This window comes from Nymphaea colorata, chromosome 14, assembly GCF_008831285.2.
Source record: "Nymphaea colorata isolate Beijing-Zhang1983 chromosome 14, ASM883128v2, whole genome shotgun sequence".
Lineage (NCBI taxonomy): Eukaryota > Viridiplantae > Streptophyta > Magnoliopsida > Nymphaeales > Nymphaeaceae > Nymphaea > Nymphaea colorata.
This window is the reverse complement of record NC_045151.1, coordinates 3,124,687-3,196,775: the sequence shown is the minus strand read 5'-3', so window position 1 is coordinate 3,196,775 and position 72,089 is coordinate 3,124,687. Positions and strand designations below refer to the sequence as shown.

The 72,089-nt window shown below is 36.4% G+C and overlaps 1 protein-coding gene across 1 annotated transcript; it reads left to right on the top strand.

Moving 5' to 3' along the window:
* Window positions 1–15,770: 15,770 nt before the first annotated feature.
* On the top strand, window positions 15,771–59,416 carry LOC116267565 (uncharacterized). Its single transcript, XM_031649369.2, has 27 exons — window positions 15,771–15,892; window positions 20,451–20,604; window positions 23,890–23,982; window positions 27,805–27,919; window positions 28,044–28,206; window positions 29,636–29,807; window positions 30,918–31,043; window positions 31,143–31,706; window positions 31,829–32,455; window positions 33,730–33,798; window positions 43,680–43,796; window positions 43,890–44,141; window positions 44,693–44,740; window positions 44,931–45,062; window positions 46,776–46,940; window positions 47,063–47,125; window positions 47,231–47,341; window positions 47,432–47,515; window positions 47,866–47,913; window positions 49,469–49,543; window positions 57,247–57,342; window positions 57,428–57,508; window positions 57,581–57,652; window positions 58,061–58,105; window positions 58,359–58,442; window positions 58,516–58,619; window positions 58,781–59,416. Exons 2-27 carry the CDS (start codon window positions 20,476–20,478, stop codon window positions 58,896–58,898), a joined length of 3,753 nt encoding a protein of 1,250 aa, XP_031505229.1. The 5' UTR covers window positions 15,771–15,892; window positions 20,451–20,475; the 3' UTR covers window positions 58,899–59,416.
* Window positions 59,417–72,089: the final 12,673 nt, after the last annotated feature.

Sequence of the window (72,089 nt, the reverse complement as noted above, 5' to 3'; positions counted from 1 at the left end):
GATCAGCCCCTTGTCAATATTATCTTTTTCCTTTATCAGCATGCTCCTTTTACACATGGAGGTACATAGGAACCCAAATAGGCTTTGTTGTGGCCCAAGAATCAGGGAAAATCCCATTATAGGAATAGTCATATGACAAACAGTTCCGGGCTACCAGCTACAAAAGTCAACAGCATAGATATATCTCTCAAAAATTCACACATATTAAACTTTTCACATCCATTTTCATCGCTTCAATCACATACTCAAATGGCTGCATAGGATGGAAATTTCATGTTACCTATAAATAGTGATAGGATTTAGTTTGTACAAAATGAACTTAGCATGGAAAATGAATAATGAAAAAGCCATTGGAACAAGTAGCAGGAAACATGCAAGCACACAATTCCTTCAGAAAAAATGAACAAACATGAGAATGGTTTTGCCTATGCGATACAGGGAACAACTTCAGGCCTAAAATTACATTTCAAACTTTGGGGGCAATCTACAACTTGTACCTCAATTGATAAATTAGTTTTCATAGTAGAGCCACCAGAGTGATTTATTTCCCCTTTTAAGTGCACCTTATTTATGTCTAATTCATCCCACCTTACCGTTACTGCATATAATAGCTCATATGGGAAGATCATGTAGGATGATGCAAGCACCCAAAAGAACATCAATAACTATCAAGGCGACAACATGATGAGCAACTTTACTCATTGTGACAATTCTGTAAATGACAATGGCATTGCATATGAATCTTGCAAAGAAATGTGAATAGTGAGGAGATAAAATGGTAAAGTGTAACAATAATGGTGGTGGTCATTGTAGATAAGCAAAAATAAATTGTGATTTGTCATCATATATCAGATCTTCATCACGCAAGTCCTAACCAAGAATTTAAATGACCATGTAAATGGAACCTTGTCAACCTTGCCGATGAGTAATTTAGGGCAAAAGAAAGAGGACATAGGATACTTTCTGAACCTCTATGAAATTATTCCTTTATTCCCCTATTTAAACTTCATTTTGTTAGGGTATTTGAGCATGCTTTTGAAAGAAGGAGAACTTTGAGAGGTGGTTATGTTGGTCATCAATATCTTCTTTTTTGTTTAGTTAAGGTGGTTTTGCATCTATCTCCTTTCTATTTGTTTGTTGTTGCATCTATATGCATGTGTATATGGGATCATATGCCAACACTTCATCATCAGACAGCAACTCTTCTAGGAAAGAAGAGATAAGTCACAACCTACTCTCTCTTCTTCCTGCACCTACCAGTCTTCAACATTTCTTTTGTGTGAAATTAACTGCTGAAAACTATCTTTTATGGGAAAGTCAGTCTCTGCCCCTTTTCATTTCATTTCATTTCTTGGCCATGCATGTGGATGAAGCAAATCATGTCCTCCAAGAGTTATAATAAAGCAAACAGGAACTCAAAGCTATCAACCCAAAATATTTTAATAGCACACTTAGATTGTAGGATTGAGAATGTCTTTTGATATACTGAATGTTCTCAAAGCTGCCTATGTTGCATACTCGAGCTTCAGAGTGATTCATCTCAAGGAGCTGTTAACAACCCTAATGACAGGGTCTGAATTTATTGAAGTACTATTCAAAAGAGTAAAAGTTATAAACAGTCAACTAGCTATGGTTCCAAACCGGTGACGAAAGGTTATCCAATGTTGCATTCTCTTAGAGCCCTTCCATTAGAATGCGCTGCTTTTAAGAATCTATAGCTATCTACTTGATCAAATCCTATCTCGATGACTAAGTTACATCTTTACTCTTTAAAAAATGCTCCAAGCCAAATGCTCTCTACTGTCTTCAAAAGATAAAAATAATAGGGGACAAGGTGGATGACAATCATCTCATGAAAACAAGCCAAATGTGTGGTTTATCAATATGATAACAAATCAGGTCACACAGTTAAAACATGTTTGAACTTTATAAAACTCAAAGAAACGATTCAATCATTCAAGAAGAAGAAGAAGAATCACCTGGCGCCCACTGCCCTGTCGGCTGCTGGCTGCTGCCGGCGTGCCGCCCTTGGCCCTTGGCCCTTGCGGCCTTGCCCTTCACCGTTTCGTGGCTTCCGCGCTTCGCCCCTTCGGCCTTCCCCTTTTTGAGTTTCGATGAATTTGGGTGTAATGGGCGGGCTGACTGTCTTAAGTTTCTTGGTGGAGCTAGATCGCTCATCGCATAGGCAACTCGGCGTCAACACAGGCGTGACTCGTGAGGCAACATTTCACATGGTGATTTTGGGCGTGATGGGCAGGCCGACTACTACTGCTGGACCCGATCCATTTCTGGCATGGGCAACCCGGCGTCAACAAGATGATTTGCTTGTTATGTTATGTCAACAAGCAAATCATCACATGGAGCTATCTTGGGCTGGTGTGGGCAGGCGCCCATGCCAGCCCCACACTGGCTCCACTACTGATCTCAGTATGTGTATTATGAAGGATCTAGGAACGAAAAACTAAACTGAAAATAAAGAAAAGAAGGAGAATAAAAAAGAAATTACATGAACCACTGAAGACATTGACAAAGCCTGCTCCCATGGCCTCTGCTTGAGTCTAATTTCATCCTTGTGTGAGTGATACTGCAGCTCCAATCCAAGAATCTACTAAGACTCTCCAAAGTTTTTGCTCTTTTTTAAGCTTGACTATTCATTTGGCTCTCTTTTAAAACCTGTATTTTTGCCATATTTTTCTCATTCCAAAGCCAAATCTTCATGAAAATTTATTATATCCGAGAGATGTTGATTTTACAAAGTTATGAACGATTCATGAGCAATGGTTTAGATGGACATCTGGTATAATAAATGAAAACACACATGATATTTTTCTCTTATATCTACATTTATGCACATGGACTTTTGGATTGAGATATGGTTCTCAGATTTAGATCATGAAATGAATCCAAAGAGATTCTAGAAAATAGATCTTAGATTGGCTCTAAAATTCAAATCAAGGTTTGAATCCAGAAAAAGTTGTAGAAAATGGATCCCAAATAAGGTTCTGAGATTCATATTCAGGTTTGAATCCAAAGAAAATTCTAGAAAATGGATCTTGGATGTGACAAGAGAATTGGACCAAAATTCCAAATAAGAAATCTATATGGCAATAGTTCATGGCTCTAAGTATGTTTATGAAAATATATGCTCCAAATATTATGAACATAGGTATATATGCCACATAACCTAAGTATAGAGCAATATTTTTTAAGATGAAATAGATGTCTTACCCTTGCGCTTGGGTAAGAAATTTTTAAAAAATTAACTATTTTGCCCTTGAGTGAAGATCTGGATTATTTGTTATGCACCTAACAACTAGAGCTCTAAAGTTGAACAATGATAGGGTTGATGAACTTAGGTACATGTGATAGATAATCCTAGGTTTATATGAAAAATGTGGATAAAAAATTACTTTTACTGCTGAGTGTCAGCTTGAACTGAAACAGGTTTAAATCATGAATTTGACTTGAAACAAGACTCTAGGAACCAAAGAAATTCATAAACTAAATTATATGTGGCATGTCTTATGTCTTATGTTTATGCAATTTTGGAGTTTTGAATGACTTTTCTCGATCTGACTAGTCCAGTCTATGGGCCTATTTCTAAATTGGCTTTGGTTGAAGTTTTATTTAAATATTCCTCTCAAATTGTTCTAAAAATCCATTTTAGAAAATTTTCAAGTTATAGATGTCATATTTATAAAGAGAAACCAAGGGAGACTTGAAAAATATGGTTATCATTGGAATTTGTACTGTGGAGCTTGGGTTGCTTGGATCAGCCACTTACCAGTAAGGATGTGCTAAAAAATCAGATAATTATAATATGATTTAGTTGAAATGAGCTTGACAGTTGCTTATAGAGTGTAGCAAGTACTAGAAATGTGCTTTGATATAATTAGAACTAAATTGAACTCAAATCGAGATGAATGAACTCAAATTGAACTAAGGGAAGATTGATTTATACATGATAAACATGGTCCTAACTCAATTTAGCACACTCTATTAAGTTGAGCTCAAATTCAATTCAAATCCCTAAAAATAGGAGAGAGAGTAAGCTCTGGGGCCTTCGAAACTGAATTGAACTCAAATCAGGATGAGTGAACTTAAAATCGAATTACAGAAGATTGATTCATACATGTTAAACATAATACTAGCTCAGCTTTTGCTCACTCTATCACATGGAGCTCAAATTCAGCTCAAACCCCTGAAAACAAGAGAGAGAGAGAGAGATTCAGTGGAAACCTGTGAGATACGGTCGAGCTAAAAACTTGCAATTTAAAGTTATGTTGATTTGAGCTAGGGGGAGTTGACTTAAGCTGGTGAGCTAATTTCAATTATTTTTAGAGATTTGTAGAGCGAAGAATCACCTTATTTGAGTTTATTCTAGATAATTATTAGGTTTATGAAACTTTTCAACATTCAGGGGCAAAATGGTCATTTGACATGATGGCAAAATTTGGGGGCTTTATACTTATAAAGGTGATGACTACCCTAATTACTGTGTTAGGCAATTCTCAAAGTTCTTGAGTGAAATTCCTAATTCTAGGCTAATGTGGTATGTCGCAAGGGCAAAATAGTCTTTTTTAGGTTGGCAGCAACTTAAGTGATCAAGATTTAGGTCTTGGAGTTATGTTATGATAAATGCCTCCAACTATTGCAATCATGTTTTAAAAACTAGTTTGAAATCACATTATGAAGGGCAAAATAGTAATTTTAACATATGAAAAACTTGGGGTATCTACCATTGATGATACAACAAAGAAACATATTGAAAGGAAGGATACCAATCAGCTAGATTAACCAATTTATGTGTTCTTAAATGAAGGAACCCAAAAAGGTACTAATACATGATAACATAGATTAAACTGCCTGAGGTTAACCCATGAAAAGAAAAACAAACAACTAAGTAATAATGTGAGCCAAAATTTCCTAACACTCAACATATATAATAAAGAGTAACAAATTACATGCATAACAGTGCCCCATTTATGAAAATTTGATTAACTTTATTATGACAGTGAAGACACATCTGAATTTGATGTACGACAATAAAAATTATAAATTAAACAAGAACAAAGAACTTACATTTTACTTAATGAATCTTGCATAACAAAATCCAATCTTCTAACGAGGATCTAGCACAAAAAGAATTTCACAGTTGAGTTCTATATATATATGATAAATGATAAGGACTTATATGGAAAACATGAATAGGATAAATAACTTAAAAGTCAATAAGACTGACATAAGAAAACACTGGAAAAAACAAACAAAAAGCACATTAGCGGCCACGTAAAAGTAAGAATTATTAAATAGTAATTGATGGTGAATATATATGTACTAACATTAAGCACTATAATGAAGCCATAAATGGATAGCAAACAAATATTGATTAGAAACATATCTAAGTCTCATAATAGCTCATAATTGCACATGGTATTCAGAAATCCAATAACTAAACAGCCACCAAATCAAGCGTTAGATATCAAAAAATCCTAGGAACTTATTAACGTGATGAAAAAATATGCCTTTTTGAGAAAGGACATTTATAGAAAATTAGTGTTCGCATCCCCAAAAATTTTGGTATTAGTTTTTGGAGTGCTCCAGAAAAATGAATTTTGTTTTGAAAATGAGAGAATGGGGACTCACCCATCAGTACGAGGATCGATCGTTCCCTGCACTTTTACCCGGAAGAATTAATCCAAGGGCTATGTTTATTAGTGATGCATTTCGTTTTTGCTTGAACATCTTTCTATATGTGGTGTAAAAGAATATTGAAAAATTGATATTTTAAACTTTTGAAAAGGTTCTTGAAGAATTACTTGATAATGTGAAATATTTTAGGAAAAACTAGAATTGAAAAATCTTTGTACATATCATTTGGAAAACTTGGAAAATCATTTTGAAATCACTTTAATGTTCTCTTAAGACTTTAGGTAGGCTTGAGATTTTGCTCTAATTCGGTTACTACCTAGTTAGAGTTTCATCTCATCTTGCTTAAGATCTTTAGAGAGGTGCTTGTGATCATAAGTGATATTAAGTGATTGTAGATGCATGAATGTATTGATCCTACAGGATTCATTCATACCACAACATTCATCTAAAGGCATTCCTACCATCACATACATCCATGATTTTTGTTTTGATAACTACCATATATGAGAAGGAAAAGTTTTCAAAAATGAATTGGGGTTGTAGACCTTCAAGCATGAATCCAACATTGGGTCATTACTTGATTTTTGGTCTTAGTGAAGTCAGTAAATAAAAAGATCTTGGAGGGAAAATGTTCAAAAGAATGGAAAAGATGAAAGACTCTCATAAAAAAAAAAAGAGAAAAAGATATACATATACGTGTACATATCATCACATATGTACATATATATGATAGTTCGTAAAAATGATATTGATTTGAATAGAGAGAGATTTTTAGAGGAAAAAAAATAGGAAAATTTGTAAGAAAAGATATTTGTCTTGAATAAAAGATTCAAAAGAGAGAAAAAAACACATGTATATACGCATTCATGTGTATATGAAAATTTATAAAATAGAAAATGGAAACGTAGAGAGAGAAGGATAAATGGAATCATCATGTGGACATATATTTATATAACATGTATATACATACGTGTCTTTATGAGATTCAAAATCAAGGGCTTAAAATAACCAACTTCAAGTTTGATGTAGGCCGGAGGGGAGCTCGAACTCATGTAAGAGTCCAAGCTAAGTCTCCAAAACCACATTAGAAAGGTTCTTTTGAAAATTTTTTGGAAAGCATGATTTCAAATATTTTTATATATGAACATAAACATAATCATTTTGTTGGTTACAAGGAAATATACTTCTTCTACCGTTGGGTATGGAAGAAGAACAAACCATACAATAAGATGCTCATTAGGGTTCATAATGGAACGATTAAAAGGAAACTAACGCAAAATAACATGCAAATACATATTAACATATACATATTCGTAAGGGTTTTTTTCCAAGTTGGACAAGTCACAACTTCAAAAATTAGCATAAGAATGAAGAGTTTCAAACCACAATCTTACTCTCACCGTGCATTCACATATAGATAACTATGCATGGATAATATCTTAAAACAAATCAATATTCAAGGAAAGAGAGAGAGAGCATGATTCAATCATAAAATGAAATATCGTCTCATCTTCTCATGCTCCCGGTGCACTCGAGCATAGCCTCTTGATTCTAAAATAGAGATTGAGAGCTATCTCATATGGCCATGAGGAGATGAAGAAGAGAGGAAAAAAAACATTACAACAATACTACATTCATGAAAAGATAGAACATGATGCAATCAAAAAAATCAAATAACATCTCCTCTCATGCTCCCGATGCACACGAGCATAGTCTCTTGACTCTATAAAATAGAGATTGAAAGCTATCTCATATGGCCATGGGGAGATGAAGAGGAGAGGAAAATGGGAGAAGCAAAACAAAATTATGTTAAAAAAAAAAAAAAGATAGCATGATTCAATCATGAAATAAAATATTACTTCACCTTCTCATGCTTCCGGTATACTCAAGAATAGCTTTTTTACTCTAAAATAAAGTTTTTAGAGCTATCTTGTATAGCCATGGTGAGATGAAGGAAAGAAAATAGAAAGAATGGAGTGGGATATGAGTTACATACCTCTTATGAGAATGATTTGAGGAGAAAATGACCACCATTGTTTCGAATGATACTAGACTCACATTGAATAGAGCTCTAAAGTGATGAAGAATCGGCCTCCAAGAGATCTTCGTGCTCCCTTAAAGAGTTGTAGCTTGACGAAGCTTGCTTCAAGTTGGAGAAGAAGAGAGAAATGAAAAGAAAGAAGAAGAGAGAAATGAAAAGAAAGAAGAAGAGAGAAATGGAGGAAGAGAGTTAAAAACTCTAAGTCCTCAAGTGAAAATGCACTAAGGCTTCTCTAAGGACTAGCTCTTTGGCCAAGAAGGGAAAATGAGGGTATTTATAGAGAGTTTTGGAGCCAAAACTCAAAATTCAATTTTTTTTTTTAATTTTATAATATTTTCATACGAATTTCAAATAATTTTGAACTATTTTCAATTTTTTTGAAAAAGAAATACGTTTGAAATGAGTATGATTGGTTGTTAGACCTGAAAATCCATTTTTTGGGTGTAGGTAGAGCTAATGCCCTTTAAAAATGATCAAAAATGCCCTCCAACGATCAATCTTTTGAAAAAAAATGGGGCATGCGCATTAGGCAGGCCCTGGAAGTCTGCTCAACAGCGCCTGTGCACGAGACCGCGCATGCGATCGCCGACCGCGAGGTCGCGCGACTGTGCGTCACAGGACGCAATTTTTTTTTAAATAAAATCAAATAAAATCTGGTAAAATAAAATAAAAATGTGGTTTGTATAGGAAGCATAAATCTTTTTTTTTGTGTAAAAGAAAAGTTTTTGTTAAAAATAGGTGGCCGACTCCATTTTGAGCGACTCCAAACTCACTCCAAATCTGATTTTGGTTCAGTCGGTTGTCGACTAGTTCGAGCATGCGACTTGGGTTTAAAAACATGTTTTGGCGTGAGAATGAGACCTTAAAATAAAGGGAAGGTCTGCACACACTCGATGCTCAAATTTTGTTGTTTCGAACTTAATTTTGACTTTTGGGTTTGAATTGTGGTTTTGGATTTGATATAGGTCCAAAAATTGGATTTTGTGTTTTGGTAAAAGAGCGTAGCATTTTAGAAAATTTTGGGGTGATTACAATTAGTCAAGCAAAAGAAAATAGTTCATCTCTAACAACTTGTATACATTAAGTTTATGACGATTAACATACACTGCATTCAAAGATATAAACAAACATCTAAACATTCTTCTAATAAAGGGGAAAAATAGCTTAATAAGCTCTTACAAAAGACAATGGGACTCTTAGGTCTACCAACTACAATGACCTCTCATCATCATGAAATATATTATTTTATATTCATTCAACAGGGTGAGGTTCTTGTTGCGGAATAGCACAATTTGAGAACAAGTGAGAAACACTATGAAATAAAGCGAGTGAGTGAAGAATGCCCAATTTTTCAAGTTAAAAGGGAAACCCATTAAAAAATAGATGAAATTTTAGGTTTAAAACCTAATTTCAAAGTTTCTACATGTGTCCACAAAAAACAACCTTTCATGCTCCCATTTCTCATCATCTTGCAAGAAAAAATAAAAACAAGCAGCAAGCAATAAGGAGAGCAAGAAGGAGACAAGAAAAGAGTGATCTTCATGGGTGTCATATGCAGACCACACACCTTCAAGACTACATTGATGTTGCTTGTTGTCCCTCCCTTGACAAGCTCATTAATGGGTCCACCAAAAGCTAAAGAGGGAGAAAGAGCTGGCAGTTTCAAGGAAAAAAGCCACCTTAAACATGCTATTAAAATAATAGAGAAGAGAAAGCATACTTGGCTATACCTTTTCCAATGGCTTTCTTATCACCAGTTCATTAAGAGTGACATTATGATCTTTAGATATAGTTACCTATCATTAACAAACCAAAGCCCTCAACATAGTTAAACAACTACAACATATAATGGTAGAACTGCAAAAATGACAAAAAAATCATGCATAACGATGGCATATGAATAGAAAGAAATAGATGATGAAGGAAGAATTGCTGCATAAGCAAGAAGCTAAACAATACCATCAATTGATCTCCAGTGACAAGAATCACCAATATATATTTTATGGCCATACTTTTTATGATGCATATTCACCAATATAGACATAGTTGCATCAATATAGACCCTTAACCATATTGGCAACTTTTTATGACCAGTTTAGATCTTCTTTCTGAGTGTCTCACATAGGCTGACTACTTCAACCTCTATGTTGCCTCGCAGGGATGATGAGTCCAGCATTGGTATTCAAAATGCACACAAAAATAAATTAAAAAAGGTAACCTCATGAGCAAACATGCACAAGAAAATGATGAAGCAGTGAGAGTAAGGTAGGCAACAGATAACTTACAAATAGGACTTCATTAAAACAGTAGGAAAATGTAGCTTTGGGCACATGTGTCTCTATTTGATTCAAGTGTGAACAAGGTCAAAAGGGGCTGCCTTCTCTTCTTGCCCACTATATGTAGAAATGATGTCAGGGGACTATACGTCCATTTAGAAGGCCATGGGCCCTTGTGAGTCAAGTAGGGCTTTTGGGGTTCAATGATGAGCAAAAAGGTCATAGGCCCCTTAGAGGTCGACCCATTTTTCTCTTCTCTCTTCCTTCCTAAAATCTCTCTTTTTCCGCCAATTCGCTCAACTCTCACCTATTTTCTCTCCCTCTCTCTAGTCCCTTTCCTCTATCCTAGGGGATGACCTCCCTAATATTGGGCTTCACTTGAAGGTAACCCTTAGTTTTAACTATTGTTTACCTTAGTTAATTAATTTTGTTTGACGCAATTTAGTTTTACTTTAGTTAATTCTAGAAGCATTCTAAGTAAATTGCTTTTGTTTACTGTTTTACCTTAGAGTAATTATGTTTAATTTTTGTTTATCCTAGGTTACAGTCTAGAAGGGTCTAACATAGTTCATGCTGGAATCCATCTGAGGAGGACATGTGTCCCTTGTAGGCCCCATCTAGAGGATGTATAGGTCATTTAAAATTTGTTTTCACCTTTTTAGTTAACTTCAAATTGTTTTTAAGTTCCTTGTTAGCTTAGTAAAATTACTTTTAATTTCCAGCATTTGTTGATTTCATTATTGGTTGCTTTTTATTTAAAATTCACATTTTTGAATTGCTTCAGTGTTAGATTAATTAATTCAAAATTGTTCCTTGTTAGAAGGATGGATTGATCTTTGTCATCCTAGTTAAATTGTTTTTGTCATTGCCGATTGTTTAACTGTTGTTAGATTGGTGTGCCTTATATTTGGAATAGTCTTGACGTTTCTTGCCTGCTTGTGGAGGAAATTTAAATTAATGACTTTTTCTTCTCTTTTTATTCTAGGTTAGAATAGCCTACGTCGTAGTTGCTTTTGTTCTTATAATTCTTAAAATATTGCAGTTCATATTTTATGTGCTTAGTTCATATTAGCTTGAGAAGTCATATAGTGTTTTTCTTGCTTTAGTTAAGTTTGAAGTAGTTTGTGAATCAAGAATAGGTTAACATCTTGGAGTTGAAAGTCATACCTGATTTGGACAAAGTTTAAGCTGGCATTCTATGTAAGATTTTAAAACTCTTCAAATCCAATTTGTCCAATGTCAGACTAAATTTAAACAAGATTGGAGGTCATTTGGCCTGAGTTTTTCATGTTTTCCCAAAATTGACTTTTCTAGATTTCGGAATTAGAAACCTTTCAAGGTAGAATTTTATCAAAGTTAAAATGGCCATATCTTGTGACTTCAGTGGAATTTTTGAGTTCTATAACAGGGCAATCTTCTTCAAAGTCTTGTTTTCAAACAAGACCAATTTTGTAGAATCTAACTCCATTTGACCTCCGAAAGACTCTATTCTCTAAATGCTATTTAGCAAGCTTGATTTACAATATGTAGGGTAGAATAGTCTTTTTCCTTTAGATAATTTATTCTCTTTTATTTTCTTCTATTTTTGCAAGTTGTTTAAATAGTCTAGAGCATTTTGTAAAGTAGATTAGGTGTGTTAACTTAATTTACTGATTGTTCTTATGTTTTCCAATTTTAGGAAGCATCGAATTAGAGTAGTCATATAGGTATCCTTGTGATTCAATTATCTTCTTCATAGATATAGGTATTAGAGTAGTTTTATTATCTTTTTTTGCTACCGGACTATTTTCTTGAGTTTTATAGGTTTGTAAGCCTTTTTACAAATTAAGGGATGCAATCAAGAGCTTATTGAAGAACATTTGTTGGAGCAAAAGGAAAAAAAAAAAAGGCTCTTGGATATGTAGATGGCTTGGAGCAGTCTAGTTAGATTTTTCTTGTCATCTTTTGTCTGTTTGCTTGGTTGAGTGATTGTAATTAGAGAAGAGTGTAATTACTTTGGCATTGATTTGATTAATAAAGTAAAATTTATTGGGATATTGGTTGGTTCTGTCCCTCATGCGAGTGACCCATACTCACCTTTTATGTGGGAGTTTGGTTTTAAATTTGGTAGCTGAATTTTTATTGTTTAATAGAAACATCCTTCTAAAAGTTTTAACCAACCAATGGAATGCCAAAGTACATTTCATGGTGGTGATTATGCTTGTTACAACTGACCCATTTATTGATTATTGATTCTTCACGTTAGAATTATCCATTTTGATTTGTCATGTTTGATTAATAGATTGGAAACTAATACAAGAACAATAACATTTTTAAATTTCGATGTAAAACACTAGTCAACATGATTCAGGTGTTGATCTATCATTAAAATAGCAATATATTATTTAAATCATATTGTATAGTGGGATGTAGAGAGTAGCGACTTATTAAATATTGCACCATCAAACCATTTATTGTGGATTGCACATGAAATCATCACTAATATCCCAAATGTTAGGTCAGTCAGATTTATTGCAATATTTATTTTATATAAGTCACTACTGATGACCTTGGTATCGTTGTTGTCATCTTGATCATAGTTACTTTTGTTTTTTATAGATTGTAAGATCATAATACTTTGCTTACACATTGTAATTTAAAATGTGTATGATGAAATCGTGCAACATTGTTTGTATACAGCGGCTTACATGGTTTATACATGTGTGGTTGACCATGTTGACACATGGTTTATATGCATGGAACAAGGTTATTTACATGTTTACACAAGAGTGATCTAATAATGATTTTTAACAAGAGAGACAACTAGCATTTCAATAATGTGTTTGACTAAAGCCAATTTAATAACAAGATTTATTTGGCAATAGTGCTACATATAAATGCAACAGATATTAACAATAGATTGTTTATAGGAGATTAGTTCAAATGGACAACTTCACATAGTCATTTCTTCTTATGGTTTTGATGGGGATGGTTATTCTCTATTTTACAAATATGATCTGCTACTTAGATTTGTTAGTTGATGTTGATAGTGATTTCATGGTTAATTGTGGTGATGATTTAGATATCATTATTAGGATGTCAAAAGAAATTTCATGTTTTTATGGCAACGGGCAGATGCATTTAAATCAAGTGAGAGACACACTGGGTGATTATGCATATTAATAGATAATGGCCTAACAAAGATTTTTAATTAAAGATATGATTAGCATTATAAAATACATTTCACTAAGGCATATTTGACGACAAGATCATTTGAAATCAAATGATGCATGTTAGCCTAAATATAATGAATAATGGATTGATTATAGGAATTTATTTCAATGAATTTTCCACCGTCTTAAACTTATTATGGACCTGATTTATTGCAGACACAACCCAAAAATAAGTTTGATGCACTTGTGGACCACTGTCGAAGCCAGTTATCTTATACCTAGGTCAACTTCGAGCCAAACAAGAGACGTATCATTCAAATGGTCATTCATATGGTTGCATCATTCTTTCCCTTTTAAAGTATTTCTATGAAGAAGTTTAAGATGGTAGGAAGTCCATTTAAGTGGTCTCCTATTAGCTACTTAGCTTTGCCTTCTATCCTCTTAGATCCATATTCTTCTTTCCATCCAGATCCCTCTTCTTTCTTCTCAACTTCTCAATTACATCATAAGTGAAAAAGCTTGCTATTATAATAAGGATTTTATAGTGTATTATATACTTGTTCTTTTTTCTATGGCATGGTTTTACCTGTTGTTGGTTTGCACGTTTCATTTGATTTACATTATTTTTTTTTCCTTTTCTTGCTAGCAATCTCTAGTGCTCTCTTTGTTCTACAACTTTGATTATTCCTAGCTTCCTTCTAATCCCCTTCTCTATGTGTATTGATACATTATGATTTACTACATTGACTTATAAATTATTTAAGTTTCTATTTAGAGGCAATGCTTTTGTGGGTTAGGGGCCCAAAGACCTCGACTCTTCATTCTTATTCTTTGAGATTATTTTGTGAGTTGCAACCGGCTAATGGTAAAGTCAAAATATGTTTTTTAGTGCATCATTTGTTATTTATTTCATGCATTCATTGGCTTCTTCATATTTTAATGTTAAAATAGTAATATGCACAAGTTGTATACAAATTAGTAACAAGAGGATATGCAACAATTATCCTCCTCACATAAATGATTTACAGGGCTTATACTCAATATTTTTATCATTGTTTACTTTGTCCATAATCACTTGATTCAAGTAATTTTTTATGTTATTCCAAACAAGTGCCTTTAGTGCATGACAACATAATATACCTCTTAATTCATATTTTTTAAATGTACACTCGATTGTTCCATAGTCGACATTATAATTAAGTAGCATATGCCTATTGTCTTCTGGGAGGTTATTCTCCCTTCCATACCATGTGGTACCTGCGTATATTTGTTTCTTATTTGTCTACTCATATACTACAAATCGCAGCCTGGATAACTTTGTTCTTAAGTCATTCAATGTAGGTACAATTTAGGAGTTTATATTTTGATTAAATATGTGGCATATCTTTTTTATTGTACTTTGGAAAGTATAGAAAATGATGACATACACTTAGTCAGACATAATTGCATCTGATGTTACAATATCACCATTTAATAGTATAACTTGATAGTGTTTATCTTTCATTATTTTTGTAAATACTTCAAACAAGCACTCAAAGGTTTCATGGTTTGATCATAAAAAAATGTACCTCAAAAAATGCAACTTTATAAGTGATTTTCATGCCAAACTGGCAAATTGCTAGAAATGAGTATGAATCTTCACTATTATGTCAAAATCAAGAACATCTTGAATAATTTGTAATTTGCTCTTGACCATGAGTATGCATTAAACAATTTGATGGTGTATCCATTTTTATCTAATTGGATCGCACTATATAAACTAGAGTTTCTTTTTTGTTTTTTGAATGTGTAATTGATCTGATTCTCATGGACGCTAGGGGAATTTTTTCTTTGGAGGGGGGGTGGGGGTGGTGCTGCAAGCCTCATTTCTAGGTGATAGATTGTTAATCTCCTACTCACCTAGAAGTAATCAACCAATGCACATATTTTACTATTTTAAGGTTTCTATCTTCTTTCTCTTCAAGTAATTTCTATAGTCTTGGGTTGCGAATAATGCATTTGTATAACCACCACATATCTCCGCGAAGTAATTATAAGTTTTCTTTGGTAGCATGTTAACATTGTCAACTAATTCACCTATTATAACATGTTGTTAATGTATTAAATGAATCATATTTAAATACCATTTTTCATGCATTCACCTATGTTTTCATTGATAAGAATGGATGTTTTAAATTTCAAACAAATCAATGCTAAAACGGAGGAGATATCACAATTTTTTTGCTATGGAGAGAAAGATAAAAGAAGATCATATCCTCACCAGTGGAAGGCACCCCAAAGAGGCATGATCTTAGATCAAGCAATGACGTACCTTTCTTTGGAACAAAAGAGGATTCAAATGAGCTCCTACTCCTAACATCGGGGCAGGGCCCAATCCCTATTTTGATGGGAAGAAGTAGAGTCCGACTCTATTTGCTCCCACATCTGCGGAATCGTATTTTGTTCATCTAGGTGAGGTTGCATCATGATTGAGAAGATCAGTTGAATTTGAATCTAAACCTTTTTATGGGAACACAGCCCATCGGCATGGAGCCATCGGCGAGGCGGATTTCGGATCGGGTCTACGGTTTTGTTCTATATCCAACCCGGAATTCCAGTGCCTGCGTTACAACTTGAGCATTTCGAAAAAAATTCTAAGTTTCTCTCTTCCCCGCCTCTTCCCCTCGATTTGCCCTAACCCCCTTTCTTCGCCTCTTCTTCCTCGTTCCACTCCCGGCGTCGTACCATCGCGGCATCGTCTTCTCCGGTTCCCGTCCCCGTCGCCGTCCTCGGTAAGCTCTCTCCCTGCGTGCCTGCTTGTGTGGGTTTTCCATGTCGATTGGGGCTTCGGTGGTTGTTGGTCTTATATTTTGGAGACGGGGGCTTCATTTAGGTTTTGAGTGTGTCTGTGTCTTTAGAGGCGAGATTCAGTAATGGTAGGTTTAATAATCGGCCGAATGGAGCGTTCTTTTGAAATGCTATATGATCTTGCAAATGGTATATGACTGTTTTTTCCCCAAATGAATTGGCTTCATTTGTAGTGGGAATCAATCTGATAGGTGCAAATGAACTTGATTTTTCTTTAGACTTATCATGAATTTGGGTCGGGAAGATCCTGCGTAGCAAACCCTCTTTCTCCAACTGGTTCACAGACATCAGACTCTTTTCCAAGATGCGGCTTTTAGAGAATTTCATCGATCGCCATGGCATATTCGTAGAAAAGCTCTCAAGTTGAGTAATAATAATCCTCTAAGCAGTTTGGAGTACGAGAACCGAAAAAAAAGAACGATCCCAGCACATGGCGCATGAGGACCGCTCTTTCTGCTTGAGACAGCGACCTTGAGTACCATGCTTCAAGTCCTTTTATGCACATTCAAAACCAAAAAAGTTGCCCGTACTCGTTTTGAATGTACCTCAGTACCTATGAAGATGGGAACTCCCAGGTATCTTAAAGGCGCATCTTAATTGTACGTGTGCACAGCTCCTTAACCTCTCTAATCCTCCTCTGCCAACTCTGAAAGTTGAAAGACGATTAGAAATTTCTCTTTACTAATCAAAAGGCTTGAATATTTCTTGAAATTTCACAATATGCTGAGGAATTTGTAAACAGGGTCATTCTCATCCCTAAGAAAGCATTCTTTGTTAATGATCACTATGAGTCAGGCTCAATAGAATTTGATTAATCCTTTTTCCTGTTGTTAAGGTGGAGAACTGAACTAAGAATTCTCTTTCTTCGTCATGAATCAAATCACTGTTCATGACCGAGGATTCTATTTGATCATCAATCGCATCACTGTTCATGTTTTTTCTTATCAATGAATAAATCTCTTTACTTGTACGACATAGATGTCTCATATTTCTTGAAAAGTTGATAAAGGAACATCTATAAGGAAGAAACCATGGCTCTAAGTAAAAATATCTAACTGGAGCCAGAATAAGTTCACCACTGGCAATGCCAAGATTCAACCTTTTGAACAGATGTTCCATATCAATTAGAAATAAGTAGCGTGAAAAAGAATCAGCTTGATGAATGCCTCACAAACTGTAAAGTGTGTTCCTTACCTTGCCATTTATGACACCTCGAAAAATCTATGTCATGCACTTCCTAATGTGACTGTTTCACCCGTCATCAAAACCAAAAGAATTGCAAGAATTGCTTCAGAAAATTCTGTCTGCTCTGTCATGTGTCCACTGTCCACCAGATCAGATTTAAGCAAGGACTGATACCACTTGCTTGTACCAAAAAATGCATGATCTCATGAGAAATAAAAATTATTCTTTTATATGTTTGTGTTTGCCTTTAAGGAATCACCTCTGTTTGCAGGGATAATCCTTTGTAGAAACCCTTTCCTGTCATTTCCATCACTTTCATTGTGGATTTATCATTGTCACTAAAAAGGCCTGATAAAACGTTAAAAGCAATGATAACGAAAAGAAGCCACCTTTTTCCTTTTTTTGAAAAAAAAATCCAATATGAATTTTTGCATTTTTTTGCACTTTTAGCGCATTTTTTAAACCTCAAGCTAAATTATTTATCTTCATTTCTATGATTAGTAAAACATCATTTTTATCATTTTATCAAGATATTTTTTATGTTTTCTTGTTAGCTTTTCATTTGTTTACTTTTCCTTATCTTTTGGGTTTTCTTTCTAAAAAATACGCCGAATTTTTCCCTAGATTTTCCTGAGATTTTCAGTTTTGCCAAAAAATACCCCAGAAATACCTTGCTATTTAAAACCCATCAATGATATTTGTGGCAATCGGATTTATAAATCCTGTTGCACAAGTTGATTGACCAAAGTTTCCAAAATCAAGCACTCCTCATACTTAGAGATTATGCTCCTGCATGATTCTCGTTTGGATCAATTTTTGACCGGCTTGTGGAAAAGGTGGGTATAACAGTTCCCCTACTCTAGCTATGTAACTTATGATGTTGACACCAAAGGTTTTCCCCATATTCATATATCTGAGATTTGTCGTTAAGAGAAATGTCGTTAGCAGAAGCCTGTCTCCATTCTTGACTAGCTTTTAACAAAAAGATCTTACTCAATGTATGTCTTTTTCTTCTTGATATAGCAAATAAATTCCATGTTCAGTTTCCACTTCTTTTCAAGAAGTCCAATCTTCACCAATATAGAGATAGAACACTGCTAATTGTAGAGCACCATATCTTGACGACCTGAACAATATACAATTATACATACATACTACATATGTGTGTGTTTACATATGTGCATGTACCTATGCATGCATGTGCGTACTATGTATAAATACATGTATTTATAATTACATAATTATAAGTACATATGTATGCGTAAGCTTGTAGACATCTGAGAGAGACTCTCTCTCTCTTTGTGTGTGTGCATATCACGTGTGTGTATATATATATATATATATATATATATATATATATATATATATATATATATATATATATATATATATATAATATACATCATAGTCACAAAAAGCATATTTTTTTTTTAAAGATGCTTATAAAATGCGACAAATAGGTTGCCCGTTTAAAACTAAAAAAAAGCCTTCTTTTTGAAAAAAATGCCCCAACTGCTTGTTTTCATTTTCCATTTCTTATTTGTTTCTTATTTACTCATTTTTTTGATGTCTATGTTATTAGTTGCTCACTTATTTTATTTTCCCCTAATTTTTAGGATTTTTTTTTTAAATTTATTGTATTTCCTTTTTTTTTTCAAGCTCGCCATATTATACCTGAGAAAAACCTCATTGTTTAAAACACGAGAACATTTTTTATGACTATGATCTACATGCATACATTACTTATTAATGAAGGTAAACGTTAAGAGAAGATCTCAATTCTAGGGTTCCAGTTGTACTAGCTCAATATAAGAACATAGGAGATTTACTTGGAACCGAATTTGAATTTTTGCTCTTTATGATTATGAACTATCAAGTTTTATATACTAGCGCAATATAAGAACATAGGTTATATACTTAGAATCAAATTTCGATCATCCTTCTATATGATTATGAGTCATGAAATTTTATGTGTTTCATACAATTAGTTTGAATGCTTTAAGACCTATTGATATTTTTGGGATCACATGATCCGGGAGTCACTTCGTACTAAATAATGTGGCTGGCTGCATACATGGTTTTTTTAACAAATACCAGTTTTTGGGGCAAATGATGATGATGCACAAGAAGTGAAGAAGTATCTGCTGTGACTTCAAATATCAGGATTTCACTGTCTTGAGAATTTATGGATAAAAATACATTGAGCTTATTTTAGAATGATGTGGGATAATTTGCTTTATTTTTGCCATATGAAGATTCTTCAAGATACATTTAACCAGGTGCACCATGATTTTACATGTCATCTGGTGCTGAGGTACATGCTGAATTGCAGACTGCCAACCAGCTTGAAATTGATTTCTGCTTCACTAAACATGTTCTTTTGCACATATGTAAAATTTTATGCAGTGATGCAGCTTCAGTGATCACAGTGCAAAAATATGCTATTGTATCTTTCATGATTTTTGGTGCTGTAATTCATGAACTACCGAGTTGGATATCTTTACTCATTCTAAAAATTCATGAATGTACTTCTTGTTGTTTCTGTTATGACAAATTTATCTGTTTTGGCTATGAGTATTTTGCAGAATTTATGATAAGACTTCGAACATGATATCAACAGATTATGTCATTATGAATGTTGAGTAGTACATAATAGAAGACAATATTACGTAAACAACAGCCAGGCTGCATGTAACTAAAGCAATATTTTTTGATGTTTAAATATAGGAAGGTAAAGGAAAGCTAGGTGCCCTTCACCTGGTTGTTCCTATGTGGTAGGTAGGCTTACACCTAGGCAGTTAATTTATTGACTGGGCAGTGGGCACATCTTTTAGCTGCATTATTCAAGAAGGGGTGATAATGAGAGGAAACCCTTTGATGTCATCAGGTGGATGGTATGGAACCTATACTTAATGAGGTGGACATGCATCAATATGACGTGGGCTTCTACCTGTGCTCATGCATGTGTCTCCATTGCATGTAACCGTTTTGTTTATTTCCATGCTAATGTTGTTGGTGTCAGTCATTATATTTTAGCAAAAACTGTTATTTGAAAGTGATAATCTTCTTCCCAGAAGATATTCTTGGTGCACATTCTATCTTTTTTCTCTTCTCTGGTGCGTCCTTTTCATTTATCTTGGTGTCTTTCTATTTTCTTCTCATTTCTATGGTTCCTCTAGTTGATATGAACTATTTGTGGCTCTTTTTTTATTGGTTACTCATGTTTCTCCTCTGCCTATGGTTGAATAAATCTGTAACTCCACTTCATATATAAGTATTTAACTTTGTTCTTGACAGGTCTTGAGGAGCTAAGTCTGAAGAAATGGAGCGATTTGCATTTGTGGCAGAGTTGTTAGTTTCTTTGAAAGATGAGGATCCTACTGTTGTAAAACGGTCTATTGTTAGTGGCACACATTTGTTCTGCAGTGCCCTAGAAGAGATTGCACTGCAGGTTGACTTTGTAATCTTTAACATTCTTATATTTGAAATGAGAAACTTGGAGATTACCACCAGTTTTAGTCGTTCCCGGTTTCATGTAACCTTTATCTTCTGTTCCTCCCCCCTCCTTTCTTTATTGGGCTCATCCGAAACATTTTTGTGGGTTGGTTGTTAATACTAAATCCTTCTTAAGCTTAATGAATTAGCTTGACAAATCTCAAAAGCAGTATTTGGAAATTTTCCAAAATTTCTGATCAGTGCTTGCCTAAGAGGTGTGATACTGCTTGCAGTTCAGAATGTGGAACTGACCAGATAGTCGGTTCTTCCTTGCATATTGTATGTTTTAACTAGTAGTTATGATGGGTAAGTCGGTTACAATTGGCAAGCAGCAACAACCAATTTCTTCAACCTCTTTTGAACCCCCAAGCTTTTCACCTTACACTATAACCATAGGCTGTATAATGAGGTAAAAGTAAAATGTTGAATGCACATTTTGAAAGGCTTGTGATAAAAATTGCTAGACTCAGTTCAAAACTTCGAATGTTTGCAACTGCTTTGTCAAATTATGAGGGTGCTGATGTATTGCAGCTTGTAGAATCTGTCTTTCGACTCTTTCCTGTTTTTAATGAACCTGTGCATGCGACCCATCCTGCCTCCTTGTTTTCCTAACATTCTGACTAGTACTTGGCTTGGTTTCACTACATTTTTCATCTTTACCTTACTCCAATCAAATGAAGATCAATGATCGTTGCTTATCAAAAGTCAAATATTCTGAGTCTTTATGATATAATTTTCATTTTTTGCCATGTGAGAACAGTCAAAAGAAAAAACATAAAGAACATTATTCATATGTTTTTTTTGAAAACAAATCAATTGTGCTGGTACCTTTTTCATACTAGTAAACCTATATTGATTGTTCTTATATATAAATAAAGCATTTTAATATTAAAGATCTTCAATCCAATTTCAAGTTCAATTTTTGATGATAGACAACCTAGAAGGTAAGAGGAATTATGCACCAGTCAAGCAAGGTTATCAAATGCCTATAAGAAATTCTGTTGGGAGGATTAAAGCTGCAAAAGGTCAGGTCAGATGGAAAACAAAGAAGGAAATAAGAGTGGGGAAAATCAAAGAAAGCATAAAATAAAAAAACATTAAGATTACCAGAAAAATCAATTAGACATAGATGCACACCTTTGGAACATTAAAGTAACAGAAACAACTAAAAAACAAGATTACTGCTGTGACAGAACATAGATTATGAACTCTAACAAGCCTAAACATGAAGTCTAACATAATGCAATATAGTCCCAAGGCTGTAATGCTAATCCATCATATAAAAGAAAATGAAGAGAAAGTCTTTCTTGATTTGTCTGCTATGATGAAAAAAGGACTTGTCATTTCTTTCCTCCTGTAGCTTGAGCTTTACAATCCTGTTCCTTTCTTTTCTGGTAGCTAATATGCTGATCTGATTGTCTGACTCTTGATTTTTGCGTTCCGCCAAAATATTTAAACATTCTTGAACCAAGCGCCCTCTGTGTGTGTGGGTATCTATGCATCCTGTGCCTATGTACATTTGTAGTTTGAGTAGTTGCTTGCTTTAAAAACTAGGTCACTTAGATGATAACTGTTACAACTTACAAGTTGTCTTTCTAGCTCTCCCCGATGGCCGCAAATATGCCACATTTCCTACAAAGAATGTTCATGTTTCCAAAACAATTTCTAGATGAAGTGGGAGCCTTTGTATCTGTTTGTGTGTGTGTGTGTGTGCGTATGCGTGCAAGCATGCTTGGTTGTTTACTGTGTGTATGTATGTTCATATTTTCTTGTTTGATGTTCCATATATAATGCTCACCAAACTACTAAGTTCAACGACATATAAGGTAAAGCAAATCTCAAGTGGATGGAAGAATCAGTCGAGACTCTTCTAAGCACCTGCTTCAAGATCACTATGTGGGTTTAGACCATTGTCTGAATAACATCTATGAACTAGATGTCAATCTAAACTTCAGTGTTTAAGCATGTCTATTATTTGGAATCATGTCCTACACGGAGGTACACCTTATTGTTTTGGTTGTATCTTTCTTCAGATGTTGAATTCACCTTTCAGCATTATTTGCAATATACACAGCATATAACAGTAAGAGATCCCCTGGTGAGTGAGCTTAAATGCTTAATCATCACTAGCCAGATTTATTTTCAAGATGGTAGGCTTGAACACCATGATAAGTTGTGGAACATAAAAATCCAGGGAGACTAATATTGCTTGGATTGAATGCTTTAGCAGAAACATTAGGTTGCACTATCATCATAAGGGGCTTTGTTCAAATTCCAAGGGGATATAGCCCCACAATCAGTAGAAACATCCACAAAATAAAAGAAGCTAAAAAAATTAAACATCTTGGCCAAATCAAATTTTTTGTCAAACCATCACATTAAAAAGGTAAATTAGTTGCACCAAAGCATGCCCGAGGGCGTGTATTAGCTGTGAGGATTAACTCTGCAAATCAAGTGTGTTTCATGGTAAGATGTGTGATTTAATACGGCACATGCTCTCTCCACTTGTATTTAGCATCTCATTAAATGCAATAATGAATATCAGTGGGAAATAAAAAAGCAACATAATATCACTTCTGTAGGAGAGAAAACATAATGATAGATAATGGCAAGAATAGGAACATGGTGAAAGTTAGATGAATGTGTTGATTATGTTTAACATAGGTTACTTGGTACCCCCCAGTATTGTGGCATGTTATCCTATTGGATCTGCATCAGCAACTATATGCAAATAAGCAAGTAGGAGCATACCAACGGTGATTTAACTCATAGGTAGCATCAAGGGATAATCATATATCTGTGCACAAATATGTGAGAAAAATCACCATGCTTGCTGGTACCTTATGATGTAGCATTCTTATATTATGCAAGCATCTTTTTGTTCTTGGATTTTGGTGCTGTGCAGTTGTCTTATTCAATAAAACATACTAAAAACTGTTTTCTGTATGCTTCTTCCATAGTTTGGTAAGATTATGCATCCTAGGGACCTATAACCTGTTTTTCGTGCTGAAAATGATAATAGTTGAATTATGTACGAATTCTAGATGTAAAATGATTTTGTGAACTTTCAGGTGTTTCTAGTGGCGTTACTTTTTGGTGGATGAGATTGTTTTAGTACCTATCCTTATACTTGTTACGCCCAATAAATCTCAACTTTTTGTTGCTTTATTTATAACTTTTGATTTGTTTATAGAATGATCCTATAGCTTATACTGATTGTATTTATCTTGACAAATGTCAGTTTCGTCAATCTGGTGAGGCAGAGAAATATTTTCAAGAACTCTGGCTGGGGATTTCCAAGTTTAAGGATTCTGTTTTTTGTATTTTCTTGAAGGTATGGTTATTTGTTCTACTGTTCCTTTTTAGATATTTCTGGATCAGATTTTTTGGTTTAATGTTGAGATGCTTGCAAGATTGTCACATGTCTTCTCCGTCCAAGTTATTGTACTGGAGAGGCGCTAGCGGTTGTTATTCTTACACTTCTTGATTTTAAATTTAGTGATGCATTTGTTTGTCTGTTTCTCCTGAGCAAGGTAATAATGTGGTAAACTTCTTTAATGGGAAAGTCAAATGAGCTAGCTGAACTAGTTGAATCATGAACATCCAGTTCATGATAAGAGCCACTCAGTTGAAGAGCTAATTAGTTTCCAGTTCCTGATAAAAGCACCTTCATTCAAAAACTGACTACTTTCCTGTTCATGAGAGAAAATAACTTATAAATAAGGCAACTAGAATTACTTAGCACACCCCTTTTGTCTCTCTAGAGAATTTTGGTAAGCAAGTTTTGAATCTTCGATATCTCCGACAGTAAACTGTTTAGGTGGTTTGATGTTTGCTATGTTTTTCCAGTATTGTGGACTAGCTTTACTGCTGATCTTAAGGCAACAGCTGGTGGTAAACGTCACTGGGACTTGTCATTTGTTCATCCTCTATTAATACAATGATATTGATGTCATTGTCTTTTGACTCTTTTCTCTTCCTTTCTTCTTACCTTTGTCTCGATGTTTGGCTGTATGAAGACTCAGTCAATCAACTTCTTGCGCTGCAATTTATTTCTCTTTTTGTACAAATCTGTGTAAAGTGTAGGTTGGTTAAATAACTAATAGAATATTTTAGTAAAATGTACAAAATGCTTCTCAACATTTGAGTGAACAACAAAGAGCCGCTCAACTTTTAGACTTCATCAAATAAGCCCCCAAGTTTTCCACTTAGTCCACAAAATAACCACCTGGCAATAAAAAATATTAAAATATACAAAGAAATGACAAAATCACCCTTAAGTGAAAAATAAAAAACTAAAAAAGAAAAACGACATCTTCCTCCTTGCATAATTGACCTTTGCTGGTCTGGGAAAGGGTGATGGAATTGACCTTCACCATCATGTGAGGTTGTCCTCATGCCCTCACACCTTTTGGAGGAGAATGCAGCAATGGATCAATCGGTCATCTAGTCTGGAGGAACAGGTGGTGGGAGGAAAGGTAATCTATCATAACCCTCAACCCTCAGCCTTTGAGAAATTGAGAAAGGTTGTCGCTGAACCCAAATGGAGAGGTGAACTGCCATTAACAAGGGACAAAAGGAATGACAACCTACAGTCCCTGACATAATGGAACAAACGTAGAGGATAGATATCGACAATTTTTTCGTTCCATGGACGTAAAATATTCAAGGCAATGACTTGATTGCATTACATCAGTCTGCGGGTACCGAAACATGAGCACCCTCTGTATTCTACTTGAAAATATTCTGTCAAATAGGGGAACGGAAAGCAAATAAGGGTCTTGAAGAGAAGCTATCACTTGTTTAACTTCATCTCAAGCCCTTTTTCTATTCTGCCTGGCCGATCGTTCTACATGGTCCATGCTGACAGCAGGTAGAGGGCAAGGCATCCCTGGCACTGTTCAACGGTGGAGGGCGATGTCGCCCGCTACCAACAGCATCATCTGTTGCTGCTGGAGGCAAGGATTGACAATGTCACCCTTCACCCATGCTGTCTGGCATGAAGGTGACCGTGCTGGACAATGACGGTTGATTCCATTGCCCCTCGCCAGGGGGACATGTTCTTTTTCTCTTTTAGTTTCTTATTTTTCTGTTCTTACGTTAATAGACAGTTGTTTGTGAATTAAATTGAAAACTTAGTGGCAATGAAGTTGGAAACATTGAGAGGGACTTTGTTATTCGCTCAAAGGTTGAGCGGCATTATGTAGAGTTTTCAACATTTTAATTTTAAAACAATAAAATATTGATAAGCAAGAATATTGAGTTTTTTACTCTTTTGGAAATGCTCAAGTTATGCAAGCAACTATATGCATTGCACGTGAGGTTCAATGCTTGAATGACAAAATTTTGAAGCTAAGAAAATATGAAATACAATGCCCCGATCATCTATTAAAGTGCAAAAAGATCGTGTAAGTCATATACTATTTAAAGTTAAAACAAATAATAAGTTTCAAAATTGATATATTTAATACACTTTGTAAACATTCTGTCCTTTTTGTCCTTTGCCATCTCCACAGTAAATGGTCCTTCAGCTACTTTGTAAGCTCAGTAGCTCTAGTATAGTACTTTGGTTTGAAGGAGATGAAACTGTACATTCAATACAGATGAGGAGTCTATTTTTTTTTCTTCAAAATTAGTCTAAAGTTCTCTTACTAGTAATATATTGCATGATTTATATGCAATTCAACTGCATGCATTGATGCAATTGCTTTTTCATTCTCTCAATGATCTCCCATACAGGATCATACTTTGCTTTTTAATTATGTAATTTAAGTTATTTTCACTAAATAAGATGAAAAAAGAAAACGTAAGTAAACACATAACAAAAGAATTGAACTATGTTTGCAGAACTTACGACAATTTACCTTTAACATGTAAGTAAACACATAACAAAAGAATTGAACTATATATGCAATTGCTTTTTAGCTCCACTGAATGTTACTACACCAAAAAAAGGAAAAACAAAATGACTGGAGAAGAGGAGAAGAAGATCAGAGATGGAAAACAAAGGATTTGATACATGCCTATTACTGAATCCACGTAGAGCATTTGGAGTTTCTTCTTGCTTCTTTCTTTCCTTTTTCATCCCCTTGGCTCTGCACATAGGATAGAGCAGCTCCACTTGTTCCTGTTCCCAAACTTATTCGGTAACTGCCAACTGTACTTTTTTAATTTTACATCTGAATGTCTAAATAGCAAGTTTTTCTCAAAAGGCCTCAAAACACCTAGGCTGTGGCCTGCGGGTTGCCTGGTTGTGCCCTGGTGCCAGCATAGACATCCTAAATGATCTGATTGCCTAGATGCCTTGGGCCTAGGCAATCAGCGCTGGTTGGCTTGCCTTAGGTGCCTAGGTACATTCAAGGACATGGCATGCTCAGGTGCCAGCATATACATTCTAAATGATCTGATCGCCTAGATGCCTTGGGCCTAGGCAATCATCTCCGTCTGGCTACCCTAGGTTGCTGGGCACCTTTAACAACAGAGCATGGATTGAATGATGATCATTTTTTTGTAAGTAGGCATTCTTTCAGCTTTTCATATAAAAAACAAAGAAATTGAACAAGGCTGGGACTAAAAGGATTTGTAATTCAAGGCAGACTTGGTTGGTGGTTTTGAATGAGAGAAAGAAGTGAGAACTCTTTTGTGCTGAGAGTTTTTCAGGTGAATCCTTTTTTACTTTGTTCCCTCGCTGCAGTCATTGGGTTCCCACTCCATGTTTTTAGAAACATCTGTCATTCAAAAAAAGAAAGGAACTTTGTCTAAAGAAATGCCTCATCACCAGACATGAAACGCTTGCCTAACTGGCAAGCAAGATAGTCATATAGTCCAAGGCGTGTAGCCCCTTTTTGGAGTTGGGTGTTTGCAGCTGCTGCTTTACTTGAAGATTATGAGCACTGGAAAAGTCCGTTGGGATGGAGATTCATTAATTATAGTTTCTAATAAGTTAACATGTAGGGTGTATAAGTTATCATTTTCTTCTTGAAAATTGAGAGTGCAACATTCCTATGGATTTAGAATAATCTTATTCATTGCAATGATTATGCCAATTCCATATTTTATTTGTTTTGACTACCTGATTATCTCTATTTTTTTTTTCTGGTGGAGGTTGTACCTCATGATTAATTTCTATCATACATCATGAATTGTTTCCTTGCAGGATGGCTCAGTCGGGACAAGATTGGTTGCTGTGAAATTTGTTGAGACATTTATTCTACTTTTCTTGCCTGAGACAAATGGATCTGATTCACAAAGTACAACACAGACGCGAGAAGGTATCAATTTTTGTTATTTTGATGTGGGTGCAGAACAGGTTTCCTCTATTGTGGATGGTTGACAATAGTTTTTGGAGGTCTGTAAAATATTCTTTGCCTTATCTGTGTCAACTTTTGCTTGCAGGAAAATCACAAAGGTTTAATATTTCATGGTTACTTGGACTGTATCCAGTTCGTAATTTAGATATGTTAATTCAAGAAGCAGACAAGCAGTTACATCTTCTTTTGGATCAGCTTGAATCACCTAATTTGCTTCCTAGTTCTGCCATAATTGCTCTTATAAACTGGTACGTGAAACTATCAGAATAGTTTCTATTATATAAGTTCTGTTTCCCTTGCGATGATATTTTGTTTATGATATTGATGATATTTTGTTTATGATATTGACAAGCAATTTTCAAAATTTTTGGATACGTGGACACGGTTACATTAAATATTCTAAAAAATGATAAGATTAAAAAAACCATTAAATTAATAGTTCACTCTTACAATCTTGTGAGAAAATGTGTTTTATCACAAAAGTACTGAATATTTGAAAGGATTGTTCATGGATTGGATGCATCACAAAAAATTGATAAAATGAAAAAAAAAAACATTAAATTTTTATTTTTTATTTTTTGCCGTGTCCTAGCTGAGTCCCGTGTCGGAATCGCCGTGTCGGCGAGTTGACACGGGTACGCGGCCTCTTTAGGCACGTCCGTGTGACATAGCTTAGAGCATACTATCAAGCTTATGACCTGAGCCACACAGATTTTTAATTTTTTTTTTCCATTGAATCATTGATAGAATCATAGTTTGCTAATTTTTTTTTGGGGGTTTGTGAACAATTTTTGTATCTTATATTGGAAAATGCTTCAGCCATGCCTTTGTGACATAGTTTGTGAGGAAATGCACATCCTTATGGGTGGAGTTTGTAAATCTATTTTATGCTGTTTGCACATTCTCCAAATAGTTCCATGTTTTCTTTTCTCTGTTAATTCAAAAAATTAGTCTTTCTGGAGCACAAGTGAGAAAACATAAACTGGAAAAGCTAATGAGTATTATCATTTGAAGCTACACATTTTAAAGTTTCTTAATTTGTCTCCCAGCTGGAGGGTTTTTAACCAGAATATAATTGTAACATGTTGACTAAATGTTTTGTTAGATTCAGGTAGTTGTTTATTGCAGTGAAGCCTTTGTTTTCTATTCAAGCAACAAGTCGCAGCCTACAGCTAATCTAGAAGCTGCAGCTGTTTCTCTTCTTGTGTTCATTGAGATGTTCTATAAGTACTTTTGACAAGTATGAGAAACATGCATTCATTGCATGCTCCGTCTTTCCTTTGTGGTCTTAAAGTTTTTGTCATGTTCGTGGGATTCAGACTGAATATCATATTTTCTCATTGGGGTATTCTGTTGAAGCAAATGAATCCTTTGAATGCGAACAAACTCAACAATCCGTTCACCTGGCTAAGGGCGTTAAATTCAGGGGTCTAACGAAACAATGCTAAGTTTGATTGCTCTTGCTTCAAGCAATTAATCTGACAACTTATATGTGCGAAAAGGGAAGACCAATAATTTGCATTTTCCTTAAAGCAACTACCATGTGGCATCTTCTGTCTCATGTTTTTATTTGCTGTTTGTTATAATTGTTTCAGTTCCTTCAATATAATTTCTTTTGAAGAGTTATATTCTGTAGGTTTAATGTAATATTGCTGATATCTTCTGTGTTTTTTTCAGCCTTGCAGCGATCGCAAGAAAAAGACCCTTGTACTATAACCGTATTCTCTCTGCATTGATCAGTTTCAGTCCTAATTTCGAGTCTGATGGAAGTCATGTTTCCAGTATCCAGTATTCACTGAGAACAGCCTTTTTGAGTTTCTTGAAGTGCACAAATGTGACCATGATTGCAGTTCAGTTCTTCATCATTCGGATAAGCTTTTCTTGTTACCATTTTTTGATCTGATGGAAAATGTTCTCATTCTGAATGTTGTCAATCATTTTTTGTGATATGTTTTTGCTTCTGGAACTTAGCCTTGTACCTTCAATCCAAAATAATCCAATCACATGGTTAGTGGAGGCCATCATTGGGACACCTGGTAGTTAGGAAATAATGGAGGAGATTGCAATGTTCTTATCATAAAAATCCCTTCTGGTCTGTGAGTCCTTCCGAAACAATTTTGGTACATTAGGAGACAAATTTCTTGGAAACCAAACACTGTGGGTATTTTTTCAAATATGTAAAGCATTGAGCATAAAAATGTCCTGTCTGACACCATATTCTGTTGGGTTCTCTAACTTGAAGATAGACACATGATATGACAACATGGAATAAGTTGTGCAAGTGTAGTTCTTGCAAACATTAAATGTAGAAGATCAGGCTATACTCCAGCGGGAATGTGTATCTCATGCTTTGTCACAGGAGCAATAAAGATCATAGTTTTCAGTTATTCAGGTTAAAGAATATGGTTTATAATTGAATAGTTTTGTTCATAATCAATACCTTGAGAATAAACAATTGGTTCTTCATTTAGGTTTCTTGAATGAGTAGCTGTTGCCTGACTTAGTTTGAAGTAAAAGTTGATTATATGATGCCCAAGTCAAATTGGAAATGGACATCACATTTACAGCAGACTTTTCACAATGGAAGCGACCACTTTCTGATATTCAAATGATACATGCTTAAGCATGATGCTCTTCTTGAAGCAGAGATTTAACTCATACTCTTGACTGGTTATGTGAAATTCTGTCTAAAACAGAGAAGTGAAAGAAACCACTTTTTGGGATCCAAATTATATATGCTGAGTCATGATGTTCTTCCTGAAAGAGAGAGTTACCTCTTACTATTGAGTGGTGGTGCAAAAGTTCTAGCTAAAACAGATTTTATTGGTTGATGTCACACATATATATATATTTCTAAACCTCAAAGCCATAATGATCTTTTCCTTCCATCTTGATTTTAAGCCTGCTAGGAGTGGCTTAACTCAGAGTGTGTTCTGGTGCCTTCTTTCATATTTTTTAGTCACGTGATCGGCTTCTTGGAATCTTGCGAGGAATGAATGCTGGGGAAGCAGCCGATCAAGTTATTCGGCACATTGAGAAAATGACGAAAAATGCTGAACGGGTTGGTGATTCTCGATACACAAAGGTAATTCATTTGTTTCTGCATTCCTTTTGACCTCCATGGTTGCAGTGTCGGGTAATATTTCAGAGATCACTCTTTGAGACTTTATGCTGGCTAATTTAGGAGGAGCAGTTGTCTAGTTCTGGAGATTTCAGTCGGAAGCGACCCATAATTCATGATAATGGAAGGACACTTGTTCCTGAGGAGATTTCCACCAAACAAGCACGCATTGATCCTGTCCAGTCTTCTAGTGGTTTAGCGCCAGATGTTGGTTCAACAGAGGGACGTGCAAAATCCTCTTCGCTGGGTGGTGATATGACACCAGTTGAACAGATGATTGCTTTAATAGGTGCTCTGCTGGCTGAGGGAGACAGGGGGGCAAAATCACTGGAAATTTTGATCTCAAATTTTCATCCTGATCTCTTAGCTGATATTGTTATGGCCAATATGAAATACCTGCCAAAAAGCCCTCCTTTATCTGGCAAGCCTGTTGTGTCTTCAACAACTTCACAGACATCTAGTGTGCTGCATCAGGTTCCACCTTCATCCAGTGCAATGTTCGCTCAGAGTTCAGGTTTCCCATCTCAAACTACTGCCTTGTCCACTCCAAATGGTACTACTTTACCAATATTAGATGTCTTGCCTGCTGCTAGCAATCTTACAGATATGAAGCGTGATCCAAGAAGGGTAGGTTATATTTGAAACTACCACTCCACAATAGCTTTGAGATATAACTTTGTATATTCTCTTGTCAGATTTCAAATTTCTCTGATAGGAAACTGATCATAGGACTTAATTGATATGTTTAGGACCCTCGCAGACTAGACCCAAGACGTGCTGCAATGCCTGCTGGGTCACAATCAACTGTAGTCATGGTGGAGGATTCTGGTGGTGTACAAAATGGGCCTAAAAGTTTTGATTTGTCTGCTACTTCTAGACCTTACTTACTTCCTGTTACTACCAAGAGTGAAGATACAATAGTTTCTTTAGCATGCAAGGCGGGAGCAGTGGCTTCAGAAGAGAGTGGGCCTCCTGCTGCTGTTCCAGGTACCAATGAAATATCTGAATCGTTGCAAGAATCTTGTGATGCAGAGAATGCAACTGCAATCCACATACCAGAAGACAAGGATACCACTTCTGAGCCACTTGATCTGGAGGAGCAATCATCAATTTCAGTGGAGGCTGCAACATCGGAGACCATTGATGCCGGTTCGGCACATGAATCTGACCAGTATTCTTCTGCTGTCTCTAGCTCCACTACATCGGAAGATACCAATAGCAACTTGGTAATACCACCATTTCTGGAGTTATCTAATGAAGATCAGGAATCAATAGTTAAATCAGCAGTTACACGAATTATTGAGGCTTATGACCACATCCGTGCTGCAGGGGGCAGTCATGTTCGTCTTGCATTACTTGCTCGCTTGGTTGCTGAAGTAAGGAGACTTTGTCAATCAAGTTCCTGTCCTAAAAAATTTTTTTTTATACTGGAGCTTCCAATGTTTTTTTGCTTTTTATGCATGTAGTTGTGTAAAAATAATCTACATCTGCATGCAGACTCTATTTGTTGACTTGTAAACTGCACCTAGTATGCTGTATCTGGATTTATTTACATCCTATGCTTGACATCAAGTTATGGCTTTACTCTATGTCGGTGCCCTGAATTCAGAAGAACCTTTTCTCCCATTGCACATCATGCTTATAATTAGAAATGCTATGTTACAATAATGTACTCTTGTATTTCTTTTTACAAAATGTAGTGAAATATATACTGCAGCAATTAACATTGTGGCTGAACTGATATGAACAGTTATAACATTTAAACATAATACCTAAAAATTTCCACATCAACAACCTTTCCTTGACCTTTAATGTAAAAGTCAACTGAAGTTTTTCTCAGTTTTACTTATTGTATGATATGTGAAGCCATTTCTTCCCTTACCAATTTTTGGTGCTCCGTCAATCTGTTCCATTAACTCAGCTGCTGCTTATCCAATCTTAATATGAACCAACGGTTTCAAACTTACAAGGCATTTTCTAAGTGTAGGTTATCCGTTATTGTCTAATGGGGCTTCATAACTAATTATCATCATTCACTGTATCCCAGAAAACTATAACTAAGCATTGTGTATGCCAGAGATGTGCATGGTTCATCATAATAATTTTACAACTCCTAGTAATGACATTTTTAAGCAGAAACTATTTCTAACCTTGTTGTCAATAGGTGGGCCTTGATTTCAAGATCTTGTATTTTCTATAGTCAGGCACATTTCTATTGCAGAAGTCCACTTTGCTACCTTGCATGCAAGAGATTGGAAACCTGATTAATTATGTGGTAGTATGATGTTCACTTATCTTCTTCAATGAAAAAGTTTGTAGGCTATATCACCACCCATGAAGGGTTCAGAAAGTTAGGTTTTACATTGTAGATGAGTGTTATTTCGAGCAGACCAGACTTTCAGCTTTGAACCTCAAAACGATAGAGAATTATGTGAATACTTTGACTTCTGTTTGGAAGTTTCATAAACTACTTAAAACTCAGAGTCTTCCTTGTCTTCTCGATGCTACTCCCATGGGACTTTCATTGTACATTTTCAGCTTAACGGATTGATGTCAATAATAAAAATGTTTTGATGTTGACATGTAATTACAGATTATCAAGTTTGCAAGATTTATTTTATTGATAACTGTTTTTATATGAATTTAACAGATTGATGCCAACAATAGCATAGTTATGATGTTACAAAGGCATGTAGTTGCAGATTATCAACATCAAAAGGTACACCATACACCTATTGGAATTTCAATCTCTCTCTCTCTCTCTCACACACACACACACACACACGCACATGCACACACACACACATTACGGGCACACACACACACAGAACTTCCATGCTAAATCTGTGACATGACTTAAAAATCTGTTCTCTGCAGCAGGTTAAAATTTATTTTAATTTTATCAATCTGTCTACTCATTATTTAGGAGTTAGGACTGAATTCTAGCTTGTAAGCTGGTAAAGGCATCATGACCCGTGACATCCATTAGTGCTGATTTGGTTATTTTCTTTCATTTGATTTATAATATCGTTGCCATGGATGAGAAACTGGTCCATAACTCGATCATAAGAAAAATAGGATCTCAAAGTGAGTAGGATCGGAAGAATAAATTCACAAATAATTACAAAGGTTGGGTTAGAAACATAAGAGTATGAGTATGAAGCACCAAGGAACACACTAAAAATATCAAAATTTGTAAGAATATTTACATGAAGAAGGTAGACAGTAAAGGGCATGTACTCTTTAGGTGCCTTAAGATGGCAAATAACTACCTGTTGGACCAGTCAATCAATGGATTGGTTTGGATATCTTGTCCAAAATAAAAGACCAAAAAAGTACAAAAGAGTTAAAGCAAATAAAAAAAGGGCATAATGATGATGGAATATGTATATTCTAGAAATACGTTATTTTGTAAAAATAAGTATAAACAAATATCTAAACAATGGCACACACCATGCAAACCTACAGCCTTACGACTGTAAGTTTGGTCAAGAGGAAAGACAATCAGGGGGAAGCTATGACTTTATGTTCAATATTATTTAGTATAAGTGGTTGAATGGTTGTTTATGAATGCTACTCTATTTTTGGACAGAAATAGACTTGGTCAATGTTGACCGAGTCCAAAAAAAGATGGATACATTCCAGGGTATGTTGTCTGTACTCGTTAACCCACAGGCATACCAGTACCCCTGTCGGTATCGTACCCATATGATATGGGTACTGCTCTATAAAACAGTACCCGGGTGACATAGATTTAAAATCTAAGGCATTTCATATGCTTGGAGTCTTCCTTTGTATAATACTCTCTGTTACAGATTGAGAGAGACAAGAGAGATGTTGAGGAAAGGAGAGAACGAGAGAGAGAAAGAGAGAGCCAAAAGGATTGATCATTAATGTAACCCTAATCTCTTTTAAAAGAGATTAGGGCTGGCGACAAACACTTTACAAAAACAGTCCAACAACTGTAAGAAAATGTTTAAAGACATCCTCTCTAACTTTCTAATATTTCAGAAATACTCTTTAACACTCCCCCTCAAGTTGGAGCATATATATCAATCATGCTTAGCTTGTTACAACATCTCAAGAAATCGCTTATGGGAAGAGCCTTGGTGAGGATATCAGCTGCCTGATCTTCTGAGGGGACATGAATAGTTCTAACAATTCCTTCTTGAACTAAGTCTCAAATATAGTGGCAATCCACTTCAATGTATTTAGTCCTTTCATGAAAGACAAGATTGTTAGCAATATATGTAGCTGCCTTGTTGTCACAATACATCTTCTTTGGGAGATTCATTGAGATACCCAACTCCAAAAGTAGTGATCTAACCCACGACATTTCAGCCGCAGTTTGAGCTATAGTCCTATGTTCCGACTCAGCACTAGAATGAGCCACCACATTCTGCTTCTTGCTCCTCTAGGAAATAAGATTACCTCCCACAAAGACACAAAAACCTGTAGTAGACTTCCTGTCATCTACAGACCCTGCATAATCAGCATCACTATATGCTTCAATGTCAACACATTCTCCCTTTTTGAACCATAACCCCATTCTCGAGGCTGATTTCAAGTATCTGACAATCATTAGAGTAGCATCCCAATGAACCTTTCGGGGTTTTTCCATGAACTGGCTTAGCTTATTCACAACAAAGTTAATGTTGGGGCGAGTGACTATCAAATATAACAGTTTCCCTATCATCTGTAAGATCTAGAGTCTAACAACTCTGAGTCATCATCATGTCTATGAATGCGGGGATTCATGGGAAGTGTGGCAGGCTTAGCCCCCAATAGTCCTGTTTCCTGCAGAAGATCAAAGACATTTTTTTTGAGACACTACAACTCCTTTATTACTACGAGCCACCTCAATACCAAGAAAATAACGGAGTTGTCCAAGGTCTTTAGTAACAAAGTGTTGTTGTAAAAACTCCTTTGTCTGAGCTATCTCTTGATCATTTTCCCCAGTAAGAACAATATCATCTACATAGACAACCAATATCACCATCCCTGATGAGCCTCGCTTGATAAACAATGAATGATCAAGCTGGGATTGGTGAAATCCACACTTAGATAACACCTCAGTGAGCTTCTGGAACCATGCACGAGGACTCTGTTTAAGTTCATAAATAGCCTTATTTAATTTGCGTACCTTGGAACACTCCCCCTGTCGCTCAAAACCAGGTGGTTGCTGCATATAGACGGTTTCAAAAAAGTCTCCAAACAAGAAGACATTTTTCACATCCAGCTGGAAGAGAGGCCACTCTCGTTGGACAGCAAGAGATATAATTAATCGAATAGTGCCCAACCGAGCCACAGGCGAAAATGTCTCAAAGAAGTCAATACCATAAGTCTGAGTATACCGTTTTGCAACAAGACGTGCCTTGAACCTTTCAACCGAACCATCAGAATGATACTTGATGGTGAATACCCATTTTGATCCATCCACATCACAGTGTGCTGGGGGATTTACCAAATCCTACGTCTCCCGAGAAAGAAGAGCATCCATTTCCTCTTGCATTGCTTGGCGCCAACGTGGATCTAACAGAGCGTGATGGTGAGAAGACAGGACAATATGACTAGATAGAGCTTGATCAAATTGCACCAAACTTGTACTCGGACAGTCAGTAGATACAGAATTAGAAATAGGATGCAGTGTGCACTGTTGCTTGCCCTTGCGAATGGCAATAGGGAGATCTGCTGCAGAATGGTCATCATTTAAACCTGAGTCAGTCTTATCAGTGAGGCTTACTTCTTGAGATGATGTTGGTGGACGACTAAGAGAGGGACCTAGACGATGAGTAAACCAATGGAGGATCAAGGAAACGTTCATGTGACCTAGGTTGAGATAGTGGAAAAGACTCCAGTGACACTGGTGGAATAGGAAGAGGGACAGATACATGCATCTCAGACGGAGATGGACTTGACGGGGAATAATAAGGACGAGACTCAAAGAAGGTAACATCCGCACTGATAATGTCTTTTTTTGTTAGGGGATCAAAGCATTTATATCCCTTTGGATTGGCTGAGTAGCCAATAAAGACACATTTGATGGCTTGGGCAGCAAGTTTATTTTTGTTTGGGCCTAGGATATGTGCAGAGCAAGTGCATCCAAATACTTTGGGAGGTAAATGAAATAATGGACGCCCTGGATATAGAATTTGAATGGGAATATGTTCTTGGATGGAGGAAGAGGGTAATCTATTAATGAGGTAACATGCTGTAAGAAAAGCATCACCCCAAAAATAGGCAGGCATGTGAGAATGTAGCATAAGGGTGCGAGCCACATTTAGGAGTTGCCGATGTTTGCGTTCGGCTACACCATTTTGTTGGGACGTATGTGGACAAGTATATTGAGGGCGAATTCCATGATCGGCATAAAACTGAAGTAGAGTGGAAGACTTGAATTCAAGAGCATTATCAGTGCGAATATTTTTGACAACGAGACCAAACTGAATTTTTATTTCCTTGACAAATTTCTGAAGAATACTATTGACCTCAGATCTTTCCCTTAATAGGAAAACCCAACTAACTCTAGTAAAATCATCAACTAAAACAAGATAGTATCGAAAACATGACCGAAAAGGAACTCGACTAGGACCCCATACATCCACATGAATGAGATCAAACAGACTCTGACTAGACGGACTCTAACTAGAAGGAAAGCTGCTTCGTGTATGCTTGCCCAACTGACAAACATCACATAAGAATGACTTTGATGCAGGAATATCTGGAAACATGCGACGAAGTTTTGGTACTGACGGATGACCCAGTCTGAGATGCCATTGGAAAGGAGAAGGCTTCGAAGGGACTAAAGATGCAGCAACATCAACTGTAATCGACAAAAAATACAGTCCCTCATGTTCATGGCCGCCACCAATCATCTTCCCAGTTAGTAAGTCCTGAAAAGAACAAAAACCAGAGTAAAAAATGACTTTACACTTTAAATCATAGCTAGCTGCTTGACATATACCAAGTTAACAGGAAACTGAGGAGCATATAGCACATGTATAATAGTGCCTAAATGTGGAAGGTGGATATCACCGCTGCCTAAAACAGGGGACAGCTTGCCATCAGCAAGCCTGACATGCTGTGGTGTAGAGAATCTGACAAATGATGAAAAATTCTATGGTTGATTACAACAATGTCTAGAAGCACTAGAATCTATCATCCATGTCATACTTGGATCATCAGTAGGAGTACCAACAGAGAATGCTGAATCTATAACAGTGGCATTGGTAGATGTAGAGGTAGAGGTAGAGGTAGACCTTTGAGCAAGAACACGATCATATTCATCCTTACTTAAGTTAAGAGAATATGACATAGATATGGAAGGGTCAGTAGAAGACTCAACCATATATATTGTTGCCTTTGAATGAGCTGTTTGGGATGAAGAAGGACCTTTGCCTGCGGCAATTATACCTCCACCACATCCAGAGGAGACGCTCGAACAGAGGTGAGGATGCTTGTCCCAACAACGATCCTCTAGATGACCAACTTTGCCACAATAAGAGCACTGAAATCTACTGCGTCCTGCACCACGACCTGTACCACGTCCCCTAGTGCCACCAAACGAACTAGGGCCCCGTCCTCCTGATATCACAAGTGCAGAGACTGGTGTGTCATGCATATTCTGAGAAAGAGTGACTGCAAGACGACTCAACCTATTATACGTGTCTGCTAAATCTGGAAGATACTGCCTGTGAGAATTTGAGACTTTGCCACAGAGTATTTTGGAGATAGGCCAGATAGGAACTTTGCTACCATTCCAGTTTCACAGTGTGATGCATAACAATGCTGGCAAGGTGGACGAAGAGCCTTTAATCGTTCATATGCAGCAGTCAATGTAGCAAAATACTGAGATAGGTCCTGATCCCCTTGCCGTATGTTGCATAACTCCTCTTCCAATTGTAAGATCTTAATTAAATTAGTGGCATGCGAGTATGTCTTCCTCAAAAAAGACCACATCTCCTTGGCTTTGGTATAATATGCAATAGTTGGGGCTATATGAGACTCCACACTATTCATAATCCAAGACATAACAATGTAATTATCTTCATCCCACGCAGCATATATCCCTTTTTTCTCAATAGGTTCATCCTCCTCAAGAATATATTTCTTTCTATGGCCAGCGACAGACATTATGAATACCTTGGACCATATTTCATAATTTGAACCATTAAGCTTGATCGTGGTTCCATAGGAGAAGGAATTTCCAGCCATCTTATATTCAGTAGAGCCCTCAGATTTATTGTTATCAGCCATAGTAAATGAAGGAAATTTGATTGGTGTACACGGTAAGAGTCTAGGATGTTGCTGTCCACTAATATCAGACGTAAAGGATCAAAGGCAGCACAGACAAATTTGGAATAGCGGCTTATGACTCCAATAACAAATCTGAAACTTCCTCAAACAGGCAGCAATATCTCAAACAGGAAACAATATCTGAAACTTTCTCAAATAAGTAGATCTGAAAATATATAAAACAGGCAGTATGGAACAACTGTTTCAGTCAATGACTGAAACTTCTTCACCCAACGGTAAAAGACTGCTGCTTCTCTTAAACACAGCTGTTTCTCATAAACTTGCTGTCCACACGACAAAGAAATCAACGGCTTCAACTGAAAAATCTTGTACTTACGATTAGCAGCAGTCCACATCTCACAAAACGTCACTTTACTTATTGTTGTTTTACGATTAGCAGCAGTCCACACCTCACAAAGCGTCACTTTGCTTGTTGTTGTTTCACGATTTGCGGATATTGCTTCTCACGTCAAAACTACATTCTCAAACAGCAACGTGACTCCACACACAGCAGCGAAAGGGCAGAGCTGATATATATAACATTACAGATCTGCTTCCACGATGGCAAAACTCAGAAAATCAGTTCGGTTTAGGGCAGATCTGATATACCACTTCATAGATTTTTTTTCTTCAGTCACAGAAAATCAGATCTGATAACTAGATCTGAGCAACATATATATTTTTCACGGCATCAGAAACTCAGATCTGATATATCCTGATCAAATCCACCATCCTCTTCCACGACAGCAACTTCATCAACGTTTCTCCATGTCTTCGACGACAACAGCAACACAAGGGTGCTAATCACGTTTCTACATGGTAAACGTGATTAGCCCCTTTTACCAAACAGAATACTTGCTTTTCTTCAAATCAGCAGAAAAATATGGACGTGAACCCTAGCTTGGACGGAGAGGCAAGAGATGAAGGTAGGAGCGTGAAACCCTAGATAGCACAGTCCTAGATCTGGGGCTCTGATATCATGTTATAGATTGGGAGAGACGAGAGAGATCTTGAGGAAAGGAGAGAGAGAGAGCCAAAATGACTGATCATTAATGTAACCCTAATCTCTTTTGACGGCAAACACTTTACAAAAACAGTCCAACAGTTGTAAGAAAATGTTTAAAGACATCCTCTCTAACTTTCTAATACTTCAGAAATACTCTTTAACACTCTCCTTAGGAGGAGGGTTACCAAATCTATTTCTTCATTCAGATCAGCATTTTGAAAAACACATTTTTTTATCTCCATTTAATAGAGGTTATTTTGTCATAGATGTTATGATAATTAAAGTCATAAATCTTCTATTTACACGGTAAAAATCTCGTTATAATCTGTACTATGTCTGTATATATCGTTTGGCACTATCTTGGCATTTTATAATTTTCAAACTTTAGACCAGTCTACATCTTATAAATTTGTCTATTAGATCATGTTTAAATTTTCCATGCTCTACATTCTCAAGAGCATTTATATTACAAATTTACAATTCATGGTGTCTTTTATTTTCCATGTTCTACATTATGAAAGAGTATTTAGATCACAATTTCATGACATTTGACTCTTCGCGATCAGTTTTGGACTCTTTGTAGGTAATGGGTTTTATATGGGAGTAAATAGTCAATGACAAACTTTATATTTAGTTGCAATGTAGTTGTACCGAACAAGTCCTTGGTTTTCTCTAATGATTCTCGTACATCTTCTGGGGAAAGTACTCTTTATTTTTCCTTTAATTCTTAGAGGCCACATTTCTGTATCTATGGGTAGTGTCTAATTTAGCTTTTCAATAGGGCTACAAACATCAAAAAATGGTCAAGTTAGCATTGTATGCATCATCACTGCAATCATCATTCACAAATAGGGACGTATGTCATGCTTAAATGGTAATAGGTCAACAGAAATCATTATTTAACTTTAACTTTGGGCCCTCCTTTGAAAACGATAAAATGATAAAATGATGTTCATGATGGAAATGAAAATAAATAATTTAACTTAAGTTTTAAATTTTAAGTAAAAATAGTGTAAAAATAATGAGAAGAAAACATGATGAAAATGTGAAAGCATTTTGGAGTTTTTAAAAAATGGGAAAAGGACATTATTTTCATTGTTTTATAACATTTTTATCGGGTTTTTTTCAAAAAAGATGGGTTTTTTGTGACCATGATATATATAACTGACCTCTAGCACCCTCTCTACTTATGGTGTTATTTCCAAAAATTTGCTAAGGAAAAAGCTGAACCTCGAGGAGCACAACGCCGTTGTGAAGAAATCTGCCAATTGATATTCAGAGACAATACATGAAAGACTGATGGTATTCTTCAAATATTCTTCTCGATATAGGCATGAACTGTCAACCCATCTGTATATGTTTAATATGTTCATAAAAATATAATTTCGTTTTATGTAATTTCTGGGTTTAGATTGAAGCTATAGCAACAGGAGCTCTAGTAGTGGCCATTCTAGCCATTGAACCAAAGGCTTCTCCATAAATTCAATATTGTCAAGCATAACCTTTAGCAGTTAACCTATTTTTGTGCCTCCTTAAGCTTCCATCCTAAGTGACACAGGTACAGCAATTTTGCTGCCGTGGCTGTGTTGACATGCGGACAGACGGACATGGGTACGGCGACACACTTGGACATAAATTTTAAAAAAGCATATTATTTTTGCATTTTTCATATTCATTTTAATGTTTTATATATATATTTTGTATATTAATTATCCAAAATTACCTGTTTCACATTTTTCTCACTTGTTTCATATTAATTTTGCATTTTTTTTATGAAATTTTGCACTCACATATACATATATGTATATGTACTTAGCCGTCTGCCTGTATCTACAATTTTTAAAATTGCTGTGTTTGTACCCGCTTCCCGTACCAGTATATGTGCGAGTTAGCTTAGCTTCCTTCACTTCTAGTTTTTAGTTTATAAAACCATCTATGCCCATTGGTTTTCTTTACAATGGGTAGCCTTGGGCCAAGTATGGGCCTTGTTCATGCAATCCAATATTCATGGCTTCCTTCCATTCATGGTGTCCCTAGCTTCACCATAGGTTCAAAATATGAATGTATCACAAGAAGGACAAGGTTCGTTTAGTGGTAAAGATATGATAAAGGAAACCTATTCGGAACAATTGATGTTCTTTTCAAGCTTTGAAGATCTGGTTTTTAATCTTGAATTTCAAAAAGTTTTATCTCTATGTTGATTTTTTTAGTCTTTAAAGTTTGCATTCTGTTCCTTCTAGTATGAACAACAGGATAATTGGATGTTCCTTCTTGGACCCAACATGCCAAATTATATCCATTGGTTAAATAATGTTCAACATTTTCATTATAATTTTTCTATCAATGTTACCATTCTCATAATTATGAAACAAATCGATAAGAATGAGTAATCAATAATTTCATTTTGTATTACATCCATAAACACTATTTTCATTTTTCCCAAGATGTAATATTCTTGCAACTAATAATCTATCAGTTTTGGCACTATAACATCTATGTCCTTTTTGAATTTCTGAAGAACCAATCAGTTCACATGTCTTGGAGACAATTGATTGTGTTTAAGACATGGCATTTGCTCTAAAACATTTTTGTCTTTAGTAATCGGGTTCATATTCAATGTTTTTCGAGTGGAGTCATATTTGACAGTGAACAAGAAGGCATGCTATTAATAAGATCCGATGTGAATCAAACAGGAAGAAATGAAGAAGAGGGGAGAGGAAAAAGAAAAGGAATTGTGGGTGGTGGGGAAGGGGAAGAAGAGGAGAGGATGGGAGGAAAACAAAAGGAAAAAGAAAATTTAGGAAGGAGCACAGAAAATTTTGTAAGGAGCAAAAGCCAACAGAGAAGAGGGAAGGAGGGCTGACTGGGGGTGGGTTGGAGGATTGTTGTGCTAGTGAGAAAGGAGTTTACATTTTTGTTTTCTGTGGCTAGGAAGATTGAAATCGGCCTAAGTCGCTCGTTTTCTAGCCACCTAGAACCACTAAGCATAAGCTTACATAACTTTAAGCACTAGTTTAGTGCAAATTTATGGGCATACCTGTATTGATCATTAGTGCTGCAGCTGTTGCCTCTATGTAGAACATGCATTTTTAGTAGATTTTCGTATGTGAGTATTTGTTTGAAAGCTATACATGTATGTGCATAGTGTGTGCATTCATGCTCATGTGTGGCTACACCATTTGTCTCTGAAGTTTGTTAGGCGTGTGATTTCTTGTAAGACGTAGAACAGCTCTTGTTGATTGTCTGATTGAGAAAGGAAGATTTAACTGAGTTTTGGAAACTTACGTTTTTTTTGCCAGGGACATGACCTGTCCATGCATATATTGTACCATTTGCATGCAGCCATGGTATCACAATCTGGAGGATGCTACTTCTCATATTATGAGACAATCTATGAACAGTTTCTTGTTTCTGTGGTATGAATTACAGAAATTTATTTGCCTGAAATTATCATTCACGAAGTTGTTTATTACAGTATTTTTATCGTTTTTATGTGTCTGTGTTTTCAGGTCAAGGACTTACGTGATAATTTTCCAGCCTCTGATAAATCTCTTAGTAGGCTCCTTGGAGAGGCTCCTGCATTGCCCAATTCAGCATTGCAACTATTGGAGGAACTTTGCCATCCAGAACCAGTTGAGCACAATGGACATGAAACATACAATGTGGAAGTTGAACGTGTCACACAGGGTCTTGGTGCTCTTTGGAGCTTGATTTTAGGGCGTCCACTGGTTCGTCAGTCCTGCTTGGATATTGTTCTAAAGGTGAGGTGATATTTCTGAGTTGCTTAAAAAATTAAAATATTGCATTAGTTGCATGTTTTTCATTTTTCTTCTTCTGGACAGAGCAATTTTTGTCTGTTTGTGTAGTTACACATGAACCTGCTGTTATGAACCTAAATATTCAACTTTATTATTTATCTTGGTTCTAGTTCATAGATAGGTAGCATATTTTCTAGTTGCATGCTTATGCTTGTCTGTCCTCTGCATGCGGATATTGCAGTTCTATTTGAGAGTATTAAGTCTAAGTTCTAAAAGCTAGTGGGCATATCTAATAGCTGATACTTGTATGAGCAGACATTGAGGGGGTCAGTTCCCTTATATAATTTTGTTAAACAATCCTTTTTCCAAAAAAACATGATGGGGTGCGACTGTATGCTTCATGTTTCGTTCAGGTCAAATGGGGCTGTGAGGAACTTGGAGTATTACCATCTGTATTTTTCACTGACAGTATTTATGATCTTCAAAATGATCCTTCATTTGTCGTTATTTTGATAGATAGTTACAGGCAATTTAATGAATACTATAATTTGCAGAGTGCTGTTCATGCGCAAGATGATGTCCGAGCTAAAGCAATTCGTCTGGTATGTGTTAGTGGCAGTGAAGAATTTTCTTGAAGTACTTAGTCATCATTGTTCTTTATGACATAAACACCATGTTTGCTGCATAGTTACTTCATCTTTCTTGTTGCTCATGCAAATTCAGTTGATATTGCCATTGCTTCAGCTAATCTCCATTTACCATATTATTCTTCTATCTGCCTTTCTATTGCAGGTTGCAAATAAACTATATCATCTCAGTTATTTATCAGAAAAAATTGAACAGTTCGCAACAAACATGCTACTGTCAGTTGTTGATGGGGAGCTATCTCCAAATACTGATGTTGATCAAAGAACGAGGGCAAATGTATTTCCTCATAATCTTTCTCCATGCTTTTTCTTCTCATGATTAAGTGTTGCAGATGCGAGACTCCAAAATTTGATCGTTTTCTAAAATGTATCATTTATTAAGTTATTTCTTTGCACAGTACTGACAATCGCAGTGTGTCATGTTATGGATAGTGCATGAGGTTCGATCAAACATCATGGCTTTTGGACTTTGAATATTTGTAAATGTACATTGAATACCAGAACTCCCTATGTTTGTTCTGCTGATATGGGAGGATAACTGTTGTCCCATTTTGTCATTATGCATATATGACAGGATTAACCATACAAGTATAACATGGGTTAGAGTAAGCAAGGAACTATATAGTGCATGAATGGCCATTGAAACCCAGCAGTTCGTAGATGTAAGTGCATGATGAAAATAGTTTTGAAGCTGGCATGTGCTGCTTACAGAATTTGCCGCATCAGTTCTATTACACAGCCCCCCCCCCCCATTTCTTCGCAAATACCAAAAATATGCTTTCCTAGTGTGACACTGACAATATAAACCTCCAAATTTTTGAATGGCAATGTAATTTGAAAGGATTTGGAGTGTCTTATGTGTATAAATTTTTGGAGTGTCTTATGTGTATAAATTACTGTCATGTTTCTGTTATATTTCAAGATACATGGAAACTTTTTTGTCTGTTAGTTATGATATCCAGATATTGGAGACAAAGGATTCATTGTTCTGATAGTCACTTTACTGAAGCATATTGTAGTCACTTTACTGAAGCATATTGTTGTCATTTTGACTTCATCACTCGATAATGAGAAACATATTGTTTCACTTGTGAACCAAGTCTGTGTCATACTGGCCTTGTTTATGTTATATGTTCTAAGAAATCCAATTTACAGTCTTGATTTATTTCTAAGCTTCAGATCTTCCTCTGGACCTCATGAGAGTTGTTTATCTTGTGAAGGATTGCTACTAGGTACTGAAGGTTATGGTCACGTTATTTGCATGTTATCATTACAATAATCAATAATGTGTGAGATGTTATGGTTATGGTTAATGAATATCTAAATTGGCTTTTATATGTATGTTAAGCCTGCTCTAGTAAAACCTTGAGACATGAGAGCTGGCAGATTCATTCAACATACATTCTTCAGTCCTTGGTCAAATTCTTACAAATTGTGAAGCTAGTTCACATGATTTTGTACAGATTCCATTTTCTTTGGTGTTCATGTAAGTGATTCCTGATGGGAATTTGGTTCATTGTGCCTTTGGTAATCAACCAAGTAACAGTCATTTTTTCTTTTTGGATGAGCAAGCCCTTTTTTAATGACCAAGCAACATCCCTTCTTTGATGACCAAGCCACCCGTTGTGCTTTCTTTTCTCCCAAAAACTCATCCTGTTCTATCTAATCCAACAAATTGGAAGTGATACTGAGAAATCCCAAAAGAAGATGAATTCAGTTATCACCATTGTCATCATTATTCAGATTATAGGTGAATTCTGTTACAAATGATGCAGAAAGAGACAAGCAGATATATTTTAGAAAAGACTGGAAATGCTTATTATCTAGAATGTACTAGCATTAGGTAATCTAAAATTGGACCAACTTTTTTCTGATTACATATGTTCAATGGTCAATCAGTTTTTTTTTTTTTTGGAGATATCGTTTTGCCTTGTTCATGGAATTTAGGCATATCATTGACACATAATTCAATGTGGTCTTTTTTCTTTAGTATGAAAACCATGAAACATCCACTGGTGGTTCGCAAAGCTCAGAACCTGGTGCTACAGATAGTGACTCAATCAAAGGCGACACAAAGTTTGCTGATAATGCTCAACAATTGTCTTCTTCACAAGCTCAACGTTGCATGTCCCTCTACTTTGCCTTATGTACTAAGGTTTGTACCTAAAATATTCTCCTTCTGGTGCATTTTATATGCTCCCAGGAAACCTTTTCCCCCTTTGTGTACAGCTCTTTTCTTTACTATGCATTACCATGACAACAGCTTTGTCTTTGTAGAAACCAAGCCTTCTACAGCTTGTTTTTAGCGTTTATGGCAGATCTCAGAAAGCTGTTAAGCAGGTTTTGCACTTTTCTTTTTTGTTCCTCTTGTTGGTCCTTTCATTGTTGTGTAGTTCCATTTGGAACGTTTGGGGTTACCTTAACTTGTAATGATATATGATGCAGGTGATTCATCGACATATTCCTATTCTGGTGAGAAACATTGGCTCATCATATTCTGAGTTATTACATATAATTTCAGAGCCACCACATGGGAGTGAAAACTTATTAATATTGGTAATATTCTTGATCCTTTGTCAAATAATGTGAACTAGATTCTCCATCTTCTTTCCTATCTTAGGATGTTGGTTTTATATACCTTGCTAGGTACTTCAAACCTTGACGGCTGAATGTACGCCTGCTCCTGATTTGATTGCTACGGTGAAGCAGCTATATGAGACCAAACTAAAGGTTTTTTTCCATTTTGTGATACTTGTATTTTTTTTAGTTTACAAAAGATCAACAATTTAATCATCTGGTAGGGGTGACATGAATTCCACCAAGGTGACAGGATCAATTTGCAATTTAAAAGGCAGGGAGAGGTCTTTTCAGGAGAATGGGATCAGGCCCTTCTCCTTTGGTCAAAGCTGGGCATAATCCCTGGTGGCTCAAGGGGGATGACCAACGTCAGCAAGTGATGGGGGTTTCTCCCTTGGCCTAACCACCGAACTGCACCTCCTCCCCCTTCCAAGATAAAAGGAAAAAAGTTTAGACTTTCTTGTTAACCTTTTGAAGACTAATTAGCTCTGTTGCTTTTGCAGGATGCAGCTATTCTTATCCCAATACTGTCTTTGCTTTCTAAAGATGAGGTTCACATCTATAGTCCTCTTATTTGTTTGTCAGATATTACACTACAGAAATAAACTGTGTCCATGTTATTTGATAATTTACTGCACTTTATGGTACCTTGCCTGGAACGTTTTCTTCTTGGCGAGTGTAATTCGAAGGCTCATTTGTTTTAGTTTCTCATCTTTTACTGGGTTCAAATTTTTCTCTTTTGTGTGACTTGACCACTTCCTTGGCATATGGGGCAGATTCAAGTCAGTTACAGGTTCAAGTTGGTTATATCCACTAATGAACATCTAATGTAGGTAGAGGGTTTAGCGGTTGGATTTCAAGTAGCTCATCGGGCGGTTGGATTTTAAGTAGCTCATTGCATGCCATAATGTTGCACGCTTGAATATATTAGGTACAGTGAAAATAGAACCTGACTTTTGCATAGTTGACAAACCCACAAACGGGACTTGGATTGGGTGAACTCCAAGATGTGGGTCAACAAGTTGGCCAGCTACTTGTCCGAGTTAGGCAATCAATTGTATTTGCAACAGAAAGATAGGGTCCCGAGGGACAAAGTACCGAACTGCTTCGGAGTAAAGAGTATGAGATATCCTTTCTGTGAGTTTGTTTCAATTTTCCCACAAAATAATAGAAAGAGAAGAGGTCTTGCTGGTGATGCTTTGGTTGTTTGGGGACTTGTCCAAGTTAGGTAATCAATTATATTTGGAACAGAAAGATGGGGTCCCAAGGGCCAAACTGCTGTCAGAGTAAAGAGCAAGAGAGACCCTTTCTGTGAGTTTGTTTCAATTTTCCAGCAAAGTAAGAGAAAGAAAAGGGGACTTGCTGGTGGCCCCTTTGTTGCCTGGGGACTAAATTGAAGAAATAGGGAACTCAATAAAGAATAAGATATGAAAATCAAAAGCCTTAAAAAAAATAAAAGCATGAAAACGAGGCTAACGATTGAACAAAAAGGATTGTGCAGTATCCTCGTGAAACAATAGAATGAAAAGGATACATGAACATGGAACGCTTGGATTGAAGAAAAAATTGTTGATTATCCAAAGGAGCATCAGTATGAAGTGGGTTATCCTCGTGAGAGAGAGAGAGAGAGAGAGAGAGAGAGAAAATCTGAGCATCCTCATTAAATAATGGAATGGAAAGTGATATAAACCTGAAGATCATCGTTAGCATATGATGTCACGGTTGTCACCATATCCCTTCATAAAATAAAGAATACACGGCAAGGAGGCTAAAGGTCAAACTTCATAGTTTTCCTTATTAAACAGTGGAATGAAAAGGGGCATTAACATGTCAGGAGGGTTGAAGGAAATTCAGCCTCCCATTTTCACCTTTCTTGTATTCTCATATTCTTTACTTTGCATTCAGGTGTATATGTGTTCTCATAGTCTTGTGATATGTGTACATATTGTGTTATGTTGTATATCGGTGTTTGTTGGGCAAAGGATTATTCAAAATGATTCTGCAGCATTTACTTGATGGTACTGGTTTAGAAGCAGTGCTGCACCATAGCAACTTTTTGGTGACGTACAACTGATACAATATTGTGATGCTTTTCTGTTGTGTCAGGTTCTTCCTATTTTCCCTAAGCTTGTTGATCTTCCGTTGGAAAAGTTCAAGAATGCACTTGATTACATACTGCAGGTCAATATCTTATGAACTTTACCTTTCATTCTTTTATTTACCATTTTCCTTAATTGGTGGCTTTCGTTATTTGACTTTTTTGATTGGACTGCTCTTCCATTCATCAGATTAACCTGATAAATTGTTCTGTTTTTTGCAATTAATAAGAATTTCAATTTTTATCTGTTTGAGTTAAAAGAAAATGAAGAATATCTATTTATTTCCAAAAGTAGCAATTCTATAGGAAAAGGGTTATCATTAACCATGTTAAAACTTTACAAGTGGCCGTATTTCAAGTTTTATACATCTGTTACATACAATATGGGCATTGGCTTGTTCTTGCAAATTAGTAGGTCTGTGTAGCTAATTGATGATTTAATGGGGAAAAACCTCATGAGCTTGCATTCCAGATGCGGCTCGCTTCTTCTCAGCAGTTCTACGGCCTGTAAGGCATGAAAAGTTTGTTTCTAGTGTATTCACAATATCTATACACACAAAGCCATCAATAAGGTCAAGGGTCATGCATAATCAGCACATTGTTAACAAACAAGTAGAGTGAATCTAGCCTCTAGGTAAGCTGATAAAAGCTTGTGTGAATCTAGCCTCTAGGTAAGCTCATAAAAGCTTGTGTTGGTATCGGAGCTGGCAACCTTGTAAGAATGCTCAATGACCTTTCACAGCAAGCAAAGCTTGAAACGGAAGAGGAGAAGCCAAAAAAAAATCACACGTCCAAATAGAAGAGTGCATTGACTGTTTCATTGATTAATGCCCTTATGAAGAATGAGTATTTATTATATATGTATATTTAATGTATTGATTGGATTGGATTGGATTGAAATAATAAAACAAATAATATACATATTTTAACATTCTTCCTCGAGTTATATATGGTGGCAGATCTGAATAAACAACTGATCTGATCAAGGGACCATGGATCAGATCTTATCAGAACAAAACAGTCCTAAATGAAGCAGAACCGATCAAAATAAACATGAAAGATCTGATCTAAGCAGAAGAAAATAGGAGAACCAGAACTTGCCTGATTGAAAGAGAATGTAATGCAGGATATGCACGCAAAACTGAATAGAACATAAAATTGAAATAGGTAGTGCGACACCCAAAATATAGTGTAGAATAAAACCAACGAAATTGGAGAAATAACTTTCTATGATGCAGAGAAGGATATTGCTCCTGATGTGAGTATGAAACAGCAGAGGAACTGAATGACATTCAAAGGATATTGATGCAGATCAGAAAAAGAAAGCAATAGATATGACATTAGGAATAGGGAGAAAGAAAGAAGAAAGGTGAAAGAGAGATTCAAAAAGAGCGAAGGTCTCTTGGGCACACCTTTTAAAAAACACAGCCATAAGAGCAGCTGGTCTAATACTATGTAGGAATGCTCCAGAACCTGTTCACAGCAAGAAAATGTAGAAAAGGAAGAGAAGAAGCCAAAAAAATCAACTTCCCAATTGTAAGGATAGTTGTCACAGAACCAAATTCTTTGTCTTCCCTTATAAAAAAAAGTAATGTAGAGAAAGAATAAACACACCTAAAAGCTTTGAAGATATATGATAAACACACCTTAAAGTTTTGCTTGCTTCTTCCTAGAGATTGTGTGGTCCTCAAATTCACCTCCATCAGGCGCTTCCCCTCCCTTCTATTTCACTTTTCTGTCGCTCGTTCAGGTTGAGTGTAGGCCACTGGTCGTGCATTTATGCTTTTTTGAAGCAGCTTCCCCTTTCTTTCTGCAGAACTTGGGATGGAAGACCACTTGTTTTCCAGTTAACCCCCATAAACTGGGGATGGCACAAGGGAACATACCTCTTGAACTAGGTTGTGAATTCAATGACCATTGCACTACATACATACCATCTCTTCAACAATAGACTAGCAGGTGGATTTCTCAGGCTGATATTAACTTGACTACTACAGGAAAATGGAATGCGATCTGAAGCTCCAGTAGATATCCACTTATAATCCTCAAAAAAGGGTTCTGCTGTATGCCAAGATTGGATCTTCTAAAGGTTTGCAGCAAATTGTAGGTTGACAATAACTTTTCCTCACTAAATCAGCAAGGGAGAGGACTACAACAGAAACTGCTTATGAAAATGAATTATCAAAGAAAAGAGACTGTTATAATTAGTTAATTGAAAGCAATCTCGAATGAGTTTTCAACTAAGCTCTGATACCGTGAGAGACTTGGCAATTATGTCAAGCTATGTCACATAGGTACGGGTACGGGTGCGGGTACGAGTACGGACCATTTTAAAAAAACTTGGGTGCGGGGGTACGGCCGTACACACACACACACACACACACACATATATATATATATATATGTCAAAAAATTTCAAACAAAATAACACATTCGCACATATATATATCAAAAAATTACAAACACAATAACACAGTCTTCATTCTCAAATACATCAACTTTCTTGATTCTCATTCTCCTCAGTCGCATAATTGACATACAAAATACATCAGCTTTCTTGATTCTCGTTTTCCTCAGTCACATCATCAAGATTAGAAGGAGCAACAGGTTCTGTAAGGTCCATATTAAGAGCATGCAAATCATGTTCTCCTTCAAGGTCCACGTCAATGTCCTCTGGATTAACATCCCAATACGTGGATGATCCTGAACTGCAAGTTGCAACAAAAGCAAAATATGATTTAACTTTTAAGTTTTAAGTGAATATTAACATTAAACAACCAACATAATATACAAATGTAATTAACTAATTATGTATACATATCAAAGATACAAAAAGAAAGAAATACCTATAAGCATCTGAAGTACGTGAAAGTAAGCGCAGGTTGGAGTGGACATAAACTAAATCTTCTGCTCGCTTGCTAGTTAGCTTATTTCTCTTGATATTGTGAATTTGAGAATAAGTGCTCCAATTTCTTTCACAACAAGAAGAGGTTGTAGGTTGAGATAATAACTTCAACGCAAGTTGCTGGAGATTTGGTGTCGCTGCTCCAAAACATAACCACCAATTAACATGATCTTCTTCATCTCTTGCCATTGCAGCTTGTACTGAATCACTTCTTCTACCAGAGAAGCTCGCAAACTCTCTATTTATTGTTTTCAACCGATGAGAATCAGAATATAGTCTTCCCAAACATATTTCCCTATTTTTGGATATTTCTGCCTTTCTGGATCTCGATTAGAAGGAACACGACCAGTGCCTCCTGCCAACCATGTTTGTCCATAATATTTGAGATTTAAGGAGTGTGCCATACAATGTAAAGGGTTATTGCTTCTATTCCATCTTCTTACTAAAATTTTATGCACATGATTGAAAAACTCAGAATCATCAAGTGCAACATTCTTCTTCTCATGTCTAAAAATGATGTTTTGAATTTTTTCAATCATGTTATCCCACATATCATAAACTCTATGAAGCATGGGCCCTTCTTTGTCAACTTCTCTCCCACCATTCATCTTCTAAAATACATTTTTTAATTTGTTGAGCCTTCACAATGTCATCACTCTGATAAAACTCCCAATCATTGTCATTCAACATAAGTGTTAATGCATGTTTCACCTGTTTTATTCTTTTTATCATTACAATAATGGATGCAAAACGAGTCTCTGCTACCTTCAACAATTTCAAATCAGAATGCCTATTAAATATAGCAAGAGCATTGTTGTGGTTTACAACAAAATTTCGGATGTTTTTGACATCATGCTCAAGCTCCTCCATCCGTGAACACAGTATACCAGCATTTGTATCATCTTTTGATGGGTTGCAAATACTTTTAAGAGCTAGATTTATACTGTGTGCCACACAAGGAGTCTAGAATATATTACTATACTTGGGGTCCCTTGCCAAATTCATCCCTGCTCGTTGGCAAACTGGAGCATTATCAGTAACAATTTGCACAACATTATCTTCACCCACTTCTTTGATGACTTCTATAAATAACCCTTTTAAATACTCAGCATCTTTATACTTCCCAGATGCATCAACACATTTCAAGAAGATTGGTCCATCAAGCGAATAAGCAATAAAATTTATCAGTGGCCGTGTTTGTATATCAGTCCACCCGTCAGAAACAATGGATACTTCATATTGTCTCCATGAAAATTTCTTCTTCTCTAATAATTTTTCGATGTTTGCCTTCTCTTCTGTAAGAATTACTGTTCTAAACTTTTCTGAACTCGGGGGTACATAACCACTCAAACTGCAATTAGCCAAACCTGTAACAACATCTTTCCAATAAGTAAGTGAACTTGCAAAAAAAACCTTCCGATTCTTCTATCCATCTCTGCCCTTCCCATAGTTTTGAATCCTTGTTCTAATTTTTTGGTATCCCTGCTTGCCATGTTCATTTTTTTTTTTCTTTGAAGCATCTTCACCTTCTTCAATAGCGTAAAGAGGAGCAGATAGTTCACTTGACTTGGCTGAAGATTTCTTTGTCTCAGCTGCATCGTGTTCTTTTTTGAGCTGCTTCATCGATTCTTTGCTAACTTTTTCACATGGTCGAATTCCAAAACATGGGATATGCAATAAATGTGCCTTGCAACGTGTATAAGAGCCAGTGAACGTCTTATTACAGAAATTGCAAGAAAATATTATATTCCCACCGCCACCTGCTGCTTTTCCAAGTTTTTTCACATACCGCCAAAGAGGTTGAGATGGATTATCCAACTCTAATGTTGTGGTATTAACACTACTACTGCTGCTTGCCATATTTCCACTTCCACTTGTAGGCATCGTTTCTTTTCCTTTATCAGCCATTACAACTTATATGAAAAGCACCTAGCAAGATAACATAATGGTATGCATAAGAATCTTGATAGTGGACATAGAAGGACAAAAGCATAACTAGAAGATATATGAGAAGTGAGAAGTTAATAGACTCTCAAAGTGCCGATTAAGCAACGATCGAAAGTCCTAATCAAAAGAATACAGTGGAGATAACAATCAAGACCCCCAATTCTGCCAATTAAAGGGACAAATCGAAAGCCCTAATCAAAAGAATAAAAGATAGAGACACCAACCAAGAGGGGAAGTGCACAAACAGATATGCAAGACGGGATGTGCGCAGTGATCGTGGGTAGATTAATAGAGATTTGTACATTCATTCATAGACTATTTACTCTGTTTAAAATAAAAGAGGGAACAGAAAAAAAAATGTGCCGACAATAGAAGCATAAGCACAAGCACAAACAAAAGAGGGAACAGAAATGTGCCGACAACAGAAGCATAAGCACAGATGGTGGGCAGCGACGGAGTGGGCAGAGCCACTTTTCACCGGCTGAGATTGTGGGTGGTGAGATGAGAGATCAATAAATGTGCCGACAACAGAAGCATAAGCACAAACAAAAGAAAGACAGAGATTTCTACATTACAAACAAAAGAGGGAACAAAAAAAAACGAACAAAGAGGAACCGACTGCAGGCGACCAACATAAAAGATGATTCACAAAAAATGAGACGATAGAAGGCTCAGCTGGTGAAAAGCGCCGTCTGCCGGCACCGGAGACGATGGAAGTCTCAAAAGTTTGATAGAAAATGAGAAAAAAATGAAAAAAAGAGCAAATACCGTCGCCGTTCGCCTCCAACCGTTGCCAGTCGCTGCTGCCATCGCCTGTCGCTGCCTTCCGCTTCCGTTCGTCGCCTACAACCGTCGGTCGCCGCTGCCTTCACCGGTGAGAGAAGGAAACGAAAGGGTTTCGAAAAGGGAAAAAGGGTTTCGATAAAATTAACGTTACAATGGTTTAAAACGTTAAAATGAAAATAACAATGACATTTAAAACAGACAATTTTAGACTCGGTCAACTTTGACCGAGTCTTAAAACGGTCAAAAAAAGGCATGGGTACGTTGACCGTACCAGGTGCGGTCAACGCCGCACCCCTGGCGTACCCACCAGCATACCCGTACCCATACCGGTGTTGTACCGGTACCGTGCGGGTACTCCTCAGGAGGAGTACCCATGTGACATAGATGTCAAGCAATGTATGAAAAAACTTGATAATGATGTCAAGAAAAGCATAACGTTATTGCTGAATAATAAAAGCTGAATTAACTTCTCCAATAATGCTTCAAAAGAAGCTTGCAAAACAATGAGACAAGGTCACTTATTTATTAGGGGTGGGCATCGGGTTGGCCCGGCCCGTTGGGTCCGGTCCTAGCCCGATATCCCGGGTCCCGGCCCGGCTTGGCCCGATGGGGAGAAGGGGGAAGAAGGAGAGGGGGAGGAGGTGGAGGCGGAGGGGGGGAAGGGGGAAGAAGGAGAGGCGGAGGAGGTGGAGGGGGAAGGGGGAAGAAGGAGAGGCGGAGTGGGGAAGAAGGAGAGGTGGAGGAGGTGGGGGTGAGGGGGAAGGAGAGGCACAGGAGGTGGGGGGAAGGGGTAAGAAGGAGAGGCGGAGGATGGGGGACAGGAGGAGGAGGAGGAGGAGGAGGAGGATGGGGGATGGGAGGAGGAGGAGGAGGAGGAGGATGGGGGATGGAGGAGGAGGATGGGGGACGGGAGAAGGAGGAGGATGGGGGACGGGCCGGGCCGCCACCGGGCTGCACCATCGGGCCTGGGCCCAGCCCGGGATCCGGTTTTCCTGGCCCGGACCCAGGCCAGACCGGGCCCGGTACCCGGTGGCGGCTCGGCCCGACGCCCAAGCCTATTATTTATGGGACAAAATACAACAGGAAGAAGAAGAGCTAGTAGTTGGGCTACTCCAACGGGTCTATTTCGGGCTGTGGGACTAGCGTAACAGCTAGTAGAAGAACGGCCTTGACCAATCTAAATACAAATAGGAAAAAATAAGAAAGAACAAATATACAAAAATATATGTATGGAAATGTGTGTGTGTGTGTGTGTATATATATAGATGCGCACACACATATACATACACACATTAATCTTAACATACAAAAATCTATCTAGTACATTTTGATTTACACACACCTTATATGCAATTGCAATTATTGCATACATTTGCAACTGATAATTTTGAATATAGCATGATCCTTTCTGACTTGACAGAGGCCGATAGGATAGAGAGGGATCACTTCCTGACGGTAAAATCACATTTGTCTCTTCTCCTTGTACAACTTCGTGCATTGCTAGTCTAAGGGGCTCTTTTGTCATGGATGAGAGGGTACTACATGTTTCAAGTAAGTTTAGGTATACATAATCTCATTTTCATGGGGGACCCCAGGTACAAATATTACACATCCTAATCATTCAGACCTACAAGCAACCACCTGTCTTCTTTTTTAGCATAATATGGAGCTCTTAGATAACCCGTCATCTACAAGCACAAGTTTTGTTTTACTTGTAGGATGATAATGCCCAACACCTTTTGAGATGCCCATAATAAGTGTACATCTGTAGCCCTAGGAGATGAAGGCATTCTGGTGATGAGATATTTGGTTTTGGTTCCTTTCTCGTTGATATCTTTTTTGCTTTAACTCATTAAGAAAGAAGATATTACAAATTGCCACCAGCGGCTCTTTTTTCACTAGCTCTCAACTCCTTTTAAATTACTATACTCATTGCTCCAAAGAGCATGCCATTCTGGAATTGTGTACCTTTATATCTCCTTTTATTTGGGGATCTTATTGGAAAATTTTGTCAAGTACTTTCTACTGTGTTGGTTGTTTGTATGTCATTGAATTAGTCACCTTTATTTTGATTAATTTCTTTTTGAAGAATGTGCAATAGCTTTGGAGAAGTGAAGTAATTTCTCATGCTTGGATCTCTTCCTGCAGGGCTCAGCTCATACAGGCCCTGCATTAACACCTGTTGAGGTCTTGGTCGCCATTCATGGAATTAACCCTGAAAAAGAAGGGATTGCACTTAAGAAGGTCTGCCTTCTTTGTAAATGTTTCCTGTAGAGAATACTCTTTCCGTGTCTTTGTTCATATATTAAAGTGTTGGTTAGATTTCCAGATAACCGAGGCATGTACAGCTTGCTTTGTACAACGCACTGTTTTCACTCAACAAGTTCTTGCCAAAGCACTGAATCAGTTGGTAAGATCTGGAGACTATTGTTTTTCCAAATTGACTAGAAGTGTGGTTGGCACTGAATTATGCTGTTCTCAGGTGGAGCAGATTCCGCTTCCTTTGCTTTTTATGAGAACTGTGATTCAGGCCATTGACGCTTTTCCTGCCTTGGTAAGTTTCCTTCTGATATTCCCCCTTTTGTCAATCATCAGAAACTGGAACATAACAATGGTTATCTGTATATAGTCACTTTTAGTTACTGATTAGCACTAATTTATGGCTTATACCTTCACAAAAGATTGACTTCAAGAGCTAAAGATGAATCTTATAGGGTGTCGGGGCTTTATTAAATTACAACCTATCTCACACTAGGATTGTTTAATTATTGACTGCTTGCATGAGTAGCTGGTGCATGTGCATGTTTCTGGTTTTCTGTGTCTGCATATCTGTCTGTCTGTCTGTGTCTGTTTCTCTGTATCTGTTTTTTGGAGAGAGAGAGACAGAAGAATTTGGTTGTCTGATTTTATCCTGATTGCTTAATGAATTCTGACAAAAAAGAATGTTTAAACTTTTTTGCAGGTTGACTTCGTGATGGGAATATTATCCAGACTAATAAGCAAGCAGGTATGTGGTCTGTCTTAGGTGAAAGTATTGCTTCTTGCAACGCTTCATGTAAGACGTCCTTCAATGCTTTGTCAACTTCTGGTCAATTGGTTCGTTTAATTTGTTTTTCTTCTATTTTTCACTTTACTGCATGGTAGGTGGTTGAATAAAGCACAGTGAACTATGAAATCTGAATGGACATGTGGAGTCTATTTTCTGCTCCCTTTTAGTTTTATTTGAGGCCTTTGTGGACATTTTTTTGTTCTTTTGACAGATTTGGCAGATGCCAAAGTTGTGGGTTGGATTTTTAAAGTGTGCATATCAGACACAACCACATTCCTTTAACGTGTTGCTACAGGTTTTTACTCTAGCCTAGCCTGACAATATGAAGACATCTTCTCTTGATTTGTTAACATTGTTCCTGTTTACAGTTACCAGCACCGCAACTTGAGAGTGCTTTGAACAAGCATACTTCCCTCAGGGTTCCCCTTGCCGCATATGCCAATCAGCCAAGTATCAGAACATCATTGCCTAGGTACGTTTATTGTGTAACAATTTTTTTGATGAACCAAATGAATAAAATTTCTACTGATCTTGTATGTATTGGAAATTTAATTGTCTAACTAGAGGCTGCCCAAATCGGGGCCATCTGGCTGAATCAATTTACTTCGAGCTGACTCCAGACTTTTCCAACAGGTCTACACTAGCCGTATTGGGTCTTGTTAACGAAAAGTTGCCGCCCACATTTATGCAAGTGTCGGCATCACAATCTTCTGAGACCTGCTCTTCAGTGCAAAGCACAACTCCAACTTGAGATTGAAATTTGGTCAGTTGTAGATTTCTGATAAAGTGGATGAGCTTCCTATGACTTCATCAGTGGAAGGTGCTCTAAGCTGGACACAGCGGCTGAGATATTTTTAAATCAGCGCGTGGCAGTACAGGCTGGTTAATTCATTGCCATAAGAGTTACCCCATTGCTGTAGGAAGCTCGGGCAACATGATTGCAGAATGCTAGACTGCTAGCTTCCAACCATGGCGGGGGGAGCTTTATGTTGGTAAATTAGCTTCTGAAGCACTTTGGCCGGAAGCGAGAGATGAGCAGCACTCCAGCCCTGGCAACTGTACAGATCCGTAGTTTGAGCCAGGCATCGTCGCGTAATTTTCTGTCCTCATATCACATGCCATTATATTGGTCATTGTTTGCAGCTGTTTCTGCGTATGCTTCTTTCCCTCCTCCATTTGTAGCTGCTTGAATATCATCAACTGGTCTGTCTGTAATCTTGTAAACTTGTAAAATGTGATGTCCCAAGTATGAAGATCCTTTTTTCTTCTGTTCTTTTCTTCCTCCTCATTCAAGAGGCGAAATGGGAGTGAATAGGTTTGCAATGTGATGAGTCAAGAGTATGACTTGCAATTACCATACAAGCTTTTTCTGCCTTTGGGAGTGCATACGATTACGGGCATCCCTTTGACTCGAACTGAGGCTTATCGACGACCATTTTATGGTGATGTAAGCTCGTTTCTATTAGACATGGATATGGATATTATCGAGTTTGGCCTAATTAGATAGCAACTAATCAAATCAGGGTAGGGTCAGGCTGAGATGAAACTCATGTCTAGTTGCCAGGTAGACAGATTTAGATTCTGATTCTGATGTTTACATGTATTGAACCAGATTGTTTACTGTAAAAAAAGTTGATTGAAGGTGGGCCTGCACACGAGTTGACTCTACTCAAAAAGCTCAAGCCGGGGCTTGGCTCGAACTCTAGTTGAGTTCTCTAGAACCGGCTTGAGCTCTGACTACGGAGAGTCGAGTTTGACTGGCATAACTTGTTTTTGTTATTCTGTCTTGTTTTTTCTAACTCATTGACTCGTTTAACTAATCCAACTGTGATGAACCGGTTTTATGTAGTCAAGCCGATATAAATTCAAAGAAATTGAATCCTTTTAACATTTCAAGTACAATTTTGAACTTTGTAAGTTTTTTTTTGAGTGAGTTCGAGCCGAGCCAAGTTGGCTCCACTCATTGTGGGTGGAGATGAATTTGGATGTGGGTTTGCTAGACTTACCTTTTAAAATGTGTATAAAGTCCGACCCAACAGGACTGCGTTCATATTAAGAAACCTAAGTTGGATACAAATATATATTTAAGCTTGTTATTATTAGTGTGGTTTAAAAATTCACTTTCAAAATTGATCCAAACCAAAAGCCTGTAATACTAAACTTGATGAAGCCTAGGTCGGGATTTAAGCCCAACATTTTGTTTTATTCAGTGTTATTTCTCTAGCAAAACTGAGGCATATAACTGCTCACGCACAAATTAAAAAGTAAATAGGGTTTCATCACGGAAAACGAGAAAATTAATGATTACATCATGCATATAAGAAGCGGTCCAAAACAATGAATTTAATATCATATTCTTTAAACAAAAAGCTCCTTCTTTCTCATTCATCCCTGACTTGTAGGCATTATAATGCCCCATAATTGCATTATATTGCCCTTCGCAAATTCTCCTGTCATTTATGAGGCAAATTATTTTAATTATTTTAAATTATCATATATAACCAGACTTAATTGCATACTTGAGGAAAAGGCAGTAATGGTTTGTCAATTGCAATAGAAATGCTAGTTGCGTACTTAAATGAAAAAAGTCGTAAAAGTTCAATAATTGGACTTCACTACGCGACACATTCCCGTAAAGTTTGCTCAACCCCAGCTTGCCAGTTATTACACTGGTCTATCACTTATTATAGATAAACTGATTGATAGCCTCAGATCCCAGATCGGATTCGATCTCAAAGCCTTGCTGGCTTGGATCTCAGATCCACGGCAAGTAGCAAAAAAAGGCTCGTATCTAGATCCTTTCTTATCTCACATATCCTTGGATCTGACATTGGAGGGAAAGAAACATGGATTAGGTTGATGATGGGCAGGTTTTCGTTGGAGCTAAATCATCCTTGAGAGTAAAAATAGAAAGTAGCACGTAATTGCAATGTACAATTCTGCAGAATATGTGAAGACAGACTACGCCATTAAATAACACAGAAGCAAGTTTTTGGGTAAAAATTGTCATGAAAGTGTTAACATGGTGGAATAGGCGTCATCTCATTTGGGTGGTCATAGTTCAAGTCCTGTGGGTCTCACTCCAGTCGAGGCCCAAGAGCTAGACCCAATGTGCTTTTACCATTGCCCCCAAGTGGGAATCCCAGGTCAGGCCGGGCTTGGGTTTCAGGCATAGGGTCGGCCCGATGTCCAGGCCTAAGTGGGATCAAGCTAGATAGAGCATTTCATATAACGAGAAAAACTTGGCCCTCCTAAAGTTTCGAGATAGAGCATTCCTATATAACGAAAGGTCCAAAGCTCCAGTCCCTCCTCTTGGAGGAAAGGTTGACGTCCTAATCTTATGTTGCTCTTTGGGTGGGCGAGAGGGATTGGATTCAAATAAGTTGTACCCTTAACCATATCCCTTTTTTTTTATATATCACATATATTCAGATTCAAATACAAAAACAAAAAATCATATCCCAATCAAGATTTTACGATCTGATCCAAATCTGATTTTTCGCATTTATATCCGAATCGAAAAAGTCATTTAATATACACGTGTCAATCTGCCTAAATATTGCAGCTTATAATCTGCCTAAATATTGGTGAATGGACGTTAGATCCCCAATCGCCAAAAAAAAAAGGCTTCATATGAGTTGTCAAACTGCTCACGTTAGTACACTAACAACTAAACAAAATCAAACTTATCATTCAAGTTTCTTGGTGATATACATGGGGCGACACAAATGGTGAATTGGTCTTTATTTTTTTTATTTTTCTTCATGTCATAAAATTGTGTCTAAATTGAGCCTTGTTTATGAAACTGACGATGAAAATTTGGCTGAGACTTTTTCTGTTTCATAAAGAATCATGCCACATGGAAGACATGTATGATTTAAGGGGCGTAAACTAGGTGCTTGGCATGAGTGTAAGCTTGGGCATCGGGCCGGGTCGCCACCGGGTATTCGGTACCCGGCTTGACTCGGACCTGAGTTCGGACCTGGCAAAACGTGACCGAGTTGGCCGGGCCAGGTGGGTTCGATAAGTTCGGATCGGGCTCGATAATGATTTTTTAATGTTATATATATATATATATATATATATATATATTATAATTAATTATTATATATATATTATTTTATATTAAAAATATTTTTTTAATGTAATCGGGCAGGGCTCGAGCTTGGGTTTTTGAGTCGGGCCGGATCCAGGTCTGAGTTTTAGATGTCAGGCCGGTTCGACCCAATGCCCAGGCTTACCTTCACATTGGTAATGTATTTTTAATTTGATTCTTATTGGTACTACTTCTTTAGACCGTAAATACTTATATATGTTATAATTGAGTTGAAGGATGTACCATAAGACTACTGAGAGGTTCAAAAGCAACCTTGACACACAAAAAAAACAAAAAGTTCAAAAGGAGCGTTGAAACTACATAAGAATTAAAAAAAGGGTTGATTTCATTTTAGCAGACTGCCATATCCACCTATGCATAGAAATCACAACCTTGGTTTTTAATGGAAAAGAGTATACTGTCAAGTGATTCGTCAACTTCGCATAATAAATTGTCATGTACTCCTCGTCAACCTGTCCAATGCATCGTAAACTCCATTTACATGAAAACGACTGTCTCTCTCTCTCATCACTTTTTTTTAGTATAAAATGTTAGCCCCATCCTTGTCCTTTTATAAAATTAAAATGGGTGGTAGACATAATAAGTTTGATTCTGACCGCGGACTATTATATATTTCAAAAAAATGAAATGGTGGGCAGAAGATAAGCTAGCTTTATTTTTGCGGGCACTATTTAACTCATCATATATGTGGACAAACTAATTTTTGACTTTCAATAATACCAATGACATGATTTGTGTCTATTCCTATTTATTGAATACTATAAATATTTGACCTTGACTTACATCAATTCTGAATATGACAACTGCATCTATCGCTCAATGTTTAGCAATGGATAGCATTAAAAAAGGGAGAGAAGAAATAATTTTTTTAGTGTAATGAGTACTGCCCTTTTTTATCTTGATTTTTTACTGAATTTCTTATCACATCTATCGATGTGATCTTAATCTGAATTTAAAGAATGCATGCAAATGACACTAGTGCAAGTAATATTTTGTTTAAAAATCTGTAGAAATCTTATTGGCTTATGAAACTCTAACTACATGTTCAAAAATGTGACTTATGGTATTAGACATGAAGAACACATTTACACTAAGTTTTTTAAGCAGTGACAAAAAAATTGTAAGTGCATGGTAACATGAACTGCGTCTAAAATCTTTTCGGATTTATTATTTCTGTTTTTGTTTTTGGGCAAATTAAGTCCAACATATCTAATTTACAAGCTGCTTGTTAATTGCTAGAGATCGGCTTTTAGATTGTTGGAATGTGATGCATGTGAATTTTTTTCTGCAAATAAGAAATCTATAGCTGCAATGCATCAAATTTTTTGGACAAAAAAGTACGAATTTCTTTTTGAAGAAAAGAGAGATAAAGGTTAAGTTGTAGGCTTAAAATGATACCTTGCATATATTGCCGACTGGGTGGGATAAAACAAGTTATGTTGTATCGCGCAACTCAAACTAGATTGAATGTGCAATTGGTTTTTGTTGCAAGTTCACATGGATTAGTACTTTGAAGGGCTGGTATATATGATGAAGAAATATTAATGAAAAAATAATTTCAATTATAACAATTTTTTTTTATTGAATATGCTGTTGTTTATGGACAGTATTATAGCCTGCCTGAAGGTTTTTGAACAGGAGAACTTAGATCAGATGATGTCAGCCACTATAAAGGGAGTCCATAAAGTGGTGTTTAGAGATTATGATAAAGCAAGTGCCTGGGTCCAGATGGATTATCTATGGTGACAAGATGTTTCTGAATGTTGATAGCTTCTTTATGATGGGTTAGATAGAGTGGAGCTACCTATGAGCTGAAGTGGACAATTGTAGGGGTGAACATGAGCCAAGTCGAACCCGAGTTCAGTCAGCTCAAGCTCGGATCAATTGATGAAACCTCGAGCCACCTATGGGCTCATTGCGACGAGGGAGCTGCCGGTGTTCTACCAGGGTCACCGGAATGGCGGAACCCGACGGTCTCAACTCAACGTCTCAACGTGGTGTTGGCAGGCCAGCAACAAGGGGAGATCAAGAGAAGGCAGCGGCTTGAGGCATCAGTCATGGCCTTGCCTGAAACCTTGAAGCGGAGTTATGAGGGTTTCATTTGGGGGCAAAAATTTTTGAAACAAGAGAGAGGGAACAAAAGGGCAAAGGCAAAACTGGAAACACTAAAGTTTCCGGCCTGAGACAAAGTGTTTGGGAAACCGGTTTTTTAATTTAAAAAAGGAGTCGGATATTTAAAAACTCGCTGCACATCATTTTTGAACCAAGTCGAGCTTTAACAATTCGAGTTCAGTGAACTTGAACTCAACTCGATTATTCAAACCAGTCGACTCATGAACTCGAGCTCAACTCATTAAGCAAATGACTTGACTCGAACTCGTTCACGAGCCGAGCTTTATTGTTCATCCCTAGACAACTGCCCATACCAGTCTTTCAATGTTTATTTATGTTTATATATATGTGAAGGATGCCCCTCCAGAAATTTTTTCTGGCTCGGCCATGGGATAAGGACTAAGATCTTTCTTAGTCCTTTTCTTAGTCCTTGTCCCCAAGAATGAATCTGCAAGGTCTGTCCAGGAATAAGGCCGATTGTCATATTTGTATACGTTTTATCTCTGAAATTCTTGCGGTAAGAACGAAACTTATTTTGAAGAGAGTTACAGGGGCTTTTGTGTTAGGCGGCTTCCTGGTTCGATTATAACCCATAATCGCCCCAGTGACTTGCAGTATCTGATTGAATTTGTCGTATGAAAATCTAGAAGAAGTTTAGTCTATTATGTTATGTTATTGATCAATGTGAATGTGTAATTGGATATACTATGAAAAATTCAAAATAATCGACCCACAATTCACGTCGGTCTAGACACAAAAAAAGCGTCGCCAAAGTTGGTGGTGAAGATCATGTCGCCGCTTCTTCTCCGACGATTTCTATCACGTTGCTAATACTAGCAATATTTTTCCATCGCATTGGAAATAGTAGCAACACCACTATATTGTGTCGGAGCTTAAGAGACTTGACGAATCTTATCATCCTGGCAATAGTTTCAACGATTCTTTTTCTTCACGTCGAAGCCTCACAAACACTGCAACAACAATAAGTAGCATCACTACTTCACCTTCACAAATCATATCACATCAGAGATAGTGGTGTGTTAGTGATTTTCCTCCATAGTAAGCTATATATATATATATATATATATATATATATATATATATATATATATATATGGAGAGAGAGAGAGAGAGTGTGTGTGTGTGTGTTGTTATAGACATGAATTTGCTCGTGCATGTAGTGAGACGTCTTGTGTGTGCTTTGATAAATATTTACATAGGACAGCTGTTCGCCAACTGTGGATGGATAATACTCTTCATAGTTTGGATTGACTGAAAATGAATGTCGAAGTGAACAATTCCATATAGTTAGACAATATCAGCGATTTTCCTGAACTATAATCTGAATCCAATTGAAATATAAATGAAAATTTAACTAAATTAATATTGCATAATGAATATAGCTAGGTTGTATATATGCGGACCTTACACATATGAATCTAGGATCACATGTCCCCAACGGTAGGATTCAAAGTGATTTCATGTCCATCCAAAGGCCACAAGTAGAAGGGAACAGCCGAAATACTTGATCGATGGATTATTAATATGTTTGTATTAATGCTAAAACAGGCTCCTAAAATTGTTTCTAGCAAAAAGAGTGGGATTTCATGGCTGAGGGCAAAAAGTCAGGAAGGTAAGGAAACGATCCCCTTGAAGTTTTCTTCTGTAAACGGGTACTTGAATTTGTCTGTGTGTTTTTCAGCGCTGAGCCTTCTGTTGATATTACTAGGCCTCTCACTCATGGTCTTCAAGAGAGGGCGTGAAAGACCTCTTCTTTATATATATATATATATATATATATATATATATATATATATATATATATATATATATATATATATATATATATATATATATATATATATATATATATATATATGTATGTATATATATATACAGCAGCGCTGTTTCAAAGTTTTGTTTGTAATATTATTTTAGATTTTTAGCAAAAAATTAAGCTAATGCCCAGATGTCATCGTTTTGGATATATGACATAGACTTGTGAATTACCTCAACATGCATGCCCATCTGAGTCCAATCGTATTGACATGAGTGCAGTGCCCTGCTAGCCATACCATGTGATACGGAGCTCACGTTACCAGAGTTACATCACATCACATATGGACCATGGACATGTAGAACATACTCTTGACCTGCTGCCTGATTTATATATCTAGAAGGAAAATATCATATACTACTTTCTGGATTCTCATGCTTTTGTCATCTCCACTTGTTCAGGCGTGCTGATTAGGAAAATAATTAAGCTAAAAATTTTGACATTAAAAGAGGTAGGCTTCCTGAAGTGGTCATTTGACAGTATGGGAGTGTTCTATAAATATGATTCATAAAGTACTAGAACAAGTATATGAACCTGCCTCGATTTTTAGGTCATTCATAAAACATTCACAAAGTATTTTTGTTTCTAAATAATCCCAAAAGGTATCCATATTTAGGAACATGCAGCCCAAGAAGTCGGTTCAAAGTTGGAGACTGAGTATATAGAGTAATGATGCAAGCATTGGCTGGATCCAAATTATTCCTATAACTAGTTTGTGATAGGAGTCTTTTACCTGATCAAATACGTCATTGTCCCATATGTATGGTGAAGAATCATTGGAACATCTATTTCTTTGTTGTAGTCTTGCAAAGAAGGTTTGACCTTTCATCTGGGAAAATTTTAGTAAGATCAGGTTGTCTTTTACTAGTAGTTAAGAGAAGCATTGGTTAAATAGAAAGTGAAACCTTAATTTCAGAAGAAGATATATAGTATCAAAAGTTTGGGGACTTTTGTTCCTCATGATAATAGAGAGAAATTTGGGACTAAACGAATAAAATTTTGCATGATATAAAGAGATTTTCCCTAGAATGTTGTGCACTAGTTTGTTCAATGTTATGGAAAGATATTATCTTCAACTAGATTTGGACTGTGAACCATCAAAAAGCGATCTCCTTATGGATAAGCATTGGAAGATGAATTTGTGTTATTCAAATCACATCTATAACCTGGGGTAAATAGTTCAAATTATATATAAATCATCACCATAAGCCTTCAGTTTATAAGAACATTCTTATATACTCATTAGGTTAACTTATTGAGTATGGAGTTTGTTTGGTGATCAGCTCAAAAAAAATGGAAAAATATGATCAAAGGGAACTTTGTCATGATGAAAACAAAGCTACCTAGTGGAAAGCTCCTTTCTGTTTTTTTACACATAAAAATCTAGCATATCTCTGTTTTGAACGATAAATCCTTCAATGGATGTGGTTCTAATATTGTTCTTGAAAGGTCTCCCTTTTCTAGAGGAGATTCTTTAGGACTTCTACCTCTTGTTAGGCCCCATGAGGCCCTTCTTAGTTTTTTTTTTTTTCATTTTTTGGGCATAGTTGATCTTTGGAAATTATAGAAGGTAGGTAGCAAAAAAGTGGTGAATGGTCAGTTGATCTAAGTTAAGCTGTTATCCTCATTACCATTTACATTAAACTAAACTTCATGTATTTTTTAAACATGAGAATGTAAATGACTCTATGGCTACTCATAGCTCATGAGACTATTTAATCCTATGGAACTTAATAAGAAAGATGGAAGAAGATCCTCTATAAATAAGAAATGGAAAAACTGAAAAACTTGCATTCTTATGGAAGACAAAATTACCCTTGACAAAAGGGAAAATACTAAAATGAAAAGAAAAAGTTTCTTTCGTATATCGACTTCCGAAACAAGACTGTTGGGAGATTACTTCCTTGAAATATTATTAGCAAAATAAATGGAAATGATATTATAACAAAAATACAAAAATGAAGTAAGAACTAGAAGGGGCAATATACATCTACATGAGGTTAAAACAATTTTGCAGGAAAATGATTCAATTATCTAGCTGAATTCACACACATTAGCAAGCATAGCAGCCATAAAGACTCATTAACTGGATTACAGTCTTGTTGGTAGGTGAAGCATAGTTTATGTTTTAACCCATGCCTTTACCTATCGAGCATGATGCTATTCTTTTGAGGCATCTTCTCCAAAATGAAAGGCCACCAATGGTGCCAATGTTTCCAAGAAGACAAGGAAAGTGGTTAGTAAGTCTATTGATTATCTCTCCAACTTCAAAATGTCATTTGTCAACTAACAATAAACCCTTATAAAATAGATTATTTAATAGCATATCTAAGATATAATAGTAACTGCTACTTTTTGAATACATTTACTGCAAAAAACTACAAAATATAAATAACAATCAAAATCAAAGATGTCAGGCTACTCACGAGAAAAGATGCTACAACACAGCCACAAGTACAACTCCCACTTATATCTAGTTTGACAATGATGGTTGCAACATTAGTTTTGGAGACCTTCTCACATGCTTATACACGGTATTTGGTGGTTTTGGGATTAGATTCATGAAGATAGACATTCTTACGTTTTCAAATACACCATAGTATCATTGGCAATGCCAACAACCATGCTTTGCTGATTCATAAAGCTTTAAAGGGCAGTTTGTGCCAGCATTGCCACTTATTTACAAATGAATTTGCAACTTTGATGTTTTTGCCGAATTTCTTCCAATGCAACACCAAATTTCTGCTTTTATCTTGTAAAATAAATGAGGGGCCATTTGATGACTAAGAAATCTGGAATTGAAAAAATATTTCTAAAAATAAGTTTCCTAGAATAAAGGAATGAGAAAAATCTTTCATGACTGAGAAATAAATTTCCAGGTTTAGTGGGATGCATCTGGTTCTTGGTGTTCGTTCAATGATCCTTTTTTTTCTTGGATTTTTTTATTTTGCTCAACTGTTCGTTAGGTTGAGTGTTTCTACTATTCAAATTGCATTAGACTATATGACAACATCAAATTCTGCCATTTTGTTGTTTATTAAGTACCATGTGATTGAAAAATCTTTCATTCTTTTTAACCTTTTGTTTGTTTCTACATGTTTCTTTTCCTATCAATAAAAATTGTATTTGCATTTTTTTTACATTCATTCATGACTTTTTAGATGCAACTTTATTTGCCCGTCTCGTAATGATAGATGAATGTGTGCAAGCATTTAGTTCCCATATAAAATGCACATTTTTATCCATCATATAGCTAGAAAAATGGGCCTGGTGAACATACTTGGTCACAAACTTGAGACAGAGTGGGATCAATCTCTTCAGGGATGGCGGATAATCACATTGGTTCATAAAACAAAAGTTGGCTAAAGTGGTGGTGATGGGTAGATTCAGAATTTTCATCATTCAACTATGTAGTGAACAATTAGTCATGTAGTTCATTCCAACTCTTCAATGCAACCACCTAGGGAGGATATCATTTTCCAATGCAATCACCAATGACGAACCAGCAAATAAAATGCAAAATGTCAAAGGTCTAATGGAAGTAAGCCAACTAAACTATAATTTGATTAGAGTTTGTAAAAGCGTAAAGGACAGATGGCTGATTAGGAACTTTAAAATGAATTGATCAAAGGGGCATCTCTTTGACAAATCAATGAAAAAACAAAAAAAAAATAATCAAACACATTAAAATTTGATAAATGGAATTAGCATCAATTAGTATCCTCAAGACACACTTAAGAAACTTGTCTCATCTTGAAATGAATGCTTGCTACTGACTGAATTCCAATATCAGAATTTCTTAACAAATTAAAGCAACTTATAACAATGAGACTTATATTGCCACACATGGATTGGTGTCTTGACTCCTAGTCCTAATCAATAAGGAAAAGGTTAAAATCATTAATGTGTATTACAATCTACAGATTTATATGTGTTGAAAACGGAAAAAAAAAAACCATGAAAGATCCCCATAACAGATAATGACCATCTTGGCTTTTCAGGTTCAGCAAAAGAATTCACATCCACAATTTCTCATGAATCCTTATTTGTTGGTATATTTTTTAACATCTCTTAAGCAGGAGACAGAGAAATGGAGTTCCTTAGCTATAAATATTTAAAGGGGAATTAATTTTCTGAACAAAGAAGGTTGGATGATCATGTCAAATAATCCCTCAAGAACAAAGCCAACTCTAGAAAACAAAATAATGGATATTTCACTCGCCAGAAATAATGACATGAAAGATCACTTAATCCATTTGAAGAAGGAACTGACTTAAAAGATGCACGTATAAAACCCAAATCATTTGCTTTCAGCTTTGTGGATCTTACAAGGCCATAATTACAAGAAATAAATTCAACAATGCCTACCGCAGTTTTCTTAGATCAAGAGATCTATACCACTGGAAAACAATTAGAAAGCAGTAAGCTACTTGGTCTACTCAAGAAGAGTAAGTTCGAAAGCACTCAACACTTGTTGTATTAATGTTGGTGAGAACCTAATGTGACATGACTCATAACGTAAGCTAGAAGCCAATTCAGTAACTAGCCAAAAACTAGCAAATACTTCTTACATCACATACCTAGAGTTTGTTCTTTGGTTTTCAAACTTGAAGAAAATGAAGAGTTAAGTGTAACAGAACCTCAAGGACATGGCTAAGGCTGGGCACAACTACAACTATAATAGAGAGGCAATGGAGCGGGAGAGACAGAAGGGATTGCACTGAGTTGTATACTCAATGCTTGAAATAGCTGCCACCAAAGGTAGAGAACAGATTAAGGCAGGGAACGTGCAGTAAAAAATAGAAATCATAAATCAAGTGTCAATCCAATCACAAAATTAGGCAAAATGGCTCTCGAAGAAGATTCATAAGGCAGGAAAACAAAAATAGACAAGAAGATGTAAGAGGAGGAAGATCTCGTGAAAGCCCTACCCGTTTGATTTTCAGCCCTTGCAAGGAGTTGACGATGTTTCCTGAAGCAACTTTTCCAGATCCACTGAAAATCGAACAAGTTTGTGTTATGATGATGGAGAGAGGAACGCATAGCCAGTGGATCACCAGGAACAGAGAGAGAGAGAGAGAGAAAGAAATGATTACTTACAGAGAGTGAGAGGGTGAGAGGGACGGATGCGTCTGAGGCAGGAGCAGCAGGAGAAGTGTTCCTCTCTCTGATGGGTGGGGTGAAGCAGCTGAGCACGAGAAGACGGCCTTTGCATGCCCTAATGGGCAAAAAAAAAATCGGAAATATCTTTCCACCTCTCACGGTGAAAAGATGTTTCTGAAAACGTCTTTAACATTAGAAAAAATATTTCCATGTTTGATGAAATGAAAATATTTTAAATATTTGAAATATATTTCTTGTTCAACAGTATATTTCCAGTGAATCAAACAGGCCTTCAGGGATATATTTTAGTAGGGACTTGCATACTGGCCACTTGTTTGCTAAGTGAATCATTTATCCCTATATTTTATTAAAAGTAATTAATTTATCTTTCAAAATCAAACATGAACACCAATTCGCACAAGGGATGCACCACTTTTTCATATATCCTTTGTTACTTTGTCAATTGGGCACTTACATCTAATATTGTTATTAGTAATTTGTGTTCTCTTTAATGCCTTCACTTGGATCACACCCCACATGATTTATACACTTCAACATTTAATTGCAGGTTTTTATGATTTGCTTTAGCCATGGTGATCATAGTTTCTTCAACAAAGTCTAACCAATGTTGATTGACTACCTACATAATAGTAAATCATGTACTGTGTTAATATCATTTACAAATGACAAAATACTCCAGTTCCAATTTTCTTTCCAAAAATAAATACCATTGCCATTGCTAACTGACCATTTACTTAAGTGACTAGTTTCAT

Excerpts from the sequence above, each read along its gene's own strand:
- LOC116267565 (XM_031649369.2), top strand. The coding sequence starts at position 20,476 with ATGGAGCGATTTGCATTTGTGGCAGAGTTGTTAGTTTCTTTGAAAGAT. Across the intron at positions 43,797-43,889 it reads AACAGTTTCTTGTTTCTGTG|GTCAAGGACTTACGTGATAA; the intron begins GTATGAATTACA and ends CTGTGTTTTCAG. Across the intron at positions 44,741-44,930 it reads GAGCTAAAGCAATTCGTCTG|GTTGCAAATAAACTATATCA; the intron begins GTATGTGTTAGT and ends TTTCTATTGCAG.